We start from the raw sequence: 72,089 nt of genomic DNA, 5'->3' as shown, positions 1-72,089 counted from the left end.
TTCATATGTTGATTGAGCCTTGTTGATGTTTTGTTGTCCTTAGACATGTCTAAGTTGAAATCTCCTATAATGAAAAGAGTTGTTTGTTGGATTGGATAGGTAAAGATGTCAGTCATTATGCCCAAGATCTCATCTATGGGAGTATTGGGTCATATGTAAACATTAGAAACATTGAATGTAGTGGCATGGTGATGCAATGTCAATGTTATGGCTTCACTATTTTTTGTTTTATGCTCTCTTGTATTCAACACTAGTAGATTATTTATTACAAAATTTGTTATGACATGTATATGATATAGTGTATGGCTATTGTATTTGTGGAGTATATTTGTATGGTATGGAGGCAAGTGGATCTCTTGGAGGCACAAAATATCAAAGGCCATGATATTGTAGTCATTAATAATATCATTTGTGAGTGCTTTCAAGCTATGGGTATTTAGTGTGCATAGAAGTATATGTGAATCTTGCATCGAGCAAGTTAGTTGATTTTCAAGTTTCCATTGTGCATCTGTTTGGAGATGAGACATTTTGCAATGAATAATTTTTTTTGACTTTTAAATGTTTTGACTATAAAGGTTTAATTAAAAATAGTGATTGAATTTTTTTTGTTCTTGAAAATGTTGTGTATGTTAAGCAATGTTGTGTAATGCTAGTTGGATCAAAAGTAAGGCCTTCTAATGTTAGTCCTTAAGATCAGTGTATTGTTTGAGCACATGCAAGTTGTATTGGGAACCGCTTTCTAATTTTTACTTGTCCACTAGTGAGTATTTTTGGAATTGTCCTTGTTATTCAATGTATTGGGACCCAATCTCTTTAAATTTCTATTGTATAGTATTGAGCTAATTTATTTCTTTGGTGGTGGCCTATTTTGGGATCATTAAATTGGATCCAAATTATGTCAATGTCTTATTGTCATGTGTATGTTTTGAAGATTCCATCGAATCCATTGACAAGGCCATCTTCTGTATTATAGTTTCCTCCAATAATCTCAATAAGGATGTTTGGTTTTAAGATTATTTGACTTGGTAGGGTTGCTACATGATTTTAGATTCGTGTTGCAATGTAGTTTTCATCTAGAAGGTCAATTGCATCTAATATGATGTTGTTACCATGAATTATGCATAGCATATTCTTTTTATGTGTGTCAACATCTTGTCTTCTAAAGAAGAGGTATGGAAATATTGGGTCAAGTGGCACTAGGCGTAAGCAAGCATGATTGAGGTATTGTATATCATCATTTGTATGTTTTTCCAAATGTATCCTATTAAGAGTAGCAATGAATTGAGTATCATTTTGTCATACTGTTGTGGTTAGGGAATAGCACTTTACTTTGTCTTTCCAAAAATTGTAGGGCATTAATTTTGTTGGAGATGGTTTATTTTTAAATACATCTGAGTCTAGCACTGGGAGAGTTTGGTAGAGATCACCACAAAAAATTGTGCCAATCTTGCCAAAGTATTTAGTAGGTAGTTGCTTAATATCGTGTAATTATTTATCAAGGTATCATAAAAATGTGTACCCTACCAAAGAGATCTCATCTATGAGAAGCACATCCAGTTGACTATAGGTCTTTGACATTGTATCTAATGTCTCTGTGCTAAGTGGAAAAATTTTGATTTGTTGAAAGGTATGTGGAAGACCGAATGCAATGTTGATCCACCAATGTTGTATGCTACTTTTCTTGTATATGCAGTCATTATGTCTTTTGGTTTATCAGGATTACTATCAATTATATTGTTTTACAATTGGATGAGAGCTTGGTAAATAGTTGTTGCAGTAAATGTCTCTCCAGTTCCTGCTCCTTCTGTTAGGAACAAATGTATTGGAGTGCTAGGATCCTTTAACTTTTTCATGATAATGTCTTTAATGATCATTTTTTGCTCTCTATTTAGGGATCTTCTTAATCTATAGTATTCATTGTTGTCCATGATTTGTGGATGTCTTGCAATTTCAAATGGTCTTGGGGACAAATTATTGGTGCTCTTATTAAATGTGGCTTGAATATCTTCTTTTATGTCATATTTTTCTCCTTCTACAGGATTTTCTTTTGTAAATCCTGTGTTTTTGATGTTGACATCATTGTCATTGACTTCAGAGATAGCTTTTTTAATGTCACCCCGTGTAGAGTTTGTGGTGTAGCAGAATTCTACATGATTTATTTGGATAACTGTTTCATTATGCAAGTATGCATTTTCCCAAGTGTCAGAGTTTTCTTTGAGGGTATCTTCACTTATTATGAATGACTTATATAATATTAGTTGCTCTCTACAGTGGCTCCCTATATCAATATGTTTGTTGAAGTTTATGAAATGAATTACTATTGGCTTGGTTTTATGGTCAAGCTTAGTGCCATCTTTTTTATGTTTTGAGACAAATTCTACAAGGCAAATGCTTGAAATAGTTTGAGGATGTTGTAAATAGTAGTCCATCATTGATTTGCACATTACATTTCTGATTCATCATCCTTTTTGTTTAATTTCTTCACTGATTTTAATGTAAATGTTTGATCATTTTCAGCTCTTCTATCAATGAAGATGCATTTTCTAGAACTATGATTTAGTGGTAGTGAAAGAGCAACATGTGTTTCTTGTTGAGATGACATTTGGCGGAGGTTTAGTAAAGCATTTCCTAGTTTTGATATCATTTTTAGGGCTTTATTTTTGGTGGTCTTTACAGATTCTCTTGAATGCATTTGTCATCAATCTATCCACTTTTTCCATATAGGAGCTACAATACATTGCTGCAACATATGCATTGAGGACATATTGCGCATCTATATTTGCTCTCCAAAGCTCTGGTATTTTTTTGGATAAGCTATTGTTCCATATCTGTGAAGGTGTCTTCTGGTGATAAAGGGTGTTTTCTAGAGATAAAGGGTAGGCCTATTGATTGTAGATCTTAAGGTCATTATGTAGTCATTCTCATTGACACCTATTTCTTCTAAAAATTTATGAATGTAAATTTGTTGTTGTAACTTTCTTTTTCAATCAAATGTGTGTAGCAATTGAACATAATTTTCTATTTGTATCTTCTAATGGTTCAAGTATTTTCGTGTTCCTAATTGGTGGAAATGGAAAATTATATCTACAATGTGCATTTTTGGATTTCCTGCATCATTTTGTATGGTGGTGTACATGTAGTATTGCTATATTTGGTTCTAAATCTTTTGTGTCACATGTAATATATTTGTCTATAAATTCTATAATGCTTGTATTGCTATGTCTTCCATACATGGGAGCATTGCGAACCCATATGAGGAAATGGTCATGTTCATTTCCATGATTTTGAAATTTGGTTACTGAGAAATAGTCTGATACACTTCCAAAGAAAGACTAGTTTGTCAAGATCAATGTTTTAAGTGCATTTATCCTGTGCCTATAGTGTCTTGCACAAGTTATTGGATCTCTTTTGATTAGTTCATATACATTAGTTTCATTTTCTGCAGCAAAGTCTTGTTTATTTGTTGAATAGTGGGAGGAATGCAGTTCTTTCAATGTTGTTTGCAATGCTAACTAGTTATGTTCAACACTAGTAAATGTGAGGAAGAAAGTAGGTGGTCCTAGTTGTCATATCATTGCAAATACATTTTTTTTAGGTGTTGTGTGTAGTCAAGAGATATTCATATTTTTTAAAGTCGACATAATTTGGTTTATGCTTGACTTCTTTTGCCAATAGCTTTCTTTATTTTAGTTGGCCCTTTTGAATTCTTATCCACATTGTGGACATTACTTGATGTATGAGTATCTTCATTGTTTTAAAGAAGAGGTTGGTTGTATGGTATGCAAATCACCTTTGTAAATGTGACAATTCCCATAGTACTATTTTTTGGTAGGTGAAGTTTTTAGTGATATCATTATCATGTGGGTTATTGAAGAACAAAGTTGGAAAATTCATTTCTTTTGTATGTTTGTCTTGGAATATTCCAATAGGGTATTGGTCTTGGGCAAGTGCAACTTCAATCAACTTTTCTTGCATTTCGTGTATGCTAATGGATTCAGTGAACCCATGCACTAGAGTTTCACATGGTCCTTGTTCATTGTCATTGTCTGACTCAAAGTCAATTATGGATACTTCATTTTGGTTGGTTATGTCACTAATTATTTGGATAGCTTGTTTCCAATTGTCATTGAGTTTTACATTGTGCATTTTGTATAATGTTGTTTGGGTCAATTCTTAAAGAGCTTGCATGATAACTATTGGACGTACCATGCCTTTCTAGAAATCATTTCTATATTCTAAACATCTTTTTAGGGAAACTGCAATTGTTTTTGTATTAGTAGTTGATACAGGTAAAGCTCTTTGAACAATGTTTGTATCAATAGGGACATTAATGATTGAACTAGTTAGGCCCAATTGAAATCTTTTATACCCTAGCTCCCATATTTGTGCAAAAGAAATTCACAATGAAACAAGAGGCTCTTCCAGTTGTGTTAACATCTCGACATATTGAACTGCATTGTTTATTCTAATATTGTGTGGCATAGCATACCTAGGAAGAGTTGAGTGTTTCAATGTAGTATTGCATTTTCGACAAATGTAATTTGTTAATGAATGGATAGGTGGTTTTTCTAATTTGTGATAGGCTAGTTTTTGTTGATTCTGAAATGCTCTAATGTCTTTTTTGGAACACAACATTTGGCAAATAGTGCATGAGTATTTTGGTGTATCTTGGATTTATTGTTTTAAACACTTGTATTGGTGATAGTGTTTTTTTCTTTGTTGGGTGGATTTTTCCTTTTTCTACATTTTCTGGTAGTTTTTGTTGGATTTTGGAAGGAACTGAATAATTTTTTTTTGTCAGTTTGATTGTTGTCTCTAATTAATTTTTTGATAGTATGAAGTGATATTCTTTCATTGGTATTTTTCTTTTCGATTAGTGATAATTGTATTTGACAACGATTTCTATGTTGTTTATGTCTTGATGTTTTGTTGAACTATTCATTTGGTTGGTCATTGGTACGATTTAATTTGGAGCACACAAGAGGCTCAAAGTGTCCATAGAGCAGATTAGTGTCATGGAAAAGCAATGAGTATGATTCTGCATGTGATGTGCTATTGAAGTGTAAGTACTTCTTGCCTCTTGTTAGTGACCAAACATACACTTGTATGTTCAACCACTTTGATAACCAGTGAATGTAGAATATGTCTCGACATAGTCCAATTTCAGTATTGGTTATGGTTGGGTTGCCATAAAAAAGAAAACTAAAAATTGTTACTGCATTACACATTTAATATAATTGCTTATTTTTGCCCCAATAGTTAGACTTTTTGAAAGGTTATTGGGCAGTTGTTCTACTTTATTGTTACATATAGTGCACAACTATTTGAAATTTATGCATAAGTATTGACAATTTTGGAGGTGGTTGTAGTGCATGGTAATTATGACATCATTAAGTAGGTATTACATGACATTTTGTAATAATGACTTTTTGATTTTTTTTGCATAACATATCATATAGTGTATGTAGTTACTACCCCCAAAATCACCAAAATATATATGTGTGGATAGTTTATAATCATCAAAATCTAATATAACATTTAATATCCGTGGGTGCACAAAGTTAGTTGTAATGACTATCAATATGCTTCATCTAGTTATAGCTCATCAACCCTCTATTATGATAAAAAATATAAAAAGATACATAACACTCATTGAGAACCCAATAAATAAATAAAACACAAAGTAACATGTAACATTCACTCTTAAAATTTGTTTGACATCATAGGTGGAACTCCAATTAATCTCTTCCATGTACACCAACTTTACCATTGATTTTAAGAAGGCTATAGAACTTTTGTCATGTTCTCCCTATACGAGTATAATAATGAATAGATGCCATGTTCTCACAATAGAACTTTCACCCATATGAGGTGTACAATTAGGAGGTAGAAACCTATGTATTAGAAGCACAATCGATAGTTTGTCTTTTAGTTTGGTGCTCAACTCCTCATCTTAATGAAAAAACATCTCTAAAGTTGAATTTATTCAAGCCTTTATCTTTATTCCTTATAATGTTCTTTTTAAACACCTTATCCATAGTCATGCCCTAGATATATGTGGTTGCAATGTTTGAATCCCCCTTGCATCATGTGTAGTGCAATGGGAATTCAAACCTTAGAGAGCAAGGAACTTGCTCTTTACAAGTTTCTATAATAAATTGTTGTTGATCATATAATTGGAATGGAGTTTAATGAAACACTCATCATATTATAAACAATAGTCTAATATAAAGAATTTTTATAATAGATTTTAACATTTAATATTATTCAATTACATTATAGATAAATAATAATAAAAATATATTACAATTATTTTAAAATAAAATTATATTATCATATAAATAAATAATAAATATGCTTTACAATTTATTATATACGTGCATACTATATTAATAAGTAGGAGATATTTTCACTAGTGAAATTGTGATATTGCTATCAACATTCAATGTGTCACTTTTGAGTCAAATTCATTGACACGGGTTTCATGAGAGATGGATTCTAATTAACCACTCCCTATGAAACATAAATTAATGAATTGACTTAAAAACTAGACAATTGAAATTTGATAGCAAAATCACAACATAATATATTGTAAAAATAATTTTCATTTGAAATATTTTTTAACATACCTAAATCAATTTTAAAATAAAAATAGGCAAGAGCCTACAACACAATGGTAAATTGTGAGCCTCATATATGAGAGGTCTTGGGTTCAACTCTACACAAGCTTAACAATGAATCTTGGCTTTGCCTTCTCACTGATCAAAAAAAGAAAAATTAAAAAATAATAGTTATCATATACAATCTATAACATAAAACAAATAAATAATAGTTATCATATACAATCTATAACATAAAACAAATATAAAAAACGAAAGTTTAAAATCTAAGGTATTCTCGTCTCTTGATTACTAATAATTATCATATACAATCTATAATATAAAACAAATATAAAAAACGAAAGTTTAAAATCTAAGGTATTCACGTCTCTTGATTACTTTTCTTTAAATAAATCAACAAATTTTCACAAATTTTTATTTAAAATATATTTTTAAATAATTAAATTATTTGAAGATAAAATCACCTTATAAACGTAATAATAATAATAATAATTACTAAATACAATCCATAACATAAAACAAACATTAAAAACAAAAGTCGTACATCCCAAGTTTCCACGTCCTTTATAACGCTATAAATCTATTATTATTATTATTATTATTAACAACAACGTTATCATTGTGAAACACCCGTGACGACTAATTGCCGTCTTTTCTCGCCTCGGAAAAAAATTGGTGTTTACATTTTAGACTTTTGTATGTTGAATAAGCGAATGAATTTGGATAGGTTTCGGGCTAGATACATCAGCTTCTTTTTAAGCAAAGTAGGTGAAATCTATTGTCAATGAAGTAATATAAAATAAGAATACAGCTATTATATTTGTTTCAATTAATTTTAAATGTGTCTAAAGCTCAAGGGAAATCAAGGTGTTAGAAGGGATTCCTTTGAAAACATAGGATGGGGTTTTTCTATCATTGATAAGTTGAAATTTCACAATCATATGGTTATTTATATATTTTTATTATAAAATAAATTTATCAATAATATTTAATGCAAAATAAGAATATGATATTATTTAGTTTAAAATATGCAAAAAAAAAAAAACTAATTGCAAGAATGGATGTTGTAACTATAATAACATTTTAAATGTGTATCATGTAAATAATGACTTGTATTAATATAATATCGAAGGAAAGATCTTTTAGTTGTCTTCCACAATGATAAGGAATACTCATTTTAATGAAGATTGATTAATTTTATATGTTATATAAAGCATAATTAAATTAAATTAAATCTAGAGTTGCAATTTTTTATAAATATATAGAATTATGATATTGCTATCAGGATTAAGTGTGTAGTTTTTGAGTCAAACTCATTCACCCATGTATCATGAGTAGTGATTCACAGATGAATTCATCTCTCATGAGAGTAAATGGAACACTTAACACTCATTGGATCTAGGTGATGCTCATAGAGGTGAAACATCAAAACTTCTTGAGAGGTTACCCATCCCACTACTACTCCAGCTTGAGGACACTTAACTACAAAGTTTTCTCCATGGTGGAGTAGTACTAGGATGGGTAACCTCCCAGGAAGTCCCGATGCTTCACCTAGATCCAATGAGTGCTCAGTGTTCCATTTATTCTCATGAGAGATGGGTTCATGTGTGAATCACTACTCATGATACATGGGTCAATAAGTTTGACTCAAAAACTACACTGTTAATTCCTAATAGCAATATCACAATATCACAATTTGACTTGTGGAAAAAATCTCCTATTTATCAGATATATAGAAATTAAATGTGATAAATGAAAGTAATTATTTGATAAGGTTGAACAAGCTTGCCACAAGGTAAATCTAATTAAGGAGTGTTGAAATTGGGCCTCCATGGTGAGAACCCAAAGCCTTAGTAAAACTTTACCAACTCTTCAAACTGTTGGGTGAGCCATATTTCAAATATCTATTTATGTTGAATTTGTTGCTCACACACACACACACACACACACACACACACACACACACAAAGTCTCATAGTTGACTATACAAATAATTCAATTTGGTTCAATCTCCATTATAATGCATCGATCCTACTATGATAACATTACTGCCAAATTCTACATAAGAGTAGACATAAGTATCAACATAAGAGTAGATGGATTTGAACATAAGTTAAATAATCAAATTCTACCTCTAATCTCATTCCTTAACATGGTATCAGAGCTTGGCTAGTAGAACAAGCATTAACTGACTTATGTTGATTCAATATCATTGAAAAAAGATATTCTCTATAACAACCATGGTAAACAATATAAGAGTTGAGGATAGACTAGAAGGTGTTAGGATTAAACCACAAACATAAATAACAATTACATGCAAATATGACTAATAACAGAAAATAATAGATCACACAAAAAAGAACACAAGACACCAAGATTTAACATGGTTCACCCAATCCCTGGGCTACGTCCACCAAACAACAAGTTTGATATTATTACAATCCAGTGATTATGACCTGATTAAAATCCGTAATCCCTTATAGCTCAATACTGCTGCAAGAACCAATTTCACATCACAACTATGAAACAATCCCTAATTCGAAGCTCTTTTATACAAGTATTTTTATCGCTTTAGGGTTATAATTAATAATTACATGTCGGCCCAAAATCTTGATAAAATAGGGCCAAAAATATTTTTTTCGGGGTGATGCCCCAAGCTCCAAAGAATTTATGAAGTATGTATAGTACTCTCCTGATCAGTCACCACAATCTAACAATCTCCCACTTGGGGACTGATCAGGCTCAACAATAAACAACAATCTCTCATTTGGAGACTAATCCTGTAGCTATGCTACTACTCCATTCGGCTCCCACTGGATCAAACCACCCTGGACTTTGCTATTCTTTTATTCATGTTCAGTCGAGAACACCAACTGAAGCTGAAGAGGAGTTCAACTTCTTCCTTGTTACGACCTTTGTCAAAATATCTACTAGATTGTCATTTGTATGTATCTTCTCCAGCTTTAATTGTCCATCCTCCAAATTTGACCGAATGAAATGGTACTGCAACTGTATGTGATTGGTCTTTGAATGCATAGCTGAATTCTTTGCAAGATGAATGGTACTTTGACTATCTGTAAACAAATAATTATCCTTCTGAGGGTGTCCCAATTCTTCCAAGAAGAACTGCAACCATATCATCTCCTTGGCTGCTTTTGTAGCAGCTACATACTCTACCTCTGTAGTGGATAAAGCATTAACCTTTTGTAACTTAGAAACCCAACTCACGGCTGCCCCACCAACAGTAAAGACATAACTTGTAGTGCCTCGCCTGGTATCAATATCCCTTATCAAATCTAAGTCAACATAGCCCTGTAAATTAGTAGTAGAGCCCCCAAAGTGTAAACACTTATTGGATGTTTCTCTCAAATATCTGAGAATCCATTTGACTGCATTCCAATGCTCAATTCTTAGATGACTCATATAGCTACTAACAACTTCCACTACATATGCAATATCTGGCCTAGTACATACCATAGTATACATTAAGCTTTCGACAGCTGAAGCATAGGGTACCTTGGACATCTTATCCTCTTCTTGTTGTCTTAGGACACATCTCCTTAGTCAACTTCAAATGACTAGGTAAAGGTGTGTTGATAGCTTTAGCATTCTCCATAGAGAAACGTTGCAACACCTTCTCCATATAATTAGCCTGAGATAGTGTCAATGTTTTGTTCTTCCTATCTCTGCAAATCTTCATACGAAGGATTTGTTTTGTTTTTGCCAAATCTTTCATAGGAAATGCATGTGCTAACTGGTGTTTTAGCCCCTTAAAATGATCCATGTTAGACCCAACTACAAGCATATCATCAACATATAAACATAAAATAATGTAGTTTTCATCATTCAACCTCTTAAAATAAATACAATGATCTAAATGACACCTGTGATATCCATGCTCATGCATAAAACTGTCAAATTTCAGATACCATTGTCGAGGTGCCTATTTTAAGCCATATAAACTTTTCTTCAATTTGCAAACTAAGTTGTCCTTACCTTTGACCACAAAACCTTGTGGCTGAGCCATATATATCTCTTTATCCAAATCATCATGAAGGAAGGTTGTTTTAACATTAGGTTGCTCTAAATGCAAATCTTCAGTAGCCACAAGACTTAAAATAGTACATATAGAAGTCATCTTAACAACAGGAGAAAATATCTCATCAAAATCAATGCCTTTTTTCTATGCAAATCCTTTCACAACTAACTTGGCTTTAAATCTTTTCTTATCTTCATCCTCTTCTTTTAACCTATAAACCCACTTATTCTGTAAAGCCTTTTTACTTGTAGGCAATTTGCATAAATCCCATGTCTTATTTTTTAGCAAAGAGTCCATTTCTTCTTTCATTGCAGACTCCCACTAACATTCAGGTTCACCAGCATCAATAAGTAAAATTGAATACAAAAAGAGAGATAATCTTTGTGGAGGTCTAATTTTCCTTGTTGACCATCTAACATGCACTAGTGTGTGTGGTATTTATTGTTACAGTTGTTGCACATCATGAGGAATTGCTAGAACATCATCTTTTGGAGTATCATCTAGCACTACATAATCATCTTCTTTCTTCTCATGTTGCTGCAACAGATCTTTGTACAACACTTTCTCATTGAATGTGACATCCCTACTTCTTACAATTTTATGATTTTCAAAATCCCAAAGCCTATAACCAAATTCATTAATGCCATATCCAAAAAATACACATTTTTTTGACGTAGCTTCCAGCTTGGTTCTATTTTTAGAATCTATATGAGCAAAAGTTTCACAACCGAAGGTCTTGAGAAAATAATAACTCACCTTCTTACCAGTCCATGCTTCCTTTGGAATACCACAACCCAAAGGAGTAGAGGGACCTCTATTAATCAAATATATAGTAGTATTAACAGCCTCCACCCACATGTATAAGAGCAACCTAGCATGCAACATCATGTTCCTTGCAGGCTCCATTATAGTCCTATTCATGTGTTTAGCCACTCCATTTTCATGTGGAGTCCTTGGAACAATTTTTTGTCTACGAATACCATTAGTGGAGCAATAATATTCAAATTCATGACTACAATACTCACCACTATTATCAAATCTAAGACATTTTAATTTCTTACCAATCTCATTTTCAACCAAGCATTTCCATTTCTTAAAATTTTGAAATACATCAAATTTCTGTCTAAGGAAATAAACCCATACTTTTCTAGTTGCATCATCAATAAATGTAACATAATAATGAGAGCCACCAAGGGAAGATACTTGAGCCAGTCCCCATACATCTGTATGCACAAACTCTAATATCTCCTTTCGTAAAAATTTCTTTGAATGAAGTACTTTCCTACCTTTCTCACTCACATGCCCAAGTCTGTTGTGCCATAGTGTTGTATCAAAATTTACAGTAGCTATTTGTTCTCCTTGCTCAACTGCAACAATTATTCCTGAACATTTAGTTTTCTCTAAACAATTAAAGTAGGGGGAACAATATGACCTGTACAAAGATATAAAGTGCCTACTTTCAAACCTTTTGCTACTACAAGGGAACCTTTTGAAACCTTCCAATTTTTATCATTAAAAGTAAGTACACAACCCTCATCACCAAGTTTCCCTACTAAAATTAAATTCCTGCTCAGCTTTGGAACATGTCTTACCTCATGTAGTAGCCAATGATTCCCATTCTGCAACTTAATCTTAAATTTTCCCTTTCCAACAATCTGACAGGGTTCATTATCCCCCAAATAAACAAGCTCAAAATCCCCTTGGACATAATCAATGAAATAACCTCTATGAGGTGTAGCATGAAATGAAGCACCATAATCTAAAACCCATGAATCATCAACACTTTCTAAAGATAGAAGCAAAGCATCCTCTTCGGATTTGTTACTTACCACATTTGCCTCCTTATCTCCATCTGATTTATCTCCTTCATTTTTCTTTTGATTCCAACAATCTTTCTTTTTATGCCCTGGTTTCCCAGAGTACTAGCAGTCATTTGGTCCTCTTGATTGGGACCTCCCCTTTGACTTTCCTCTTGATTTTCCACGATTTTCAGAATTACTTTCTCTCTTAGTTATTCTGCCCCTGCTTTGTGCATTCAAAGCACTTCCTAATGTAGATCCACTAGAAGATTTTCTACGAGTTTCCTCACTCAAAATAACACTGATCACATCATCATATTTTAGGGTACTAGATCCAGGAACAGAATTACTCACAACCATTACCAAGCCATTCTAGCTTTCAGGCAAAGAACACAAAATCAAGAGAGCTCTAATTTCTTCTTCAAAATTGATACCCATGGAAGATAACTAACTAGTAATAGTATTAAGCTCATTTAAATGATCTATAATAGAGCCACCTTTTTCCATTTTCATATTGAATAAACACTTCATGAGAAATACCTTTTTTGAAGTGAAGGGCTTTTCATATAGTTTCGCTAGGGTTTGCATCAATTCTTTTGTCATTTTTTCTTTTGTAATATTAAATGCCACTAATGATGCCAAGCATAATTGAATGCTTCCAAGTGCCTTTCTGTCCAAAAGATCTCATTCATTATTTGACATAGATTCTTGATTCTTAGCTTTGCCTTCTAATGGCTTCCATAAATCCTTCTGATAAAGATAGTCTTCCATTTGCATATTCCATAACTGGAAGTTCTGCCCATTAAACTTGTCAACCCTTAGCTTACCCTCGTCTGCCATTGCTCCCACTCAACCATGAGACTCCCACTCAACTATGAGATTTTCCTATAGAGGATAACTGAAAAATAACCTTGCTCTGATACCACTTGTTAGGATTAAACCATAGACATAGATAAAAATTACATGCAAATATAAACAATAACATAAAATAATAGATCACACAGAAAAGAACACAAGACACCAAGATTTAACGTGGTTCACCCAATCCCTAGGCTACATCCACCAAACAACAAGTCCGATATTATTACGATCTAGTGATTATGACCTCCTTATAATCCATAATCCCTTACAACTCAATATTGCCGCAAGAACCAATTTCACATCACAACTATGAAACAATCCCTATCCCTAAGCTCTTTTATACAAGTATTTTTACCACTTTAGGGTTATAATTAATAATTACATGTCAGCCCAAAATCTCGATTAAATCGGGCCATTTTTTTTTTCCAGGGTGATGCCCCGAGCTCCAAAGAATTTATGAAGTATGTACAATACTCTTCTGATCAGTCACCACAATCTAACAGAAGGAGCCTCTAACGAAAATTCGAATCACAACAATACTTCAAGAACTTGAATTAGATTCATTTATAGAGGAAAACAAGGAAATGCCTCAATGAATAAAAAATAATAACATGGAAAAGATAGAATAACAAAGCCAAGAAATTAATCATTGACGGAGTTAAAGATCATATTCTTCCATCAATAGCAAAATTAACAACTGCTTATGAAGTGTTCAAAACCATTGAAGATACATTTGAGATAAACAACACAAGCAAATTACTTACATTAAAACAACAAATCCTAAACATCAAGATGGACAAAGGAGATGCAATCACCTCCGAATTCTCCAAGATCTCCAAATTTAGAGATCAACTCTTTACAATTGGAAACAATGTTGAAGATGTTGAATTGTCCCTAATATCTCTTAGAGGATTACCAATATCACAAGAATCATTTATTCAATGCATCAGTCATCCCTCTATACCCAAATTTGATTAGCTCAAAAATGAATGTACTCAAGTAGAGGCTCGATTAATCTCAAGAGGTATAATCTCTAACGAAGAAGAAGAGATTCAAGCATTTCATATAAAATAAAACAATAAGAAGGGAAAATTCAAAAGGGAGATAGGAAAGAAAAATTATAAGAAAAGAGATCTATCAAAAGTCCGATGTTATAAATATGACAAATTTGGACATACTCATGTGTACTATCTAGAAAGGAAGAAAAATCTTGTCATCATGGCTAAAGTCAAGGAAGTAGAAGACAAGGATGGAAAATGTACTCACTATACTATCTTTCCTTATCTAGTGAGTTAAATACCAATAAAAACACTTGGCTGATTGACACTGGATCCTTTAGACATATAATTGGATTTAGTGATAAATTTGAGACTCTTGAAGAATATTCAACTAAAGAAGTGATGTAATAGATGACAACTCCACTTACCCTATGAAAGGAATTAGGACCTATTCAATACAACTAAGTACCATAATTAACTTGTAATTTAAAATGATCCATTTGTTCTTAGAATCAAGAGAATCCTCATCTTCATATATGGCTTAGTAGATTAAGGGTATATGGTTTCGTTTCTAGAAAATAGAGTCGTATGTTGGCATACAAACTTTAACATTAAAAATGTAATTTCTATTGGATTTAGACAAGGCAATCTATATAAATTTGTAATTCCTCAAATCTAGCCTTAACTCATGAAATTGAAAAGACAAATGAGATTTGGCATAGAAGATTATGACATCTAAATTTTTGAGCTTTACCCTCTATCGAGAAAATTGTAAAAGTCTTACCTAACCTTAAACTTGAATATGAAGGGATATGTAAAGGTGTGCATTAGGAAAGAACCCTAAAACTCCTTTCCATCCCAATGAACATAAATGTAAGAGCATCCTTGAACTTATTCATATTGGTCTATGTGGACCCATGTCAGTATCTTCATTAGGAGGATATTCATACTTATCATCTTTGTAGATGACTATTCTAGGAAAGCCTCTATATATTTCCTTAAATTAAAAGAATCAAATGAGGTTAAAGAATTCAAAGCTTTAGTTGAAAACAAAACTAGAAAAAATATCAAAATTTTAAGATCTGATAACATGGAGGAGAATATATCTTCAAGAACTTCAAAGATTTATTTATATCTATTGGGATTAAGAGGGAGTATATTGTACCATATAACCCTCAACAAAATGGAGTAGCAGAAAAAAAAATAGAACTATCAATGAAGCAACTAAAGCAATGATGCATGATCAAAATCTACATACATCATTCTAGGCTAAAGCATCTAATACCATTGTATATATTCAAAACATATGTCCTCATGAAATTCTAGAAAACATAACCCTTGAAGAAGTTTTCTCAGGAAACAAACCTAATCTAAGTCATTTATGAATCTTTGGTTGTCCTGTATATATCCACATTCCTAAGGGGAAAAGAACTAAACTAGAGCCATGAGGGAAGAAAGGCATATTCATTGGCTATAGTGATTCTTCCAAAGCCTATCAAATATATGTGCCAGGATTAAGAACAATTAAAATCAACAGAGATTCCAAGTTTGAGGAAGATGTTGCATTCAAAACTTCTAAAGATATAGAAGAACCCAATGATGATTATATTCCTAAAAATGATAAAATCTTTATGATTGAGAGGGAGACTGACACAGAAGATAATGGACCCACTATGCCTAGACCTAAAGATAACTCAAACTCATTCAACAAGAAAAGACCCTTATGGGAAAGAAAATATTTGAGGAAACAATGTGGTACCTGATGAAATACTTAGAGAAGCCAAGAGGACAAGAAATCATTCATGTTATGTTACTCACCCAATTAATCCACTAAGAATGAACCTTTTAATCTTGAAGAAGCTCTAAAATCTCAAGCTTGGAAATATGCCATGATTGAGGAATATCAATCTATATTAAAAAAACAATGTTTGGGATATTGTGTCAAGACCCAAGACAAATCTGTTGTCTCCTCAAGATGGTTATTCAAAATCAAACAGGCATCAAATGATAGTATTGAAAAATACAAAGCCAAGATGGTGACCAGAGGATTGTCACAAAAGGAAGGAATTGGTTATGATGAAACATTTGTTCTTGTTGGTCATTATACATATGTCAGAACCATACTTGCAATAATTGCATCTAGAGGTTGGAAGGTACATTAGATGGATGTAAAGACAACATTCTTGAATGGAGTTATTAATGAATAAGCATACTTGGAACAACTAGAAGGGTTTATTATACACAAGAAAGAGTCACATATATCCAAATTGAAGAAACCTCTTTATGGTCTTAAATAAGCACCCAAGGCTTGGTATGAAAGAATAGATAGCTACCTCACCAAACTAGGGTATTCAAGAAATGAAGAAGATCCTAATATATACTTCTAGAAATCATAGGGAGGTATGTTAATACTAGTTCTCTATGTTGATGATCTTTAGATAATAAGTGAAGACCATCTTATTATTAAATGTAAGAAAGACCTCATATTTGAATTCAAAATGAAATATATATGTCTTCTACACTACTTCTTAGGATTAGAAGTAAGACAAAAGGAAGAATGGGTAAAAGCACAAATCCGTGTCACCATTTGTGATACCAAAACCTATTTTGGTCAAATCTCATTTCTCTATCAAAACTTAATTTTTTTCAAAAACTAAAAATACCCTCTTATAGATCTCAGATTCAATATCATCATTATATAAATTTTTGAGTGTCTTGATTAGTTATAATATGTTATAATCTCAAAGTATTATAAGTCGATATTTCAACATTTCAAAAGATGCTCCCTCAAAAAAGGAGAAAAAAATAGTAAATCATATCAAAAAAATTAAAAAATTATATTTATCTCTAGAGGAGAGAATCCTGTTCATGAATATGTAATTTTTTTTCAAGAAGGTATAGATATGATAGGAAAGTTTTGACGGGATGAAAAAAATGTTAGATTCTGATAAGGTCAAACTTGAGTACTTCTAACAAAGAAAATATGCATAAAAAATAATTATTTCTTTTTTTGTGCACTAGCTATACATGTCATCTATAAGATATTTTCAAATCAAAACAAAAAAAGATGATTTGCATATACTTGTTTGACGGGAACTACACCCTATATTTTTTATAGTTAAAAAAGGGACTTCAAAATAAAATAAAATGAATAAATTCTTACTCAAAAAAATAATAAAAATTATAGGAATAAAATTCATCCAATTCTACACATTTCATCAGTTTACATCATCTTCATATTTTAAACACAAATACCATTTTTTTTGTCACTAATGTTGAACTGTCACATTCTGATATCACGTTTCTTTATAAACGATGAAACAGGTTTGTGCTTTTACCCGAATACATTTTCCTAAGTCAAGGAAATTATACCACTAACATATTGAATAAATTTGGCATGATGGACTACAAACTTCAATCCACACCTATGGAGACAAATCCTCATAAACTCAAAACTGAGGCATATGGGTTAGAGGCCATTGATCCTACATATTATAGACATATATTTGGATCATTAATGTACTTAGTGAATACTTGTCTTGATATTTTTTATGCTACAAATGTACTAAGTCAATTTATGTATGAATCTAAGAAGATTCACCTTGTTGGCTTTTGAATTAACAGTTTTTGAATAACCTAGTGATAAAAACACATACACCTACGAGTAGCTAATTCCCATGTTCAATGTACCTATTCAGACATCGGGGCCAACTAAAAGGCTATACTCTCCTTGTTCTTCTTCAAGCTCTGCAAGACCTAGGTGGGTGGATCTCATATTCTTTATATGGTACCAGTATCAAAGTATTTAAATGAATCTATAAAATAGATAAAACCCTTGAATCTTCTATGTTTATGCAAACAATCATGGATATGAAATAGCTATTGACATAACTCATGAATTTGATAGACAAAGTGAGGGAAACTTCTTTTCAACTCTTCAACATAAATGGGAAAAGATATTTGATTAAAGATGTTGGATATTAGCATAACCCATGTATGCAACAACAAGAGCTTGTAATCTCCAAGCTAATCAATCCCTTATCTATTGGGAATTCAATAAGTCAGAACATACACATGGATACCCAAAATATACTGATATACTCAGATACCTAATCTATCTATTTACTTTGGAAATAAACATCTATCTTCAGACAAAATTTATACTTATCAAATCCTCCTATGATCCTTGCAACTCTGTCAATTCATATCAAGCAAATTACTTGAGTCCTTGACCTAACAACAAGATGTACAATGACATAAAACTTAAAAAAACAAGTTGCAACTGGACAATATGCACTTTTGACATATATCAACAGAAAACTACAAACCCATAGAAAAGGAGACAAATTCAAAACAAAACTTCAAATAAAAATTTGTATTAAATTCCTTGAAATCAATACATCATGATATGCAAATACTCAAAGAAGACATAAAGGATGACTATATAATCTGAATGCTTCAAAAAAGTACAACTTTTGTTCATAACACAAAAATACTAAGAATGGTGTCATAGTTATAGAAATGGAACAAACTATGGTCTCAAAGCAACTGGGGAGACTTGTTATAATTCTTTTAGAATAACTGGGGCAGGGGGGGGGGGGGAGGGGTTGGTGAATCAATTATTCAAGGTCTAGATGTCCAAATAATTTTTTTCACAATTTAGTGAACGCATCAAACTTTCTTAACCATGCATGCATTCATTATGTGTTAACCAAAACTAATATGTTACTATTAAACTAACATGTAGAAATGTAAAGCATAAGACATGACATATCCATCAGTACACTTGACACAATGATTTAATGTGGAAACCTAATTTGGGAAAAACTACCAGTAACATGCTACTCCTTTTTCACTCTTTTGAAGTGATGCCCTATTAAAGGCCAACCTTGTTAAAGATTAGAACACACACTATTAAATGTGACCCAGTTAAGGGATTTAAATCACCCTGTTAAAAGTGAGCCTTGTTAGAGGACTTTAGGTCATTCACTTGGAATGCCACCCTGTTAAAGGATTTTCCAATGACTGTTAAGTCATCCTTTCTCCAAAGGATTTACCCTAATCTGATACAATTTTTAGAGAGTAATAGTAGAGTTTGATCTAATACAACTTACAACCTTACTTGTAGATTATAGATCACTATTCAATCCTCAACATTGCTTGGCTTCCAATATTTGTAGTTCTTATAGCTTGTTCACCCTTCAAGCATTCATCCTTTTCTAGCCTTCTTGCTTAGTTCGCAATACCAGACTTCTTCACTTGGGTCACTTGATGAAGCAAACCCTCTTCCTTCTCCTTATCAAATTTTTGCATCCAAACACTCTCTGACCTGCAACTAACTTTGCTTCATGACTAGACATCCCTATATATAGGGAATTAGAACTCCTTTTTCCCGCTCATTATCCATCTCAAAAATTAGGGTTTTTGATGGATTAGGTAGGATATAATGTATCTACCCCATATCTTGTCTTCTCTAGAAACTTCTCCTAAAATCCATTTGAATTCTCCTCCAAAATGGTTTACATAAGATTCTGTGCCTCCAACTCATCAATCTTATCTTCCTCCTAATTTACAAGTTCCAAGAAAAAAAACTTGATCTGCTTTTTGTCGGCAAGTCTTTGATCTTTTTCATAATGCAGTAGCTTGGCATTATCAATTTATTGATGCTCGGCACATATTGTGTTACTCAAAATCTACTATAAAATCACTCAGCATCAACTAGATTTTATTAGTGCTTGGCACCTATTGAAATTCACTCGGCATCTACTTCCTTGCTTGGCTTGCACTAACTTTTCTTAGCACCTTCTATCAACTTGGTCAAGCTTAGCAGATGAACTTTGTCCAACCTTTTTCTTCTAAACTTTCTAAGTGTAACCAATCATTTTTGTAACCACAAGTAGATTATCAATACATTATGTTATCACTATCTTAACTGATTCTTGCACTTCAATACATAATCATAACTCAACCTTTCCTCTTAGTTCTTTTATTACATCTTGTTGATCAAATCCTCTTCATCAATCAACTAAGCGATAGTACTTGAAACATATAAGCAATTATCTTACCAACGTATAATAGGTTTGACATTAGTGACAAAACAATGATTGAAAAAACTTCTTCAACAATAACAATCTTTCTAATTAAATGATCTTTTCAATCATATATCAACAATCTCCCTCTTTGTCGTTGATGGCAAACCAAATTGATCAACCAATCAAACAAATGATGAACTAACTATGTTAAAATAGTAAGGCAATACCAAAAAGAAATCTTGTGAATAACACTTCTTCCTCTATCGGCAATTCCTTCTCAAGTTACAAAATACCTCTTATCTAATTCACTTCTACCATGAATCAACAAAATATCATAATATCTCCCTCTTTTTCTTTTTGCTTTCTCCCTCTTTCATTCTTTTAGCCTTTTGATCTTTTGATGATGTACTCTCACTTCATTGCTTCTCTTGTGCGCTATACTTTCTTTGTACTTTCTCCCTTTGACTTGATTTTCTACTTTTGATCATCTCCCTCTTGATCAATATTTCTTGTACTTTCTCCTTCTTTGACAATAATGCCAAAGACACATACTCAATACTTGGCATCTTTATATATGCAGATATAAGCTTTTGCAGGCTCTTCAATTTTCTCCCTCTGTCACCTTGCTTGTGACTAATTTTGAAATTCCAACTTTGTAATTACTTTAGGCAACTTCCTAAAGTAAGGTCCACTACATCAATGTGTATGAAATGAATATCAACTTGTTTGATGCATGGTACTCCCTTTGTCTTTTACATAGCCTTTGATAGGGGTATCACCACTAACTTACCTTTCAGACACTCATAAGAATCTTTAGGTAATGCTTTGGTGAAGATATCAACAATTTGCTCATTTTTGTTGATATATTCCATCTTCACCTCTTTGTTTTAAACCAACTCCCTTACATAATGATACTTTATTGCAATGTGCTTTGTCTTTGTATGCATGAAAAGATTCTTTGATATATTTATATAACTTGTATTATCACAATAAAGTGTCACTAGTTCAGTGATTTCTTCATTCATTCCCTTTAGTAGCTATTTGATCCATACAATGTTTGTGCAATTGATAACAACAACAACATACTTTGCTTCAACAGTAGATTGGGAAGTACAACTCTACTTCTTGCTTGTCCATGTAACAAGTCTTTTTCCTAAGAAGAATGCTTCTCCATTGGTGCTCTTTCTGTCATCAATATTTCCAGCTCAATTAGCATCAATGTAAGATTTTAGATCAAACTTTTCATTCTTCTTATAGTATAAACCATGCTCTTCTGTTCCCTTCAAGTATCTCATTATTCCTTTTACTGCCATCAAGTGATTCTCTTTAGGATTAGCAGAGAATCTAACAACTATCCCCATAGCTAATGCAATATCAGGTCTACTATGTACTACATACTATAATTTTCCAATCATGGATTCGTATAATGTTTGATTGACCTCAGTTGATTCATCATTCTTTGATAGCTTGAGTGTTGTTACCATAGGTGTACTTACTGGTTTTGAATCATTAAGTCCAAATGTCTTCAATATCTCCTTGATATATTTTGACCGAGTGATATATACACCATACTTCATTTGATATACTTGTAATCCCACAAAGAATTTGATCTCACCAAACATTGACATTTCAAACTCCTATTTCATCTGATTTGCAAAATCTTTACATAGAGCATATTGTCCTCCAAATATTATGTCATCAACAAAAATTTCATATAACAATATAACTTTTTCTTTATCTGTCTTCATGTAAAAATTGCTATTATCATCTATCCTTTCAAATGCAATCTTAATAAGATAAGTATGAAGTCTCTCATACCATGCTCTTGGTGCTTGTTTCAATCCATAAGGGCTTTGTGTAGTTTGCATACCATGTTTTTATTGTTTTTGTCCACAAATCCTTCTGGCTGTTCTATTTAGACCTCTTCTTCTAATATTCCATTCAGAAATGTGGACTTAACATCCATCTGATAGACTTTTAAACCTTTGTATGCAGCATAAGCAAGTCAAATTCCTACTCCTTTCATTCTTGCAATAGGGGAAATTGTTTCACCATAGTCAATTCCTTCTTCTTGTGCATACCCTTCGCAAACTGGTCTTGCTTTGTTTCTTGTCACTTCACCATTCTCATCTAGCTTGTTCCTGAATACTCATTTTGTGCCAATCAAACTCTTATCCTCTGGTCTAGGAACTAGGCTCCAAGTCTTGTTCTTTTCTATATATTGAATTTCTTCTTTCATAGCCTTGTACCAATCATCATCTTCCAATTCATCTTTCACTATCTTAGGTTCCTTCATACTTAACAAACATGCTTCACCTTTCAACCTATTTCTTGTCATTGGCCTTGCATCTTTGTCTCTAATGAGTTGATCTGCAAGATGGTGTCTTTTGACATATTTGGATAGTTTAGGCTAAGTTCTTGTGGTTACATTCTACGCTCAACTTTAGTATCACTATGTGCATCTCTATCAGGTGTTTTAGCATCTATTTCATGTGTGTCAATCTTAGAGTTAGATTGTACATTCTCCTCGTTTTGCAACTTGACATCTGAATGCAACTCAACATTCATAGGATGTGACTCGATAGTTGTTGAAACTTGCTATTGATTTGCTACATGATTTGTAATATCTTCTTCAGTAGGCATTCCTTCATAATACTATGCAAATGTCTTGTAGTCTTCTAGTTCCTTTGTAGTTTCTACCTCATGTACTTCTATAGACTCATCAAAATTCACATTTTCACTTTCAAAATTTTTGTTAGTGTTAGTAATTAAACACTTGTAAGCTTTACTTCTTGTGTAGTAACCAAGGAATATACCTTCTTCACTCTTTGCATCAAACTTTCCACTCCTAACATCTTTAAGAATATAGCATTTGCTTCCAAATACCTTAAAATATTTCACATTAGGTGGATGACCATATCATAGTTCAAAAGGTGTTGAGTGAGTACCTTTCTTTACTTGCACAAGGTTCAAAGTGTATACTATAGTACTTATAGCTTCTCTCCAGTATTTTAGAGCAACATTTTTCTCCATCATTAGTGTTCTAACACAATCCTTTATAGATCTATTTCTTCTTTCGAAAATTCTATTTTGTGGAGGGGTCTCTTGATTCTTCTATCATTGCAGAACATCTCAAATTCATGTGAAGTGAATTCATCTCCTTTGTTTGATCTCAAGCATTTCAAGCTCTTCCCTATTTCTTTCTCAACTCTTTCAAAGTACCATTTAAACATTTTAAAAGCATCTAATTTTTGTTTTAGAAACATAATAGTCATCATTCTAGAGTAATCATCAAAAAATAGCATAATATACTTGTCTCCTTTGTAGCTTTGCATTTCAATGGGTCCACACAAATCAATATGAACAATTTCAAGTATTTCCTTAGAGGTGTAAGCTTTGCTTTTAAAGCTTGACTTTGTCATCTTGCCTAGCTAACAATTTTTGCACATTATATTTTCTAGTTTCTTCAACTTAGGAAAATCTCTAACTCTTTTCATGCTACTGATACTAATCAAATTATCAAAGTTAACATGACATAATCTCTTGTGCCGAAGCCATACATCATCAAATTTTGCAATAAGACTAGTAGCATCTTCTATATCCAAATAGAACAGATTACTCCTAGTTTGATCACCTTTTCCAATTAGATTTCCATTTGTATCATATATCTTGGCTATTTTATTTTCAAACTCAACTTTTCATCCCAAATTATTCAATTGTGACACACTTAACAAGTTATAATTCAATCCTTCAACATAGTAAGCATTGTCACATGAGATCTTGTCTATAAGCTTAATAGACCCTTTTCCTTTTATTGAATATTGTGCATCATTACCAAATCTTACACTATTTCCATCATAACAAGTTAAGGTAATGAACTTACTTTTGTCTCCAGTCATGTGATGTGAACATCCACTGTCAATGATCCATTTGTCACTCTTGTTCACACAAGTCATAAGTGCAATAGCTTTATCCTCATCTGATTTATCCTTCATTGCAACATATACCACTTCATCATCATTTTCATCAGAGTTATTTTCATCAACAATGTAGCATGACTTCTTGCCTTTGTCTCTATAGTCTCTTCCATCATCTTCTCTTCTATTTTTGTGCTTGTTCCCTTCTCTGAAGTTCTTCTATGTACATCTTGCTACAATATGACCAACTTCATTGCAATTAAAATAAATGATAGGTAGCTCACCTTTAAATTTACCTTTTCCTTTATGAAATCTTTTGGCCAACAAAGCTTCCAATTGTTCAATGTCTTCCTTATCTATACTACTGTCATTGGATGCATACTTTATCTTTCTTTTCTTCTTCTTTTCTTAACGTCCTCAGAATCCTTCATCAACAATTTTGCTTCAAAAATTGATTCAATACTTTTTCGTTTGTAGTTGTCAAAAATAGATAACTCAAAGGTAGTGATTCTTCCTACCAAACCTTCAAGGGTTAGTTCATTCCCTGACATACATTTTAACTCTTGAATTGTAGACACTATAATGGCATACATAGGCAGTAATGTTCTCAAAAATTTACTTAGCACAATATCATCATCTATTTTACTAGTTGTACCTTTTATTGCACTAACAACTTCTTTTATTCTAGAAACATATTGAGGAATATTTTCGCCTTCTTCCATTCTCATGTCATCAAACTTACCTTTTAGGCTTTTTGACTTGGCTCTTTGAACATTTTTGACTCCTTCATAGATAGTGGTTAGGGCATCCCACATCTGCTTTGTACTTTTAAGTTCTTTGATATCGTCAAACTCAGCATAGCTTAGGGTACAAGCAATTTCCAACATCGCCTGATTGTGTTCTTTATTTTTCTTCAAGTCTTCAGTAGTTAGGGCTCCTACTAGATCAAAATGTTTTACTATACTACAAGTTTGTGCATAATCTCTAAGTCCTCCAAGGTGTAGCTTCATCAAAATTTTCCATGCAGAAAAGTTATCTCTGTTCAACTTGGGAATCTCTCTTTTTGACATCTTGATCTTTATACTTTTAGTACCTTAAAACTAACTCTCTTAAGCAACTATGCTCTAATACCAATTGTTAGAATTCTTTTAGAATAAATAAGAGTGGGTGCGGGGTTGAATAAGTTATTCAAGTTCTAGATGTCCAAAAAAAACTTTTCACAATTTAGTGAACCCTTCAAATTTCTCAACCATGCATGCATTCATTGTGTGTTAACCAAAACTAATATGTTATTTTTAAACTAACATGCAAAAATGTAAAGCATAAGACACAACATATGCATTAGTACATTTGACACAATGATTTAATGTGGAAACCCAATTTGGGAAAAACTACCGGTAACATGCTACTCCTTTTTCACTCTTCTAAAGTGATGCCCTATTAAAGGCCAACCCTATTAAAGGTTACAACACACATTGTTAAATGTGACTTGGTTAAGGGATTTCAATCACCCTATTAAAAGTGAGCCTTGCTAGAGGACTTTAGGTCATTCACTTGGAATGCCACCCTATTAAAGGATTTTTCAGTGACTGTTAAGTCAACCTTTCTCCAAAGGATTTACCCTAATCTGATACAATTGTTAAAGAGTAATACTAGAGTTTGATTTGTTACAACTTACAACCTTACTTGTAGATTATAGATCACTATTTAGTCCTCAACACTGCTTGGCTTCCAATCTTTGCAGTTCTGATAGCTTGTTCACCCTTCAAGCATTCATTCTTTTCTAGCCTTCTTGCTTGGTTTGCCATGGAAGACTTCTTCACTTGGGTCACTTGATGAAGCAAACCCTCTTCCTTCTCCTTGTCAAATTTTCACATCCAAAAACTCTCTAACCTACAACTAACTTTTCTTCATGACAAAACATCCCTACATAAAGGGAATTAGAACTCCTTTTTCTCGCTCATTATCCATCTAAAAAATTAGGGTTTTTGATGGATTAGGTAGGATACAATGTATCTACCCCATACCTTGTCTTCTCTAGAAACTTCTAAAATCCATTTGAATTCTCCTCCAAAATGGCTTATATAAGATTTTGTGCCTCTAGCTCATTAATCTTATCTTTCTCCTAATTTAAAAGTTCCAAGAAAACAAACTTGTCAGCTTTTCTTTAGTGAATCTTTGATCTTTTTCATAATGTAGCAGCTCGACATTATCAATTTACTAATGCTCGACACAAACTATGTTACTTGGCATCTACTATAAAATCAGTCGACATCAACTAGATTTTACTGGTGCTTGATAGCTATTAAAATTCACTTGGCATCTACTTCTTTGCTTGGCTTGCACTAACTTTGCTCAACACCTTCTATCAACTTGGTCAAGCTTAGCAGATGGACTTTGTCCAACCTTTTTCTTCTAAACTTTCTAAGTGTAGCCAATCATTTTGTAACCACAAGTAGATTATCAATACATTATTTTATCATTGTCTTAACTGATTCTTGCACTTCAATACATAATCATAACTTAACCTTTCCACTTGGTTCTTTTGTTACATCTTCTTGATCAAATTGTCTTCATTAATCAACTAAGTGATAGTGCTTGAAACATATAAGCAATTGTCTTACCAACATATAACAAGTTTGACATGAGTGACAAAACAATGATTGAAAACAATTCTTCAATAATACCAATCTTTCTACTCAAATGATCTTTTCAATCATATATCAACAAGACTCTTGACCCAAAAAATTGGAACCCTTACAATGAGAAAAGAAGAGGAATATATAGAGAAAAAGAAGACTCCCTAATCAAAATTTGATTTTTCCAAGTGTCCAACTAAAACTCTTCTTTTTGTTGTTGTTGAAATTGTCTCTTCCCTCATCTACTACCAATCAAAACTAATCACTAATTGTTATAGAATCACTAAAATATCTTTTTAAAACAATGAGAAAACCCTCTCTAAAGGAAGATCAAATATCACATAAGATGTGCAGGAGTTTCAATCTGATTTGGTTTGTCCTCATCTTCCCTTGCCATGAAAATTTTCAACTACCTCAGCCAACAAAAAATTATCACTTGCAACTTCCCATCTAAAACATTCAATTCTTCCTTGGTGGTAGTCATTGCATCTGATCTTATTAAAATCTGATCATAATCTTATTCAATCTCATCTAAAATAATATATCTGCATTAATACTAAGGATGCCTTGGAATCACAAAAATTCCTCTAACTCCTTCCAATGAAGACCTATGCAAAATCTAATTGCAGAAATGAAGAATTCATCTTCTCCCAGTTCTGATAGTTTATTATAGTGCGTATTTCAGATAAGAAAGGTGCCGCTAAAGTAAATTTAAAAAACTAGCCCCCAAGCCATGAACATAGTATTAAAATTAAAAAATTTAAAAACTATATAGTCAAAAATATATAATAATACCAAATTCATTTAAAATATTCCACTTTTGAATATGAGCATTCAATAGAATCACTTGATTTTAATATTTGATTTTATTCTCATTTGGCTTACTTGTAACATCTCCACAACTCGACAACTTTGTAACATCTCCACTCCATTTTCTACATCTCCTTATCTCATGCCTTAATTATTTATCACCTGATCCTATGACCACTCCATTTTCTCCATCTCCTGATTTCATGCCTTAATTGTTTATCCCTCGATCCTATGATCACTCCATTTTCTCCATCTCCTAATCTCATGCCTTAATTTTTTATCCCCCAATCCTACAACCATTGTATCATCTCATCCTTCATTGTATTCCCTTCCAAACTTACAAAACTGTCATAACATCACAAGTATCCTTGCTTGCTTCTTTTGATCTTACAAAGTTCCCTGGATATGCCACATATAACTTCATGTTTGGGTGTGTCTTTAATAAAATTTTCTTCATATCCCTCTAGGCTAGCCAAGGGTAGGTCCCTCCTTGCACAAGCTTGTGGCTTGTCTCTCAAGTGAATGTCTGTGAGACACCTAATGTTGTGTTGATACATTTAAACTATAAAAAGCCTCCTCCCATAATGAATATGGGATCAAACTCTTTAGTATTCCCCTATTAGAACACAAATCTTTACTCACCATTTTCTTCACATGTGCAAGCCATGATGCCCCACCATGCTAACTTCACTTACACCTACTATTTCACCATTTTCATCTGTCGAGGGTTTGTATTGTTCTTTATGTTTTAGGATCAGATGGTATCATGATCAAGGCTCTTCTGTGTGAGTGCACAAAGTGGTGAGGAATGGGATAGATGCCCCATGTGCTTGACACCAAAAATCAAACAACAAAACCTTATTCAAATTAGTGGTAAGCACCATTAAAGCTCCCTATGTGGAGTCTGTGATAGGGGACTCTGTTTCCTACATAAAGATGGATTCTTAGCTGTTCATCATGTGGATGGTACAAATACCAACGACTCTCTCTTTGAAACCTATAAAGAAAAAGTGGCATTCTACTTCAATCCAATGACATTTTATTATGTTCTAAGATATTGACATGGATTTCAAACTATTGGGAGTCCGTAGTCCACCACTACATTTGCCTCAGGTCACATTTCCACTATGCTCTACATTATGGATCCCAAGAATCTATTACTTTGCATGCTCCCTTCTGCTATTCCATGGAGCTCTTCCCTCTATTGTGCCTACTCTCTTTAGCTTATGGGTGATATACATTTCTTCAACGTGGGGTGCACTATGCATTTCTTCATAGTGGGGCCTATTCACATGCCATACCCTATTAATCATTGATCATGATTTCTCTATTTTAAATAGCTAGGCATCCCCAAGCAATTGCCACCGTTGTTAATTTGGGCATCATTATATGATCTAGAATATTTTGATGCGTTGAAGCCAAAAACCCTCTAGCATTAAGGTTACCATTACTACATTTTATGTGGCCCTCTATCAAACCAATCATTGACTCACAGTTTACATACCACATTTATGCATTAGCCAATTCTTATGCTTAAGATAGATACTATATATAACAAGAAATCATTGATGTCATTATCCACCTCTCTGTCCTTTATATATGTCAAAAAATTCCCATGTCTTTAGTGGGCTTCTACATCATACATGCACATTCCAACACCAGTGGGGAGAAATGAAAGGTGTGACTAGAGATGCTAGCCAATTGATTCAACATTTTTCTTTTCACAGAGAAGAACTACAATATGAAATGGAGGAAGGCCATGCCCTATTTATAACTTGCAATCACTATAATTAGTCCACATTGATATTTGATGAACCTCTATATCAACATTGATAATGCTTATTTATCCATGAACCTTATTGTCACTTTTTTGTTATGTTGTGACTGCTCAATGTTGCCCTTTCAAATGGTGTTATGTACACATTGAAAAACCTTTAAAATATTTAAAACACTAAACATCTTCAAGCATCTTGAAACCCCATAATACTCCATCACACTGACAAAATTAGTCAAGCCCCAAACTAGGTCTAGCTATTTTTTTTTCAAACAAAAAAATCTAAATTGTTAGATTGATCCAATGAACTTATCTCACTAAATGAAAACAATTTATATCACTGATTCAACCTTTAAAACTCATTTTAAACCTTTTTAGAAAACTATCAATTTTATGCCAAAGGGTCCTTTGATTGGCCTTAAAAATTGACTAAAACAGACAAATGGGCTCTGAAAAATGACATGTTGATTCTTTGTTCTGCATTCCTTCATCCTGTCAAATATCATCTCATAAAAAACATCTAGGTCAAAATACATTGACTGTCAAAGTTGCCTACTCGAAACTACGTGAAAACAAACATGTCAAAAAATAGGAAAGTGGATTTGGTTTCGACTTTGAAAATAGGTCAAATGGTTACTTGAGGGTTTGAAAATAGCGTTTTACTTTAATATCATAAGGGGAATATAATTCCATGGTTTGGGCTCATGATGAATAACAAGACACATTTGGCAAGAGCATGAAGTGTAGTACCTAGATTTGCTGGAAAGGGAACAATGGTAGAACTATGGTTGTCACAAATAGATTGGACTTGGGAAAGTGTACAAATGGATTTTCAAGATTTGAAAATTGGTACACTTAAAAGAATTTTTAGAGTATAACATAGTAGCATAATCCATTTAATCTCATATATCATGGATTCAAAGTTATGACATCCCGAAAAAGGGTAATGATCAATCTACATTTCATGGCACTAGTAAAATTTCACAAATTGCATTTGGAATCTCGTTTGGAAACTGATCAAACAAATTTGTCATAGGCTCAAATATTAAACATAGAAAGTGCTTGATCTCTAGAATGTAATACAAAAGGAATTTTCTTAGTATGGTCAACTAGGTCAAAGTTATAACCTGCCAAACATAGCCTTCCAAAATGCAGATTAAATATGCACCAGCATGACAAAGATAAATAACCAACTTTGAGGGATTCAAAACCTAGTAAAAAACATATCAAAATGACTTGAAATCAGTAAAATAGGTTCTATGATATGTGTACTAAACACTCCCAAAGCAGTGAGTCATGAAACATAACTAGGTGCAAGATATTTAATTGAAAACTAGGCTTCCTATCACTGTTTGACACTCGTGCAAAACTGCATAATTGAAAATTGCTCAAAATGAAACTTCTTAGAATGACTTCAAATAACAATTTATCATTATAGAATGCATAGACATACTAAATGCAAGGTGTTAGAAACATAAAACACTGCTTAGACCTTAAAACAATAGATGAGTGCACATGCAAAATAAGCTCTTAAATTCTCAAATTAACTCAAAATTTTGAAATGATACTCAAAATAGGAATACAATTTGAAGTCTCAATAGTGGTTCTATCTAGGGATGTATGCCACTTGTAGGCATGGCAAGGATTCAGATCTCTAGAGGAAGAAGACCACTCCAAAACTTGTCTCTTGAACAACTTATTGAAAATAGGGAAACCTATCCTAACTGTACAAGATGATGGCACCGAGCCATCAAAACTTCTCAAAAGTTCATTCACATCTCTATGAAGCAAGCTATAAGTATTAATTTTTTTAGTTTCACCACATGCATTAAAATTTCTCATTAGTGGATTAGGTGAAATAAAATCATTCTCATAGTACATATAAAAACTTTAATCACTCTCTTTATCTTGCTTAATATGAAAATGCATATCAACATGTTGTTGAATACAAAAATAAAATTGAGAACCATCATGAACATATGACCTATGCATGCTATCAAGAGGAAACACAAAGTATTCATATTCCACCTTGTTCACGAAGTCACACATATCAAGAAATTGTAACTCATCTTGTGTAACCAAAGGTGAGGAGTGTTGGAATTCCTTAGAATAACTGAGAGGGGGGTGAATTAGTTATCCAAGGTTCAGATGTACAAATAAAAATTTTCACACTTAGTGAACCCATATCCATAAAGCATTTTCATATGCATGCACCCATTAGATAATGCAAGTACTTAAACTTGTAGGTTACTATCAAATCAATTTGCAAAAATGCAAACATGAAACATAATAGATTCAATAACACATTTGACACAATGATTTGACCTAGAAACCCAATTTGGAAAAAATCACCAGTAACATGCTACTCATTCTCACTCTTTCAAAGTGACACCCTATGAAAGGCCAACCTTGTTAAAGGTTACAATACACACTATTAAATGTGACTTAGTTAAAGGATTTCAATCACCCTATTAGGAGTGAGTCTTGTTAGAGGACTTTAGATCATTGACTTGAAATGTCATTTGATTAAGGGATTCATAAATGAATATTAGGTCAACCTTAATCCATAGGATTTACCCTATACTAATACAATGAGTAGAGAGTAACATTAAGGCTTGATTTGATAACAACTTACAACTCGATTTGTAGATTATAGATCTTTGTTTTAGTCCTCCATTCTTCTCAACTTTCACACTCTTCATCTCTGATATCTTGTTCACTCTTTAAGCATCCATACCCTTAAGCCTTCTTGCTTTTCGTTTCAATTTAGTCTCTTCTCTTAAGTCACTAAATGAAGCAATACCCTAGACTCCTTGTCTTCCTTAGGTTCTCACACATGACAACCCTTGCTTCTGACCAACCATCTCTATAAATAGAGAATTAAGATCTTTTGTCATTAATACTCCATTGTCCATTTTAGGGTTAGGTTAGATTGGATAGGATTCAATGAATCTACCCCTAATTTCATTTCATTCCCTTCTAGAAACTTCTCCTTTAATTCTCTTTTAATTCACCCTTAAAATGGTTCACCATTAATTCTATGCCACCAACTCATCTACCTTATCTTCTAGATGGTTCACATAATCTAAGAAATCAAACTTGTTAGCTCAAATTCATCAAATTTTCAATCTTTCTCAAAATGCTAACACTCAACATTAGCTAGCTTCTGATGCTTGGCACATACTATGTTTCTCAACATCCACTTTTGAAACACTCGACATGAACTAAAGTTTACTAGTGCTTGTCATCAACTAAAATTTACTTGGCTTACACTAAAATTGACTTTTCTTGGCTCCAACTAATTTTTTGCTCAGCTTGCATTGACTTTTCTTGGCACCTACTATCCACTTGATCAAGCTTGATAGAAAAACTTCATTTAACTTTTTCTTGCAAAGTTACTTAGTGTGACCAACCTTTGCAACCTTAAGTAGATTATCAATGCACTACAATATCACTGTCTCAATTGATTCTTATACTCCTTTTCATGTCATATCTCAACCTTTCCTCTAGGTGCTATTGTTACCTCATTTGATCAAATCCTCTTCATCAATCAAATAAATGATAGTACTTAAATTATATAAGCAATTGTCTTACCGACAAGTAGTAGGTTTGACATTAGTGACAAAACAATGATTGGAACACATTTATCATACTTATATCAATATGTTTTCAACAATCTCCTTCTTTGGCATTGATGGTAAACCAAACTGACCAAACCAACAAAATACCAAAACTAAAATAATTAATTGTATTGAAATCTCTCCCTCTATTAGCAACTTCCATCTTTTGAATAGGTTACAAAATTATGTTCTAATCAACAGACAATAAATCAACACATCCTTATAACTTCCTTTTGATCACTTCTTATATCTCCCTTAACATTATCTCCCTCTTCCTAAGTAGATGTAATCAATAGGTACACCTGTACACTTTCTCCCTCTGAGTAGATATTCCATAGTTCTATATCTTCTATATCCGAATTTCTCCCTCTATGATTTCCTGAACTCAGTACACTTTTCTTGACAAAAATTTCTCCCTTTTTGACAACAATGCCAAATACGTGTCATCTTCATATTTACATATGAATATTTTTTATTTTCTCCCTCAGTCACCTTGCTTGTGAGTGATTTATAGCTTTAGCTCTTTGATTACTTTAGGCAGTGCCTAAAGTAAGATCCACTACATTAATGTGTAACATATGTCAATCAACTTGTTTGATGTAGGGCACTCTCATGCTTCTTAGATAGCCTTTGATAGGGGTATCATCCCTAGTTTACCTCTTATATACTCATGAGCATCCTTAGGTAATTCTTTTGCGAAGATATCAACTATTTTCTCTTTTGTGTTAACATATTCCATTTTCACCTCTTTATCTTGAACTAATTCTCTCAAGTAATGATACTTGATTTCAATGTGCTCAGTCTTTGTATGCATCACAAGATTCTTTGATATATTTATAGCACTTGTATTATCAAAATAAAGTATCATAGGTTCAATGATTTTCTCCTTCATACCTTTCAAAAATGTAGACTTAAAATCCATTTGATAAACTTTGAAACCTTTGTATGTAGAGTAAGCAAGAAGAGTTCTTACTCCTTCCAATCTTGCAATAGGAGTGAAGGTCTCTTCATAGTTTATCCCTTCTTCTTGTGCATATCCTTTACAAACTAATCTTGCCTTGTTCTTTGTGACTTCACCATTTTCATCTAACTTGTTTCTATATACCCACTTGGTGCCAATCACATTTTTGTCTTCTAGTCTAGGAAATAGAGTCCATGTCTTATTTTTCTCAATTTGTTCAATCTCTTCTTCCATGGCTTTACTCTAGTCCACATTTTCTAAGGCATCTTTTACTATTTTTGGTTCTTGCATGCTCAACAAACATGTAACATTTCTCAAATTGTTCCTTGTCATTGGTCTAGCATCTTTATCTCCAATGATTTGTGTAGAAGGATGATGTCTCTTGACATACTTAGACAATCTTGGTTCAAATTTGGCTTCTACATTTGGTCTCTTAACTTCTGAATCACAATGTACCTCTCTATTAGGTAGTTCAACATCTCCTTCATGTACACTACCCTCAAAATTAGACTATACCTCAACTTCATTCTATAACTCATCACTTGAATGTAGCTCAGTTCCTAAATGCAACTCAACATTCATAGTATGTGACTCAACAGTCACTGAAACTTGTTGTTGGTTTGCAACATGATTTACAATATCTTCTTCAGCATGCATACCTTCATAAAAGTATACAAATGATTTGTATTCTTCTGGTTCCTTTATAAGTTTAGCCTCATATACTTTTGTATATTCATCAAATTTCACATTTTCACTTTTCACAACTTTTTTAGTGTTAGTATTTAAACACTTATAAGCTTTACTTCTTGTAGAATAATCTAGAAATATACCTTCTTCACTTTTTGCATCTAGTTTACCATTCCTAAAATCTTTGAGAATATAATATTTGCTTCCAAATACCTTAAAATATTTTACATTGGGTGAGTATCCATACCATAGTTCAAAAGGTGTTGAATGAGTACCTTTCTACATTTGTACATGGTTCAAGGTATAGACAACTATACTTGTAGCTTCTCTCTAGTATTTCGAAGCAATATTTTTCTCCATCATGAGTGTCGTAGCACAGTCCATTACAGATCTGTTCCTCCTTTCAACAATTCTATTTTGTGGAGGGGTTCTAGTAGCAGATGTCTATCTTTTGATTCCTTTTCCATTACAAAACACTTCAAACTCATTTGATGTAAATTCTCCTCCTCTATCATATCTGAAACATTTTAGACTTTTACTTGTTTCTTTCTCAACTCTTGCTAAGTACCATTTAAACATTTTGAAAGCATCAAATATCTATTTTAGACATATAACCGTCATCATTCTAGAATAATCATCAAAAAGCAGTATAATATACTTATCTCCATTGTAGCTTTACACTTCAATTGGTCCACACAAGTTAGTATAAACAATCTTTAATATTCCTTTAGAGGTATGAGTCTTACTCTTAACACTTGACTTTGTCATTTTGCCTGACTGATATTGTTTGCAAATTATATTGTTAGGCTTTTTCGACTTATTCAAACTTTTGACTCTTCTCATGTTACTGATAGTAACCAATTTATCAAAATTAACATGACATAACCTCTTCTGTCATAGCTATACACCATCAAATTCTACAACTAAACAAGTAGCATCCTCTATATCAAGGGAGAATAGATTACCTCTAGTTTGATAACCTTTTTCAATCAATTTTCCATTAGTATCATATATCTTAGCAATTTTGTTCTCAAACTCAACCTTACATCCCAAATTATTTAGTTGTGACACAGTCAACAAATTATAGTTAATTATGGTGTTTAGAATCTGGATTAGATTGTGTTGAGATTTTTACTATCAATGTGTCGAATCACACTACGTGATCCATCATTAGGATGAGAGAGCAAGAGATGTAAAACAATCTAAGTTGCAAATATGCACTTAGATATTTACATATGTATAGATGTGTATATATATATGCATATATGGATATATATACATATATACATACACACACACACACACATATATATGTATATATATATATATATATATATATATATATATATATATATGCATACATGTATACATATACATATACATATATCTATGTATATGTATGCATATATACTTATATATATGTATGTATATATGCATACATATACATATGTATATATATATATATATATATATATATATATATATATATATATATATATATATATATATATATATATATATATATATATATATATATAGGTGTATGTGTGATGTTAAGGTTGTTATATATATATATATCTATATATGTATGTATGTATGTATATGTATGAATGTGTGTATATATATATATATAGATTTGTAGACATTTGGTCATTGATATGTTTGTGCGTTATAGGACATTTTTGACATGCATGTTTTATGGTTATATTTTTATGTAGACACACATATATGATTTTTTGGCTTGCCTATATTTGTAAGATTTTTTTTTTCTCGTGTTTTGATTCTCCACCATCCCCCCACCTTTTTCATTAGGAAGGTTCTTAGGATTTATTAATTGCTTTTCTAACATTTATTTTTATTCTTATTCTTGGTTTTCTTTGGTCCTTGTGATTTCTTGTTTATTTTTTTACCCCTCTTGTATTATTTTTTTTTTCTAGCTTTGGGGTATGTGCAATCCCTCTTTTCTTGGTCCCTTTATCTTGTGAGTCTATGCTAAATCTGCAACTTACATTATTTTACATCTCTTACTCCCTCATCCTGATGATGGATCACATAGTGTGATTTAAAACATTGATGGTAAAAATATCAACACAATTTAATCCAAGAGCTAAGCACCATAACTATCATGGACTATGGAAATCTGGTCTCCTTAAATTATAGTTAAGTCCATCAACATAGTAAGCATTGTCACATAAAATCTTTTTTGTGTGCTTGATAGAACCTTTTCCTTTTTTTAGACATGGTGCATCATTACCAAACCTTACATTATTTCCATCATAATAATTCAAGATAATGAACTTACTTTTATCTCCAGTCATGTGATGTGAACACCCACTGTCAATGATCCATATGTCATTCTTGTTCACACAAGAAACTACTACAATTGCTTCATCCTCATCAGATTCATCCTTCATTGCAACATACACCACTTCATCATCATGATCTTCAGATCCATCTTTTGTTTCCTCTTTAGCAATGTAGTAAGACTTCTTACCTTTTTCTTTGTAGTCTTTGTTGTCTTCATCTCTTCTACTTTTGTACTTGTCACCACCTTTGTAATTCTTCTTTTCTAGACATCTAGCAACAATATGACCAACCTCATTGTAGTTGAAACACATGATAGGTAACTTACCTTTAAACTTACATTTACCTCTATGAAATCTCCTTGCTAATAGTGCTTCAAGTTGATCTACATCTTCCTCATCTATATCACTATCACTTGACACATATTTTGTCTTTTTCTTCTTCTTCTTCTCATTAGGTTCCTTTAATGATAGCTTAGCTTTGAAAGAAGATTCAACATTTATAGGTTTGTAATATCAAAGTTAGATAGATCAAAAGAAGTGAGCCTACCTACTAGACCTTCAAGAGTTAGATCATTCCATGGCATATATCTCAGTTCTTGTATTGTAGAAAATCTAATAGCATAGATGGGTAACAATGTTCTCAAAAATTTTCTTAGTACACTATCATCATCTACTTTATTAGTAGCTCCTCCTATTGCATTAACCACATCTTTTATCCTAGAGCTATATTGAGCAATATTATCACCTTCTTGTATTTTCATGTCATCGAATTTACCTTTGAGACTTTCAGCTTTGGCTCTTAGAACATTCTTGTCACCTCCATAAATAGTGTGTAGAGCATCCCACATTTTCTTTGCATTATCAAAACCCTTGATATCATCAAACTTGGCATAGCTTATGGCAGAGGAAATCTCCAACATTGCCTGGTTGTGTTCTTTCTTCTTTTCCAGATCTTCAATAGTTAGGGCTCTAGTAGGATCAATATGCTCAATAGAAATGGTAGATTGTGCATGATATGCAAGACCTCCTAGGTGTAGCTTCATCATAATTTTCTATGTAGCAAAGTTATCTCTACTAAGCTTGGGCACATCTCTTTTTGACATCTTGATCTTTGTGGTTCTAGTACCTTCAAACTATTTCTATTAAATAGATGGCTCTGATACCAAATGTTGGGATTCTTTAGAATAATAGAGAGGGGGGTGAATTAGTTATCCAAGTTTCAGATGTACAAATAAAAAATTTCACAGCTTAGTGAACCCATATCCACAAAACATTTTCATCATGCATGCATCCATTAGATTATGCAATCACTTAAACTTGTAGGTTACTATCAAATCAATTTGTAGAAGTGTAAACATTAAACATAACAAATTTAATAACACATTTGACACAATGATTTAATGTGGAAACCCAATTTGGAAAAAACCATTAGTAACATGCTACTCATTCTCACTCTTCTAAAGTGATGCCCTATGAAAGGCCAACCTTGTTAAAGGTTACAATACACACTATTGAATGTGACCTGATTAAAGGATTTTAATCACCATGTTAGGAGTGAGCCTTGTTAGAGGACTTTAGATCATTCACTTGGAATGTCACCCAGTTAAAGGATTTACAAATGACTATTAGGTCAACCTTAATCCAAAGGATTTACCTTAGATTGATACAATTATTAGAGAGTAACAATAAGGCTTGATTTGATAATAACTTACAACTCCATTTGTAGATTATGGATCTCTATTTCAGTCCTCTATTTTTCTTGGCTTTCATAGCCTTTAGCTCTAATAGCTTGTTCACCCTTCAAGCATCCATACCCTTAAGCCTTCTTACTTTTCTTGGTAGTTCAGTCTCTTGTCTTAGGTCACTGAATGAATTAATACTCTAGACTCCTTGTCTTCCTTAGGTTCTTGCACATGACAACCCTTGCTTCTGACTAGCCATATCTATAAATAGAGAATTAAGATCTTTTTCTATTCATCCTTCATCGTCCATTTTAGGGTTAGGTTAGATTAGATAAGATTCAATGAATCTAGCCCTCATTTCATTTCATTCCCTTTTAGAAACTTCTCCTTCAATTCTCTTTGAATTTTCACTTAAAATGGTTTAGCATGAATTCTATGCTTCCAACTCATCAACCTTATCTTCCACATGGTTCACATAATCCAAGAAGTCAAACTTGCCAACTCAGATTCATCAAATTCTTGATCTTTCTCATAATGATAACACTCACCATTAACTAGCTTCTAATGCTCAACTCATACTGCGTTGCTCAACATCCACTATCAAAACACTTGACATGAACTAAAGTCTATAGGTGCTTGACATCAACTAAATTTTACTTGGCTTACACAATTTCACTTGGCTTACAATGAAATTGACTTTGCTTAACTCCAACAGATTTTTTGCTTGGCTTGCACTAACTTTGCTTGGCACCTACTGTCCACTTGGTCAAGCTTGGCAGAAAAACTTTGTTTAACTTGTTCTTCTAAACTTACTTAGTGTAACCAACCTTTGCAACTTTAAGTAGATTGTCAATGCACTATAATATCACTATCTTAATTGATTCTTATACTCCTTTTCATATCATAACTTAACCTTTCTTCTAGGTGCTATTGTTACCTCATTTGATCAAATCCTCTTCATCAATCAAGTAAATGATAGTACTTAAATCATATAAGCAATTTTCTTACCAGCAAGTAGTAGGTTTGACATCAGTTGAAAAACAATGATTGAAACACATTTATCATACATATATTAATCTGTTTTCAACAAGAAGTACATTAAATTTGATCCATACTCACTTGCAGCCTCATTACTCATCCAATTAGATTTACCATTTGCTAAAACTTCTTCACACTAAAAAAGTTGGTCAGTCAACAAGTTTGAAAAACTGTCTTGAAAATGCTAATCTAAAATATGTTGATCATAATCATTATCTTCATCTAACAAATTATTAGAGGGAACCTTGAACTTATCATTGTAGGATTTATCAACATAAAAGGAAAACTTAGGATCAACAGTATAGCGTTTACTATTTTCCTCATCATCACAAAAAGCATCAAAACTTATTGCAACACTATCACCAACATTAGAAAAAATTGAATCAACATGAAATTTCCCTTTAATCACATCCCCTACATCTAACAAGTTATCATGTGCATAAACATTTGAGGTACTATCATATGCACCTCCAAGGCTTGACAAAGATAGTTCTGATTCTGTATCTTTTTCCACATCAAATTTTGGGGAATTGACATCATTAAATGAAGAAACATCATAAGGGAAAATATGAGCATCCTTAGAAGCACTTCCATATTTTTCAAAATCACAAGATAACAAAGCTGAAATTTCATTGGGGCTCAAAAAGACTACCTCACAAATCTTCTCCTCTTGGTTGTGGTTATCATTTAGATGATATGAAGAACTTACAATAGTAGAACCATTAGTGTGAAAATCTAAAAAATCAAAATCATCACTCCACTCATTTTCATTATAGTAAGAATTACTTCTACAACTGTTATAAACTTCTTCACTCTCATACTCACTGTCACAAGACTCATTTTCAGTTACATATCCATCTTCCTCATGCTGATTGCACTCATTTGATTCATTAACATTTGAATCCATCTCTTCACATTCAAAAGATAGATTACCATTATATATAGATTCATTACATTAATCTTGTCTTTCAACATATTTACCATCATCATTAGAAGATATAACATGGACTCTATTGTTAGCAGTTTCCATCTTTTTAATGAATTCTTCAACTTACAAAATATTGCATAATCTTATAGGTGCTGGCTAGTTAATTGAATTAGGCACAAGAATATCTAGGAAAATTCTAGGTGAGGAAGATTCCTTAGGTCTTGAAGAAAAATGAATCTTCATGATTTCTGATTTAAACTTTAGATAACATTGCTCAACATTTAAACCTTGACTAATTCCTACTACCCCTTTTACTATACTAACAATCATATTATGGATTTTCATGTTCAATATAGCAATATTATAAACCAAAATTTCATAATTTTTAGAACTTGACAAACTAACCTCAGATCTAAGATTTGACTCCATGTTTAAATAAAAATTTCACTTCTTTTCTTAGTGCTGAAAATAACTAAAATGAGGCATTGATTTCTAACACCTGGCATTCCATGAAAATGGAACTCATGAAAAGAAAAATACCTTTTAGTGCTGATGCATAAAACTTTCCTTTGCTGATTTGACACACATGCAAACATGAACTTCTTCACACCATAAAAAAAACCTTGTAGAGATGCCACCTCCTTAAAGAGGGTACATAAATCACATTTGTGATTCAATTTTTAACATTCAAATCTATTATAATAGTAGAAGTGAACAACACTAAAAACTTAAATCAAGAATCTATCACTTTTTTCCAAGAATTACTGTCAATAGCTATAGATCTGCCCATACAAACTGAAAGTCCTTCAAACTTTTTAATATGAAATCAACTAGGATAGACTACTATAGAGATACAGAGTTTCCACTCACAAACATGAGAAATAAAACATATTTTGTCACTTGACAAATCTAGACTAGACTTTTAGATTATGGAAAAATACAAAGCATCAAACTACTCTTGGAGATATACAAATTGGAAAAAGAGAACACACCTAGTTGTTCATTCTTGACTCTACACACCACAACACTTTAAAAATGCTTCTTAGCTGAATTTAATGATATTGGAAACATAGTAACAATGCACTTTTCATTCAACCTTCAAAGCTATTGCTATCCTAGATAAAGTAACCACTAGGGTGCATGACATTGAGTAAGAAACTAAAAAGAACATCAAAAAATTTACTACTGCAACTCATTTCATGTAACTTTCTATTGCATTGAATCACCTTTCAGATTCAATACCTCCCCAATGGAGTCACCATTTTGTTGGCTTCAGAATTAATAGTTTTTGAATAACCTGGTGATAAAAACACATACACCTAGGGGTAGCTAATTCCCATGTTCAATGTACCTTTTCAGATACCAGGGCCAACTATAAGGCTATACACTCCTTCTTAAGGCTCTACAAGATCTAGGTGGGTGAAACTTATATTCTTTATATGGTACTAGTATCAAAACATATAAATGAATCTATAAAATAGATAAAAACCCTTGATCTTCTATGTTTATGCAAACAATCATGGGTATGAAATAACTATTTACATAACTCATGAATTTGATAAAAAAAGTGATGAAGCCTTTTTTTCAACTCTTTAAAATAAATAGGAAAAGATATTTGATTAAAAGATGTTGGATATGAGCATAACCTAGGTATGCAACAATGAGAACATTTAATCTCCAAGATGATCAGTTCCTTATTCATTAGGAATTCAATAAGTTAGAACATACACATGGATACCCATATTATACTCGTATGCTCAGATAGTTGATCTATCTCTTAACTTTGCAAATAGACATCTATCTTCAAATAAAATTCATACTTATCAAATCCTCCCATGATGCCTGCAATTCTATCAATGCATTTAATTCAAATTACTTGAGTCCTTGACCCAACAAGAAGATGTACAATGACATACAACTTCAAAAAATAAGCTTCAATTGGACAATATGCACTTTGGGCATATATCAATAGAAAAATACAAACCCATAGTAAATGAGACAAATTTAGAATGAAACTTCAAATAAAGCTCTATATTAAATTCCTTGAAATCAATACATCATGGTATGGAAAAAGTCAGCAAATACATAAAGGATGACTATATAATCTGAATGCTTCAAAAAACTATAACTGCTATTCATAATAGAGAAATACTAAGAATAGTATCATAGTTATAAAATTAGAACCAATTATGGTCTCATAGCAACTAGGGAGACTCTTGAGCCAAAAAATTGGAACCCTTCCAATAAGAAAAGAAGAGGAATATATAGAGAAGAAGAAGACTCCTTGATCAAAATCTAATTTTACTAAGTGTCCTACTGAAACTCTTCTTTTTGTTGCTATTACACCTATCTCTTTCCTCATCTACTAGAAATCAAAAAATCACTGACTATTATAGAATCCCTGAAATATCTTTTTAAAACAATGAGAAAACCCTCTCTAAAGGAAGATCAGATATGAGATAAGATGTGGAGGGATTTCAATCTGATTTGGTTTGTCTTCATTTGCCCTTGTCATGAAAATTTTCAACCACCTCAACTGACCAAACATTATCACTTGTAACTGCCCATCTAAAACATTCAATTATTCCTTAGTGGTGGTCAATGTATCTGATCTTATCAAAATCTGATCATAGTCTTATTCTGTCTCATCCATAACAACAAATCTACATTAATACTAAGGATGCCCTGGAATCATAAAACTCTCTATAATTCCTTCCAATGAAGACTTATGCAAAATATGACTATAGAAATGAAGAATTCATCTTGTCTCAGTTCTGGTGGTATATTATAGTGCATATTTCAAATAAGAAAGGTGCCTCTGAAGTTGATATGAAAAACTAGGCCCTAGATCAAAACTATATAATAATACCAAATTCATTTAAACTATTCCACATTTGAATGTGAGTGCTCAACGAAATCACCTAATTTTAATATTTGATTTTATTCTCATTTTCCTTGTCTCTTACCAATCTCCAGGCGCTACTTCTTGACTTTCTATTCATCCTCTTACCCAAGTGGGACCCACTTAACATTATACAACATTTGAATTTTGTAGCATCAAGAATTCATTATTTTCATCTCTTAATGACTTGACCATATGATAATGTCATAGCATCTTCACTCTCTAATTTTATCCTTACGATCTACTGAAGTCCCAATCTCATGACAAACTTGCAAACTTCAAAACATCTCCACTCCATTTTCTCCTTCTCCTGATCTCACACCTTAATTGTTTATCCCTGGATCTTGTGACCATCATATCATCTTGTACTTTGATTTATTACCTTCTGAACTTATGGAAATATCATAACATCATAGTTATCCTTGCTTTCTTCTTTTGATCTTATGAAGTGCCTTAGATATGCCATGTGTCACTTCATATTTGGACATTTCTTTAATTAAAAATTTACTTCATATCCCTCCAGGCTGGCCATGGGCAGGTCCCTCCTTGCACAAGCTTGCAAATTCTCTTTCAAGTGGACATCTTTGAGACAACTAAGGATGTTGTGTTCATACATTTATAGTATAAAAAGCATACTCCTACAATGAATATGGGATCAAATTCTTCAGTATTCCCCTATTAGAATGCATACCTCTACTCATCATTTTCTTTGCATGTGCAAGCCATGATGCCTCGACATGTTAACTTCATTGATGCCTACTATTTCACCATCTTAATCTACTGAGGGCTTTCATTTTTCTTCACATTTTAGGATCAGATGGTATCCTGATCAAGGTTCTTCTGTGTGAGTGCACAAAGTGGGGAGGAACGGGAGAGATGCCCAATATGCTTGACACCAAAAAACTAACAACAAAACCTTATTCAAATTATTGGTAAGCACCATTTAGTCTCCCTATGTGAAATTTGTTGTAGGGGACTCTATTTCATTCATAAAGATAGATTCTTATTTCTTCATTGTGTAGATGGTAAGAACACCAACAACTCTCTCTTTGCAACCCATGAAGAAAAAATGGCATTCTGTTTCAATTTAACAACATTTGCATATTTTCAAAGATATTGATGTGGAATTCATACTATTGGGAGTTTGTAGTCCACCACTTCATCTACCTCAAGCCACATCTCCATTGCATTTGGCATTGTGGATCCCAAGCATCTATTAATGTGTATGCTTCCTTTTGCTGAGCCATGTAGCTCTTCCCTCTATCATGCCTGCTCTCTTTAGCTTGTGGGTGCTTTGCAATATGAGGTCTATTCACATGCCATGCCTTGTTCATAATTGATCATAGTTTCTATATTTTAAATTGCTAGGCATCCCTAAGCAACTCTTGCTATTGTTAATTTGGGCATCATTATATGATCCATAATGTTATGATGAGCTGAAGTTGACAACCCTCTAGCATGGAGCTTAGCATTATTGCATTTAATGTGGCCCAAACTAATCATTGCCTCATACTCCACATACCACATTTTTTCACTGGCCAATTACTATGTTTAGGGAAGATACTATGTATGCCAAGAAATCATTGATGTCATTATCCACCTCTATGTCCTTCATATATGTCAAATAATTCCCATGTCTTTAGTGGGCTTCTACATCACACATGCACGTCTGCTAATGCACACTTCAACACCAGTGGGGAGAAATAAAATATGTGACTACAGATGCTAGTCAATTTATTCAGCATTTCACTTTTAACCAATTTGAGAAGAACTACAATATGAATTGGATAAAGTCCATGCCCTATTCATAAATTGTAATCACTATAATTAGTCCACATAGATATTTGATGAACTTCTATATCAACAATGATAATATTTTTTTATCCACCAACCTTATTCCCCCCTTTTTGTTATGTTGTCACTTCTCAAAGTCATCCTTTCAAATGGTGTTATGCATACATTGAAAACCATTTAAAATATTTAAAACACTAAACTTATTTAAGCATCTTGAAACCCCATAATACTCCATCATGTTGACAGAATTAGTTGGGCCACAGAATGGGTCCGGCTGAATTTTTGTTTTTTTGAACTGAAAGATCTAAACTGTTAGATTGATCTAATGAAATTATCTCATGGACTAAAAAAAATTTAGAACATTGATTCAACCTTTAAAACTCATTGTTAATCTTTTCAGCAAACTATCAATTTCATGCCAAAGGGCCCTCTGTTTGGCCTTAAAAACTGACTAAAATAGATAAATGGGCTCTAAAAACTAACATGTTTTCATTTCAAATTCCTTCAACCTTTTAGATCTCATCTCATGATGACATCTAGGTCAAAAGATAGACTATCAAAGTTGCCTACTTGAAACTGCTTGCAAGAAAAGATGTCAGAAAATGGGAAATTGCATTTGGTTTTGGCTTTAAAAACATGGCAAATGGTTACTTGAGGGCTTAAAATCTGGGGTGTTATTTTATTGTCATGAGGAGAATATAATTCCATGGTTTGGGATCATGATGAATAATAGGGCACATTTGGGAAGTGCGTGAAGTGGAGTGTCCAGATTTGTAGGCCAAGGAACAATGGTAGAACTATGGTTTTCACAAATGGATTGAACTTGGGAAAGTGTGTAGATGGATTCGTCAATATTTGAAAACTAGTATACTTAAAGAATTTTTAGAGTAGAACATAGTGGCATAATCCATTTGATCTCATCTATCAGAGATTCAAAGTTATGACATCCTGAATAGGGGTACTGATCAATTTACATTTCATGACATTGGTAAAATTTCACAAATTTCATTTGGAATCTTATTTGAAAATTGATCAAATGGACTTTTCATAGGATCAAATTTGAAACATAGAAAGTGCCTAACCTCTAGAATGTAATGCAAAAGGAATTTTTTGAATATGGTATACTGGATCAAAATTATAATTGGTCAAACAGGGCCTTCCAGAATTCAGAACACATATGCATTAGCATGATAGAGATAATTAACTAGCCTTGAGGGATTCAAAACCTAGTCAAAATATATCAAATTACTTGAAATTATAAAAATAGGTTCTATGATATGTGTACTAAATACTCCCAAAGTGATGAGTCATGAAACATAACCAAGTGTAAGATATTCATTTGTAAACTAGGCTTCTTGTTGTTGTTTGACACTTGGGCAAAACTGCAGAATTGAACACTGCTCAAAACAAAACTTCATAGGATGAATTGGAATGACAATTTATCATTATAGGATGCATGGATATATTGAATACAAGGTTTTAGAAACATAAAACACCTCTTAGACCTTAAAATGATAGTTGGGTACAGATGCACAAAAACCTCTATGAGGCTTAAATTGACTCAAAATTTCGGAGTGCTACTCAAAATGGGAACACAATTTTGAGTCCTAATAGTGGCTCTATCTGGATATACATGCCCCTTTTAGGTATGGAAAGGATTTATATCTCTGCAGGAAGAAGACCACTCTAAAAATTCTCTCTCAAACAACTTATTGAAAATAGGGAAACCTACTCTAGCTATACAAGATGATGACCCTAGGCCACCAAAACTTCTTAAAACTTCTTACCTCTATCAAACACTTGATTTTAATTCAAAGAATTACTTCTATCAATTTCACCACACACATCAAAATTTCTCATTAGTAGATTAGGTGAAAAAAAATCATTTTCATAGTGCATATAAAAACTTGAATCACTCTCTTTATCTTGCTTACTATGAAAATGCATATTAGCATGCTCTTGAATACAAAAATCAAACTGAGAACCGTCATGAACATATGATAGATGCATGCTATCAAGAGGAAACAAAAAGTATTCATATTCCATGTTGTTCACGAAGTTGTACATGTCAAAAAATTGCAACTCATCTTGTGTAACTGGATGTGAGGAGTACATGAAATCAGATCCTTGCTAACTTGCAGTGTAATTTCTCATGCAATTAGATTTTCCATTCCCTAAAACTCCTTGACACTGAAAAGTTTGATCAGTCATCAAGTTTGAAAAATTGTGATCATAATCATTTACTTCATCTAACAACTTGTTAGAGGGAACCTTGAACTTATCATTATAGGATTTATCAACATAAAATGAAAACTCATAATCAAAAATATAGGATTCACTATTTTCCTCATCATCATGTGAAGCATCAAAACTTAATGTAGCACTCTCACCAACATGAGAAAAAATTGAATCAACATGAAATTTCCCTTCAATCACATCCCCTACATCTAAAATGTCATCATGTGTGTAGACATTTAAGATACTGTCATATAGTTCTAATTCTATATCTTTTTACACATCAAACTTTGGGGAAACTAACATCATTAAATGAAGAAACATTATAAAGGAAAATATGAGAATCCTTAGAAGCACTTACATATTTTTCAAAATCATAAGCTAACAAAGCTGAAATTTCATTAGGGCTCAAGAAGACCACCTCATAAATATTCTCCTTTTGGTTGTGATTATCATCTAGATGATATGAAGAACTTACAACAACAAAACGATTAGTGCAACAATCTAAAAAATCAAAATCATCACTACACTCATTTTCATCATAGTAAGAATTATTTCTACTACTGTTATACACTACTTCACTCTCATACACACTATTACAAGACTCATTTTTAGTTACATATCCATCTACCTCATGCTGAGTACAATCATCTGATTCATTAACATTTGACTCCCTCTCTTCACATTTGAAAGGTAGATTATCATTATATACGGATTCATTACATTCATCTTGACTTACAACACATTTACCATCATCATTAAAAGATATAACATGGATTCTATTGTTATCACTTTCCATGTTCTTAATGAATTCTTCAGCTTGCAAAATATCATGTAATCTTACAATTGCTAGCTATTTAATTGAATCACGCATAAGAATATCTAGGAAAATACTAGGTAAGGAAGATTCATTAGGTCTTGAAGAAAAAGGCATCTTCATGATTGCTGATTTAAACTTTAGATAACATTGCCCAAAATTTAAACCCTAAGTACTTCCTATTGCCCATTTTACTATACTAAAAATCATATTCTAGATTTTCTTGTTCAACACAGCAATATTATTAACTATCGTATCAAAACTATCAAAAATCGGCAAACTAACTTCAGATCTGAGACTTGACTCTATTTTAAATTTTTTTTCCAGCTCTTTTCTTAGTGTTGAAAATCATGAAAATAAGGCACTAATTTTTAACACCTAGAATTCCATGAAAATGAAAATCATGAAAATAAAAATAACTTTTAGTTCTGATGCATAAAAGTTTCCTCTGCTGATTCAACATGCGTACAAACATGAAATTCTTCACACCATCAACAAAAACCTTGTATAGCCACCACCTCCTTGAAGAGGACAAATAAATCATAGTTGTGATTTACTTTATAACATTCAAATCTCTTATAATAGTAGAAGCACACAATAGTGAAAACTTAAATCAAGAATCTATCACTTCTTTTCCAAGAATTACTATCAAGATCTTCATATTTACCCATACAAACTGAAAGTCCTTCAATTTTTTTTAACATGAAATCAACTAGGATTCAATGGTGTAGAGATACAAAGTTGCCACTTAAAAATGTGAGAAGTAAAACATATTTTATCACTTGACAAATCTGGACTAGACTTTCAGATTATGGAAAAATGCAATGCATCAAACCACTCTTGGAGATTTACAAACTAGAAAAAGAGAATACACGCTATTGTTCATTCTTGACTCTAGACATTACCACTCTTTGGAAACACTTACTAGTTGAACTAATTGATGATGGAAACACTAGTAACAATGCAATTTCAATTCAACCATGAAAGCTACTATTGTCCTAGATAAAGTTGTTGGAAATGATTGAAAAGATCATGGAAATGGTAAAGAATATTTTCAATCATTGTTTTGTCATTGATTTCAAACTTGCTACTTGCAGGAATGAAAATTTCTTTAGTGATCCAAATACTATCACTTATTTGATTGACAATGAGAAGTTAATCAACAAGATGTAACTAGAACACCTAGAGAAAGGTTGAAGTTATGATGTTGTAATGAAGTATAAGAATCAACTAAGACAATGATGAAATAATGTATTGATGACATACTCTAAGGCAGAGGGAATGGACACACTGAGACACATCAAAGATGTAGGGTTTAACTAAGATCATTTGTGAGAGCCAAGCAAGCTAGTTAGTGCTAAGAAAATTCTTAGTTGAAGCTGAGCAAGTTCAACTTCAGTGTGTGCCGAGCAATTCTTTAGGTGTCGAGCAAGATCATTCAGGTGCTGAGTAACAAAGGAAGTTAATAGGTGCCGAGTAACACAAGAATCCTTCAGGTGCCGAGTAACATAGTAATCCTATAGGAGCAGAGTAACCAGGAAACATAGTGGATGCCAAGAAACCAAAAACTAGATAGTATTGAGCATCAGTAAATGTAGTAGAAGCTAAGTAACCCAGTTAATGCCAAGCATTAGTAAACCAATAATGCCGAGTTGTTGCATTATTTTTTAAGTGAAAAGATTCACCATATCAGTAACAATAAGTTTGTTACATTGAATTTTGTGAATTAGTTGGATGATAAGGATGATGAGTAGATGTCACAAAATTTTATGTAAACCATGCATACCAATTCAAGGTGAATACTGATGGACTTATCATGAAGTTTTTGGAAGAAACAATTTGGATGGAAAATAATATCATTTTCTCAGATCAATTCAAATTGATGAGTAGGAAGACTTGAGTGAGAAATGAAGAACATAACTTCTTTATAAGGAGTCACAAGTCAGAGATCAAAGTAGGGGAGAGAGAGTGAGTTAGTCATAAGTGTGGTCATGTGAAGAAGCCAAGAGAGGGCTAGTGTGAAGTGTCAAGAAGAGGACATAGTGAGGAGTAAGCACAGAGAATCAAGACTCTGAGTTGATCAAGTGATCATAGAGTGCATTGGCATAATGAGTGGAAGAACTCAAGGAGATAGATCTTGAAGGGTGGACAAGCTGTCAGCATTGCAAGGAAGAAAATCCTAGCAAAGAAAAGAACTGAAGAGTGATATGAAATTTGCAAGATTAGAGTTGCAATCTTTTTCAGGTCAAAAGCTTTCTAATATTTTCTTACCATTGTATTAGAAATTGAAATCCTACATTGCTAGGTTAGCTTAACAGCTAGGTGGATAAGCCTTAGGAAAAGGATAGAAGATCCCCAGGAGAAGGATAAGACATCCTCACGAGAAGGATAAGAGATCCTTAGAGAGGAATAAAAGATTCTTTTGAGAAGGTGACTATAAATCCCATGGACTTGGGTGGGCCTAACAGCTCTATGTAAATCCTTTAATAGGGTAGCATTCTAAGTTGAATGTTCTTAAGTCCTCTAATAGGGCACACTCCTAATGGGGTGTATAAATCCTTTAATAGGGTCACACCTGACAATGTGTAAAGCTTTTAACATGGTAGGCCTTTAACATGAAAAACCATCAGAAGTGGTTGAAATCAATTGTGCAGTTATTTTGTGGGTGTCATCCCCACCCTAGTTTTACCTTCTTATTCCTCAATGGTTTTTGGGTCACCAAAATCTTGTGTTATGTGGTGATGCATGTTTACTTTTCATGATTGTTTAATATTTAATTGCATGCATGATAATTTCAATTATATGCCATTAAGGATTTGACAAAAAAAATTTATTGGACATTATTGGACCTTGGATAACTGATTCACCCCCCCTCAGTTATTCTAAAAGGATTCTAACAAAAGTAACCACTAGAGTGCATGACATTGAGTAAGAAACTAAAAATAATATTTGAAAAATTACCACTGTAACATGTTTTGTGCAATTTTCTATTGTATTGAATCACCTTTTAGATTCAATACCTCCCCAGCAGAGTCACCATTTTATTGGCTTCTAAATTAATAGTTTTTGAGTAACCTAGTGATAGAAACACATATACCTAGGGGTAGTTAATCCACATGTTCAATGTACCTATTAACACAGGCAAAGGATGAATAACTAGGGCCAAAGGCTCACCCAACTATCCAAACCACCCTACAAGAATTAACACAATAGAAGCAAACACAAGGAACAAAAACCAAAGGAGGAAGAAGAGAGAAGTACTTTTATTGATTCATCATCTTCAGACATGCCTAGCTGTAAGGTTTTTCGGGTTACATCCAATTATAATACATTCACATTCAAAGATCCAATTGCAAATTCACACTTTCAGTTTTTCTCTACCATCTACTCTCCCAAAAATTTTCCTAACTTTAAGCCTAAACACTTTATATATACTTGCCAAAATGGCTTATAGATTATTCTAGAACATTACATAAGAGGAAGGCTGACTCAACAATGGTCTAGACACATTCCAAGAAAAGATGTTAACATAAATGTGATGATTGAAATAAATACCACAAGTTGGCATGCAAAAATGACATCCAAATGTTGACACTCGGAATACACTGGGTAACTTGACACATGAAGAGACACTCAACATACATTGGGTAACTCAGCACATGAAGAGTCACTTGGCATACACTGGGTAACTAGGCACATGAAGGAAGTGCTATAGTAACTCAATACATGAAGGAATTACTATAGTAACTCGGCACATGAAGGATTGCTAGGCACATGAAGGATTTGCTAGGCACATGAAGGAATTTCTAGGCACCAACTTGCAAAATGAACAAAAATGAGTAGGATAAAAAGGCAACCTAGGATGCTCCTGCATTAGACAACCAGGGTTAAAAGAAATGATTCTCTTGAATCATTGAGATGTCACAACCTGAGATAAATCCAACTCAAATTGGCAAATCCATGAAGCATCTTCAATAGGTCTATTCTTCCACTTCACCAAATATTCATAGTATTCTTTTCCTCTTGTTCTCTTTCCAACTCTCTTATCCAATATTTGTTCAACTTCTTCAATTTTCTTCTTAGGATAATCATCTGATATAAAAACTTCATCCTCTAACTCATGATACTTATATAAATTAGAAATATTGAATATAGGAGATATATCCATGTCATTAGGTAACTCAACTTCATACATATTACCACTATCAAACTTCTTCAAGATCTTACAAGGTCTGAATTTCTTCATCTTCAGCTTACTATATGTTCCAACTAGGAATCTTCCTTTCTTCAAATGAACCATCACCTCATCACCAACTTGAAAATCATGGTGTCTTCTAGACTGATCAGAATTCTCTTTATTTTTCTGATTACTTTGTTCCAACCTCAACTTCACTTCCTTATGCAAAGACTCCATAAAATCAGCAAATTCTTCTCCTACAACACTTATCTTTTCTTCACCGGCAACATCTCTCAAATTTGATATACCTCTAGGATGCATTCCAGTAGTAATCTCAAAAGGTGTCTTACTTGTACTACTATTCATAGAATTATTATATGTAAATTTAGCTTGTGCAAATACCATCTCCCAATTACTTGGCTTATCCCCAACTAAACATCTTAGAAAATTACCCAAGCTTCTATTCACAACCTCAGTCCATCCATCTGTTTGTGGATGAAATATAGAACTAAACTTCAATTCAGTACCCATCTTCTTCCACAAAGTCTTCCAAAAGTAACCAAAAAACTTACTGTCTCCATTAGAAATAATACTTCTTGGTAATCCATGCAATCTCACAATCTCTTTAAAGAAAAGTTTAGAAACATGCTTAGCATTTGATGTCTTCTTACATGGTATAAAATGAACCATCTTAGAAAATCTGTCCACTACAACAAATATGGAATTATACCCCTTGACGGTCTTCGGTAATCCAAGAACAAAATCCATACTAATGTCACTCCAAGGTTTCTTAGGAACAATAATAGGTGTATACAAACCAGTATTTTGACTCACCCATTTTGTAACTTGACAAACTACACAACTCTTTACAAATTTCTAAACATCCTTATGAATTTGTGGCCAATAATACTTCTCTTTAAGCAAACTCCATGTCTTATGAATTCCAAAATGTCTAGCCAATCCACCACTATGCTTTTTCTTAATCAAATTCAACCTCATAGAACTTCTAGGAATACACAACTAAATACCTTTGAACAACATACCTTCTTGAATGAAGTACTCATTATACTTACTTATGTAATCTATCAGATTTGTTGTCTGTAATCTCTCCATGCCTCAAAAAAATCTAGATCAACATCATACAACTCTTTCATTTTATTAAAATCAAGAACTTCAACCTTCATTTCAATTGACAAAGAATATCTTCTACTCAATTCATCAGCAACTCTATTAGTAACTCCACTTTTATGCTTAATAACAAATGTGAAACTCTATAAGTACTCAACACACTTCATATGTCTTTGATTCAATTTATGCTAACTTCCCAAGTATTGTAAAGATTTATGATCAGTATACAACACAAACTCCTTAGGAATCAAATAATATCTCCACTTCTTCAAAGCTTGAACAATAGCATACAATTCTTGATCATACACAAAATACTTCCTTTTAGCATCATTCAAATTTTCATAGGTAATTCAAGAACCTTTTGTTTCAAAGTCTCAAAAATCTTATCAGCTCCATATGTCCACTTGAATTCCTTTTTATCTCCCCTCATTGTCTCAATCATAGCATTACAAACAATACTAAAATTCTTTATATACTTTATGTAAAAACTATCCAAACCATGAAATGATCTTACCTCACCCATATTCTCAGATGTAGGCCATTCCAAAATTGCTTTAACCTTCTTAGGATCCATCTTCAATCCATTAGCTAAAATTACAAATCCCAAATACACAATCTCCTCTTGCATAAAAGAACACTTTTTCAAATTAATCAACAACTTTTCCTCTTTCAACCTCTACAATACTTATCTAATATGCTCAAGATGTTCTTCCTTAGTCTTGAATTCATACAGACCATCTTTTATCATGAAAGTAGTCTTCCATTAATCACCTTCTCTAATTCTAATTTGAGGATAGCCACTCTTCAAATCAATCTTTGAAAAATACTTTTCTCCACTCAAACAATCTATTATGTCATCCATCCTTGGCATAGGAAACCTATATTTCATTATTATCTTGTTAATGGCTTTGGAATTACTACACATTCTCCATTCTCCATTCTTTTTAGGTGCTAATACACTAGGTACAACACATGCACTCAAGATTTCTCTGATCAAACCTTTCTACAACAACTCATGCACTTGTCTGTTAAGTTCTTCATTCTCTATAGGTGTCAATCTATACGGTGCTTTGTTTGGAAAACTAGCTCTAGGAATCAGATCCATACAATGACTTATACTTCTTACTAGAGGTAAAACATCAAGAATATCATCAACAATAATGTCTTTACACTCATTCAACAATTCTATAATTTCTACTAGTACTCAGCTATCACTATCCATTGTCACTCAGTCATTACTAGCTTCTACTGCTTGGTCATTACCACCAGCACTTGGTCCTCTAGGAACTATGGAAAAACATACTTGATTCCTTTTTATATCCTTTTCAAATTGTTTCCCATTAACTATGCAAATTTTTACAGAAATACAATTAACCTCATCTAGACTTTCAATTAAAGGCAACAATGTTTGTTTCTTCCCATTTACCCAAAGAGTATATTGATTCAATCTTCTATCATGTAGATCATATCTATCATATTGCCAAGGTCTGCCCAACAAAATATGACAATAATCCATGGGCATAATATCATACAAAACCTCATCAAAGTAATGTCCAATTTTGAACTTCATAAGGCATTGCTCACTTACCAATATCTTATGCTCATCTTTGTTCCATGAAACATGGTAGAGTTTAGGATGCTTCAATCTCTATAATTACAGCTTTGTAACTAGCTCTTCTGATGCCAAATTTGTAGAACTTCCACTATCAATGATAACTTTGTAACATTTTCCATCCATCTTCCATCTTGTCTTGAAAAGACTTCTCCTTAGAATAGGTTCCTCATCACTTCCCTTATTACATTAGGTTCTTCTCACCATTAGATTTTCTCTAGCCTCAGGTCCACTTGGTGAACCTTCATCATTTCCTTGAATTATAGCATAACCAAGTTAGGATCATGGAGGTTTCAAATAACCACATCATGTGGTAAGAACTCAACTATCTTTCTAGAGCCTAAATGAAAAATTTGGAAGACATACAAAAGGTTCATAGAAATGGCTAAAACCAAGAGAAAATTCTATAGTGAACCACCTTCTAAAAAGATAGTTCCTCAAGCTATGATTGAAAGTTGAGAAGAATTACCAATTGTAATCTATGTATTAAAACTCTGAGAAAGTAAGGTAACCAAATTAGATGTGCCCTTAGAATAGTAGAGGTTCTAAAGGCCCCCCTAAACATATTATTATAGGGTCCCTTTGGATAATGTGTCATATGATGTGACACTCTGGAATCAAGAATCCAAGTAGCTATAGAGGATAATGGTCATGCAAAAAGAGCATGCCCTTTCCCTAAGAGAGGAGGTGGTGGCTTCAGAGAAGCAATACTATGCTATTGCATGGCCTCCTCTAAAGCCTCAAGATGTTTCCAACACCTAGAAACTGGATGTCCTTGCTTTCCACAAAAACTGCAAGGATCACCTATGAAATTCTTAGTCTTGGAAGAAGACTCACTAGACTTAGAAGAACTACCCTTCTTAGAGGGTTTATTAGCATCTAATTTGGGAGCAGGCTTGGAGGAACTATCACTACCTATTGAATTTTTCTTGGGCTTTAGTTTCTTCTTTGGTTTTCTTGTATATATTTGAGCAACCAATGCCTAAGTCTTTGAACTAGTGATATTATCCAATTGAGTAAGCTTGGACTGCTCTCTCGTCAATCAATTACAAAAGACCTCCAAAGTGGGCATGGTAAATCTAGGACCCAAGGCATCCATAGTGGAATGGAAGGTAGAAGAGAAAATCTTAAAGTTTCCTCAAAGCTTGAAGAGAATTGGGTAGATGCAGTCCTTATCTATTTTCTCTTTCCCATATTCTTGTAACAAAGTCCGTTGCTATTTGAACCACATAAGAAAGTCCTCAATAGAGGGAAAAGCATTAGATACAAGAGAAGTAATCTTTGCCTCAACCTCAAGTGCTCTAAACTCATTGATGGTGCCAAAAAAGTCTTTAAAATTGTCCCACATTTCTTGAGGAGTGGAACACTCTTCAAGATGAAACTATAAGCTATATGAAAACACTCAAAGGAATTAGACCCATGGCTTCATCCATCTTATTCCTATGTTGCAAAGTCTAGTTTTGACTTTAAAAAACTAGTTATACTAGTTGTCTAGGCCTAGAAGTACTTGAAAAGAAGAGGTCTTGGCCATTATTTTAGAATGGGTTTTTGAATTTTTTGATATGTTGATATAATATTAGAAAGTAATATAAAAACATCCCCCACAATGCAAATAACTGAAACCCAACATATAGAAGGAAAGCGTAAATGAGAAAATAGTAAAATAACTTCAAATATGAATCACAAATATTTGCTACAAAATACTAGTTAAATGATAGAGAATATAGAAAGTTCTCAAGAATAGCTTTTCGACACTTTTTTCAAAATGAAAAATGGAGCTATAATGAAGAGGTTATGCCCCCTAGAGAGAAGTCATAAAAAAATTCAAGCATATAGAAAAAATTTCCAAAACTACCTATGCCATTGCCTCTGTCTTGGAACCATATTTTTGGTGCTTGATTCGGATAAAAAGGAACCCTTGTATGCTCAAGATATAACAAAAAAACTATAGGGTCCTCAAAATTGCCATAAAAATGAATTTTTTTTTGTAAAATAAATTAAAAAAATAACATGTACACCACTGCTGGTGGTGTACTGGTGGTAGTAAGGAGGCACCATTAGAGGAGGATAATCCATGACGACAAGTTGCTCATGAGAGGCGGTAATGGGAGGCAGTAGCCAAAAAATAAAAAGCAGTGGCTAGGAACTACAAGCAATGTTGAGATCACAACTAAAGGCTAGAAAAATTGTGTGTGTCAGGAAAAGAGCTGTTAGTGTCAGATTTCCAAAACAACACCCAAAAAATAGTGCCCAGGCTAGAAAATGGCTCTACAAGTTGGGAAACAACCTATAGGGCAATTTTTTTAAAAAAAATTTCCTTGAGACATGTGTAGGAGGCCGTACAACCTTGCTGGCAAAATAGTTTTGCCTCCCAGATCAACATTGTCCAAAATGGATGAACATTATATGAAAACAGGGGTTTTGATGCCTTTTGAATCCAACTACGAGGTTTGTTTGGTTGCAAAGTGTTCTAAAAATTAGAGACCCACCTATTTTCACAAGAAATACCTAAAAAGCTCCAGATATGTTCTATCAAACCCTCATTCTCCTTTTTCTCCAAATACTGAATAGGCTACGACAGATCTAGCTTTGATACCATGAAGGATTTGATCAATTCAAATCCACAAATCTCAAAGAATACCTACATGTAAAAAAAACCTATCATAGAAGAAAAAGACAAGGGGATGCATGGGTTTTACTCTCAAAATATGCAAATTGTAATCTCATAAATAAAAAAAATGCAAGATAATTATGAATGACCTATCCTTATAAAAGGAGATCGAAACATAAAAGGGTAAATGCTATTTAATAATCACTAATTATTATTAAATGAGAATACAAAAGGTGTATACAGGGAAATCTTAAGAAGGGAATAAAGAGAATTTAATAAATGAAATGAAATTAATGCTTTACTCTAACACTCTTCTCACCATTTTCTTCACATGTACAAGCCACAATGCCCTGCCACACTAACTTCATTAACACCTACTATTTCACCATCTTCATCCAATGAGGGTTTGTATTTTTCTACACATTTTAGGATCAGATGGTATCTTGATCAAGGCTCTTCTGTATGAGCGCACAAAGTGGGGAGGAATGGGAGAGATGCCCAATAGTTCTTTGGGAGCACAAGCATTGACTTGAGAACATGGCATTTAATTCTTGTCCATAATTGATAAAGGGAAGTGTTTCCTTACCTTTTCCTAATTCTTTAATGGTAATTATATACTCAAAACCATTATAAAGAAAATTGAGAGTTGATCTATCCAACAAGACCCTGAAACCATTATTGACAGAGCTTGAAGCTTCTCTAATAGAAGAAGCAACCAAGGTGTTAAAAGAATTATTTTTTAAGAAAATAATTTTGAGTAGCTGTCGTAATTGAGACAACCTATTCCAATAGCTATTTGTCACTTGTATAACATAGCTATCACAATAGTGTCATAACTATGATGACAAGATCCAACGAATAAATGTTCCTTGTATAACACAATTGCGATAGATGATTGGAAGCTTAAACCATTATAATTATGATGCTGTACTATTGCAATTATGACATCATAAACATGAAATATTGTCCCTTCATTCTTCCAAGTTATGATAGTGTCATCCATCGCAATTATAATGGATCCCCTCGTGTCGTAATTTACAATAGTAAAAGTCTAACAACCATCTAACAGGAGCCAATTCATGGTTCTGTCACTAGGGTGATGGGTAGAAATTGAAATTGCAATAGGTAGATGCCACAATTACAATGGGCTACCATCATAAAATGGGTCAAAATGTAGTAGTGTATATAATTGAAATGCCATGATCACTTGGAAACACATTCAACAACACATTCTATTACCAACAATATACTTTTAGGTATATCTACCTAAAATCAAAGAAGAAAGCATCAGAATTATTCATTAGAGAATTCAAATACATGAAAGATATCAAGATTTAGTTCTTAATTGATCTAGTTATATCTTTCACTATGATAAGTATTATTATAAGAATAGATAGATTTGAACATAAGTTAAAGAATTGAATTCTACCTTTGATCTCATTCCTTAACAATTTAGAATAGTTAAATTATAATATGTATATCTTTAAGTATTATAATAATTCATTTCTTTTATTGGATTTATAACACCATGTAATAGTTAAGAGGCTATATTGTTAATGTTATAACCAAGGTTCAAATATCCATGAGGCTCACATGATTGTTAGAATGGTCATGTTTGTCATTGCACCAAAAGATTAGCATGATGATGTTTGATACAAATCAATAGTCTTAAAGAAACACATGAGGAAATTAAGCCATGTCACAAACTCCATGAGGGATGCTAGCCTATTTCCAACAACCCTATCCCAACATCACTCATTGTTGCCTATGTGGATTCAAAGATGTGATCAAGCTTTGACACCACTTGTTAGAATGATCAAGGTTTTTGTTGCATCAAAATATCAACATGTCAATGCCTGATACAAAAATTAGTCTTATAGAACCACATAAGGTGGTTAAGCCATGTTGCAAACCCTGTGAGGGATATTGGTCCACTACCAACAATGACATCCATGCTAGTGCAATGATCTCTTAGTGGACATGTCAATAGTAGATGTGAAGTAGGGAGGATTGATAAGGAGATCATGTTGGGAGGATCATGAATAATAGTGATAAGGAGATAGAGAGAGAAGTCATGGGAGGAGAAAAATGGAGAGGAGTTATATGGAATTATATATCGAGATAGTGCATGGACCAGATTGGGGATGAGGTCCGCATTAAAACCCTACTAATTCATATCTTGAGCAAAAAATGATCTTTAGTTTACAAAAATAAACTATTATTTACATTTATTCTTTGGTAAATAGATTATATAGTTTTAAATGATACCATTTCTTTATCGAGTAAATATATCTTAAATAGCTTAAACATTTAAAGAAAATGTAGTTTTCAAGCTAGACTAGATGACATTCTAAAAATATTATATTTATTAGGATGCAATTCATAAAGAAGTAACATATTATGAGCATAGAGTATAAAGCCATGAATCCTAGTATTACATATGGACACAAAAACTAGAAACTTCCATATTAACTTATTAGTAATTTAATCATCTTCCTTGTCGAGGTTCTCACTAAGCCAAAAAAACATTTTCTTGATGTCTAGCTATCTATCTAGAAACATGAATTATTTTAGGAAATTAATGGCTCTTTTATTGTTACATGCTTTCAATCCCTCATTTTTGAGTTACTTACAAAGATAAATAAAGTTTAAGTCACATTTAGAGAGCTAGAAGACAAGGAAGCTCAATCGACAACATGTAAATAAGAATTGGGTGAAATAGTTGATAGAATAGCATTCAAACCACATATTATTTTATTTCTAACTACTTCCTTTAATAAAATCTAAACCAATTCAATATTTTATCCAATAAAACTACCTTGAATATTCAAAATATGACATTGTTCACACTATAGAATGTAAGGAAGTTAAGTAGTTGCAAAACTTCCTATTCTAACCTTGAGGAGAGGGGAATGAAAAAAATATCTTGAATCTTTATAATAGTTATAGAGGCTTGATAAAAAATACTTAAAATGATATGATAACATGGTGATGTACATGGGAAAAGCCCTTTTGGCTAAAAAATCCCACAATCCAAAAGTTGCCCCATATATTATTCAAAAATTAATAGGTGATTACAATAAAATTGTGAAGAAATATTTTCTATCGAGATCTAAAAGTAATTGATTAGTTATATGATCCTTATTTATACCCTCCATCTTAGAAATCTAATATATAGGAGAGATAATACAATAAATTATGAAATAATAGTACAAAATAATCGGGTAAAAACTACTTATAGAGTGTCCCCATCATATCTCCAATCAGAGATTCCCTATGATCATATGTCCATGCAAACACCATGTTAGATAAATCAAGGGTGGAGGTTGTGTGAACCAATTATAACCAGTTATCCTACAAGCCTTAAAAATACTTTATGCAATAACTTAGACTTCCTAAACTTTTAGATCATTAACTTGGTAATAGATCTAGCATCACAATTTAGAATGATATAAACTTTGCATCAAAATGTCATCTTAGTGTTCCTTATTATACTGAGTATTAGAATAATCATTCAACTTATAGAAAGTTGCAACATTAAAAATTTAACGTGAAATAAACATACAATAGAATAAGAAATCACACATTTTGACATAAGCATTTAATGTGGAAACCCTATAAAGAAAAAAATTGCTTGAGAATTGACAACCCAAATATTTTCACTCTTCTAAAGTGAACTCTATTAAAATCCAACCTTTTTAAAGGTTACATGCACATTGTTAATGTGACCTTGTTAGAGGATTTATACCAAAGATCATCTAGACCTTATCACTCCTTGACATCTCTAAATAGTGACTTGCTATAAAGGACTAACAAATATTACTATTGAATGCTACTATATAGGATTTCAAAATATTGTTAAGTCCATTTGCTTAAGATATTTTTCTACTACAATGGTAAGAGAGTAATAATAAAATGATCTAATAGGTTTTAGCACTACACCTTGCTTGTTCAGATATCTACTGCACTCAATCTCTTTCTTCTTATCTCTTCCAGGTTGATTCACACATTTCACACTTAGCTTTGCACTTCTTCTACTTGATCTTTCCAATACTATTATGCTTTTTTCACTTTTTAATTTTATCAACTTGATCAACTTCAATCACCAAAATCAACAACATCAATCAAACTTCATCAACAATAAACTTCGCATTTCAACCCTTATATAAATTTTTTTTGTCATTCCTTTAGAATATTCCAAGTTTTTCCACTTAATCACAATCATTAGATCTCCATCAGGTTTAGATTCATTGAATCTAGTCACTCAAGGAATAAAATTCCACCTTGAAATTTTTGCTCCATTTCAAATTGATAAATCTTCTCTTTAGAGCTTCTTTGAATTTCTTCTTTGAATCTTATCTCTAAGCTTCAAGATCTATCTATGAGTTGGCATGCAAATGGTTTACATAATTGTTTGTGCCTTCCCAAACTCTTATGTCAATTCTGTGTTACTCAACACTTGTTAAATACTGATGCTCAACACTAACTAAAATTCTTTCTTGACACCTATTGCAACTTGACACTTGTATATATTATACTTGGCATATGTTGCTAGCTCAACATGAACTTAACAAATAGCTTGCGCGTTGACACTCATTTTTCAAAACCATTCTGAGATCAACAATCTTCCCATTTGACATGAGTGTCAAATATACTTAATTATACATGATGAGTCTATCTCCCTTAAGTATAATACAATTACAGTTCAATATATATGCAAAACTTCAAAATTGTTCAAAATATTGTGAGGGACTATATACCTCAAAATTTTGTGTCTCCCCCTGAGTTGATGTGCATTTTTCTATATCCAAAATTTTTACTTCTTTGAGTAGATTTGCCTTATGTTGATACTCTTTGTTTGATATGCCCTATTTTTTTCTTTTTTGATGTTTAGTTCCCCTTTGTTTTGTTTTCTCTTCTCTTTCACATCTTCTCTTTCACATCTCTCCCCTTGCAGATTGTCTACCCCTTTCTTTTATCTCCCTTTCATTTATCCCCCTATTTTTGACACTTATGCCAAAGGGTCTATATGCTGTATTTAGCTATAAAGTTCTTATTAACTTCAATGACAATCTTCAAAGTAGCATCCCAGTTTTTTCTAGAGACTTCTAGGGATTTAATTTGTATTATTGTCTTTGTTACAAGGTGAACTAAGCCATCTAATGTTGAAAGATTAGGATTTTTCTTTAACACTGTCTCAGCATAGGCTAGTTCCTTCTGTAGTATCTCCATGTGAGGGGTAAGGGCAGCTTGTATTTGTACTAGCTTGGCTCTAGTATTAGCCTCTTCTACTGTGAGTACAATTATTTCCTTCTGTGTGTGTAGCATGGTATTGAAGTGCTTTTCACTCTAAGCTGGGTCTTGTGGCAACTGCATGCCTGATACTTTTAGATTTCTCTCCAGACTCAAAATTCTTTGGCTTGTTTCTTGTGTGAAGAGTGTGGGGTCACACAATTTAGTGTACAACAAGAATATATTTTCAAGTACCTTCTTCACTTTTTAAATTTTATTTGTAAGCCCTACTTGAGATTGTGCTATCTCACTAGATATCTTCTCATTGACCTTTGCTTGAAATTTCTTTTCTGACCATTCCATAAGTTTAACATTAGCATCTTGGTCCTCATTTGTCACCTGCTCAACAATATCTGACAATTATTCTAATATGTTCCTTTCTTCATCAGGTCACTATAAGCTGAAGGCATCTAAGAAGATTTCCTTAATCTTGATTTTGTATATACTCATTTGAGTATCTCTTGCTTCTTTTTTCTTTCCAATGCGTCCTGCATGATATTTATCTGTTCAAGTGTAATTTTTTCCTAGTCATATTTTATAATGACTATTTCCTTATCTAATGTAGGGTTTCCATTATGAAGTACCCTTTCAACTCTTGTGGAGCTCGCACCTGGTGTACAATTTTGTAGTGGCATAACATCAGTGCAAAGCTTTTGAAGAATTCTTGTAGGAGTCCTAGTAGTTGGTAGATTTACCAATGTTTGAATTGCTTCCTACTCCTTTTCCTTTGGACTATCCTTGTCTTCTTTTGATTTGTCTTTATTAATAAAACTTATTTGTGGTGGTGCACCTTGTACTTGTGTAATAGATACAAAAGCATCCATTTGTCCCATTTGTTCCTTTATAGGCTCTCTTTCCTTTGCGGTCTGAGTTTTTTGTTCAATCATCATGAATTTGATTGTGTTATCAACCTTGGCAGATGTATCTATTGATGTTTACACTATAGGTTGTGCACTTGTAGCTATAGGGATTAAAAAAGGTGGTTCTTATGTATTCACCTTGTCCCTTGTTAAATAAGCTACAACTTTCTGCAACTCATCTACACTAACCAATACTGGATTGTCACACAAATTTGCTTATAAAGTTGATTGGTCAAGGATCTTCTTTAGATCCTCTACAGTAAGTCGGTTGATGTTCTGATCTATGCTATCAGGAACATCCTTTACTTTGATTGTCTCTGTAGGTGTATTAGTGTCATGTGGAGGACTAAGTGGTGGCAATTGTATGTTTGGCACACCTTGTTGCTCCTCAACAATTTCCATTTCATCTTTTCTTTTTTGTGTCTCCTCCACTATGATATTACCTTTTTCTTTCTTAGTTTTCTCCTCTTTATCATTCTCCTCTTCTTCCTCATCATTATTTCCCTCAAAGGGATTTGTCTCTCTTGGTTTAATAGTAGTCAATACATATATCAACTTCCACATCTTGGTGGATTTATTAACAACATCTTCAATGTTGTTTTGGAGAATGTTGAAGGTTCTGTACTTAGGTACAAACTTGCTACCATGCTTTTTATTTTCTTTTATTATTTGGCTTTTTGACAAGTCTGGCATCACTTGTGCCAATGTGGACTCCCTTATTCCCTTCTCCATGTTTAGGCAATAATGCCATTTATTTTCAACTATTGAATATAAATTCTTAGACATAGTAGTGTCAAATTCAAGAGGTGTATTCTTGAATTTAGCCATCATGGCATACACTGATTCCTGAATCTTATTCTTATACTCTCTATTCAATTTATTAAATTCAATACTTTTCAAACTAGTCAAGTCTACATTATCCCTAATATTTTCACAAATTTTATCAATATTGGACTTGGGTGCATGACTAACTACTCTGAACTAGCTATTGTCATTTGACTTAGTCCTTTCTTCATCAGATTCAGGTTGTGCAACATACTTTCTTCTTAATTTCTTTTTTTTTGGACCTTGCTACTTGGTAGCCTTCTTCTTTTGTTGCTCCTTATCCTTTTGAGTTGTGGCCCTTGTGTTGGCTCTTGTAACTAGTGTAGTAGGCTTTCTAGGGCTTGGTTTCATAACTTTCTTACCTTTTGGCTAAGCAATAGCATGTAGCTTTTCCTTTCTCTTCTTGGGCTTTGGTTTAGTTCATCCTTCCTTAGCTTGTTCTTCCTTGGCACCTTCTTCTTCTTCAAAATCTTCTCCCATGCCTTGTGTCAAGGCAAGTGGCTCCTAGCCCTGTTCTTCTGCTTCATCTTGATCATCCTCTTCTTCCTTAGTAGTTCCCTTTCCAAATTTGGCCTTGAGTTTCTTGAAAAACTTGTCTTTCTTTTTTAGTGTTGATGCTATTTTCAACTCTATTTCTACTTTTTATTTCACAACATCATAAGTAACAAAAGGTTTTGCTGCTTTGTCAATTTGCTTTGCTAGCAGTGTTGTGATTACTGTTGATGCTTCATCAATGTTTATTTCATATCCTAGTGGCTTTATCCATCTAACTCTTGGTACTGCTTCTTGAATATAGGTGTAACCAATATCAACTAGAAGGAAAATATCATTGATGTGTTACTCTATTAGGGAAACTGGAATTTTCAATCTTTGCTTCACAGACTTCTTAAAGTCCTCAAAATAGCTAGTCATTATGGTTTCAAAATTGGCTCCCATCTATTCTATGTACTCATTAATTTTTACATCTATAGACCTATTGGTCTTCCATCCTATCTTTCCAAATGAGGGAAATTCATTATGAACATAGGAGAATGTACATATCAAAATTGAACCAAACTTACTCTTAGTAATTTTGGATCTTCTTATTGATCCAAAATTTTCCAAAATTTTTTGCAATTGAAGCTCTACTAGATCATATGTATGATCTTTCTTCACAATTTTGTACCCAACATCAACTACATTGCATAATAAACTATTTAGTCAGCTTGACTAATAGAATTTGTGAGATATGACCCTCATAAAAATTCTAAAAGTGGATCCTTGATGGTGTCAATAGTCATTCCCCTTTTGTTCCACTTTGCCCCTATATTCTTCTCAATGGCCTCTTTTGAGTCACTTCTTAGGGTCTTTGGACAATCTAGGGTTGGATATCCTATAACCCTATGTACGATTATCTTTGAAAATTTAAGAGGACCTCCTTCCAACCATAAGTATTGATGTAGGAGCATCCTGGGTTGCCTTGTTATCTTTTTCATTTTTTTTCATTGTGCAAGTTGGTGCCTACCAAATCCTTCATGTGCCTAACAAGTATTTCATGTGCCTAGTATTCCTTCATGTGCCTAATAGTCCTTCATGTGCCTAGTGATTCCTTCATGTGCCTAGCAGTCCTTCATGTGCCTAGCAGTTCCTTCATGTGCCTAATAGTTCCTTCATGCGCCAAGTTACTGTACCAATTTGTTCATGTGCTGAGTTACCCAATGTATGCTGAGTGACTCTTCATGTACCAAGTTGTTTGGTGTATGCCAGGTGACTCTTCATGTGCCAATTTATCCATTATATGCCACGTGACTCTTCATGTGCTAAGTTATCTAGTGTGTGCTAAGTTATCTAGTGTATGCTGAGTGTCAGTATTTGGATGTGATTTTTACGAGCTGACTTACGAGATTGATTTTGATCACAAAATTTATGTTAAGATTTTATCTTGGGATATGTCCAAACTATTGTTGGATTGGCCCTCCTCTTATGTATTGTTCTAGAATAATCTGTAATCCATTTTGGAGGGTATATATAGAGTAATCAGGCTTAGAGTTAGGTAAGTTTTTGGGGGAGTAGATTGGAGAGTAGAACTGAAAGTGTAAATTTTTAGTTGGATATTTGAATGTGAATGTATTTGGCTATAACACAGAAGGCCTTACAGTTGGGCATGTATGTTGAATATTTGAAGAATCAATAAAAGTATTTCATTCTTCTTCCTCTAGTTTTTGTTCCTTGTGTTTGCTTCCATTGTATTAACTCTTGCAGAGCGGTTTGGATAGCTGGGTGAGCCTTTGGCCCTAGTTATTCATCCTTTTCCTACATCAAGAATCCATCATGAATCCTGCTCAAAACTATTCTAATCCACTCCATTTTGAAGACTATAGTGAAATCTAGGGCACAAGTTAGTCCCTTTTTGTCAACAATGTTGAATTCCTCTTTCAACACTTTATTTTCACATAGTTTGTCATATGCATGGTGAATCTCCATGTCTCCTATTACTCCAACCTTGCAATTATAGCATTTCCTTACGTCCTAGACTATTACGACCTTGGGTGGAATAATTGACAATGCCCTTGCTAGTCATTCTTATATGCAACTTTAGGAATTGGCCTGAAATATGGTTGCTTGAATTCATTACTAACTAGTTAAACCTCAAATGGTTCCTTATCCTTAGGGTTTTTAGAACTATAGGCCATTTTTGTAATCTAGGGTCTTAGCAACTTTGAAACTACATAACTTAGCACTTGAGAAATACCTTGAATCGATGAAATTGTGCTTGATTGCCACTAGAATCTACTCAAATGCTTTGTTCTTTGCTTAAAATTTTATTCTTCACTCTGGTTGCCCTTGCTCTTTGTTTGTAATGATGAGAAATGAGTGAAAAATCTACCTTATACCCTTTCAATATGTTGCATTTAATACTTGATGCTTTTACAACTATAAACTCAGCTCCTATGCAATTTCTACTTCACTTGGCTTCCATTAGTTTTCCCATCACTCGTTAGCTATTAGAATTGCCTTTACTTGGCTCTAATAGGAATTTCCTTGACTTGACAATGACTAACATTAATTTTTCTTGGCAGAAACTACTCACTTGGCTCTAACTAGTCTTAGCTGACAACTCAACACACATTATCATTCACTCAGCATCTGAGGGCAACTTTCCTTACTCAACAATAATGTGAAAAATTAAAGATTTAACTTTGGATCTTTCTCATAAACTTGAATCTTTATTCATGCTAATTTTTATCCTTTACAAGACTAACTTATCTTGGCACATATATATAATGAAGCATTTAAATATCAGTCCCACATATCTCCTTCTACTTTATTAGATGAAGTGTGACCACTTGACCTTTCAAGTGAAGTGATCCCTTCATTTGATGTGTTGCATCCATCTTTCTTCTTCCATGTCTTGTTCATCTCTCCTTTGATATGTTCAACATCTACTTTCCCTTTTCCTTTGTTGAACTCTAAGTTAGGTGCCTTTGTCCTTGTCAGGTAGTGCTTGTTGATATGACCAATCTTCAAAAAACTAAAGCATGTTGTTTGACTCAACCATCTACTATAGCTTCCTTTGAAATGTGTTCTTATGCAATTTTCAAGAATGTGTCCATATTCTTGACAATAGTGACAGCTATGTCTTGTATTATAATCCCAATAATAGGTATTTTCATGGCTTATTCCCTTGTTTGATGACCATGTGGACCTGGATCTACATTCAAAAGCTTTGTGTCCAAACTTCTAAAAATTGTAGCAACGTCCTTCAAATCTTGGTGCATGCATGATTCTTGTTCTATAGTCATGTGCCTGATGACCTTGTTCATTGCACTTGTAACAATGTGTCATGTTCTTTGGCTTAACATTCTTGCTCCTACAAATACTAGAGGTGTGTCCTTTCTTACACCAAAAATAAAAAGCACCAAAAATGAAAAACAAGTTTTGAGTTCTTACCTTTGCCATTCCTTTCTTTAGCAATCTTAGATTTCCCTCCTTCTTCAGTGCTTGTGTAGCCCAATACTAATGTGTCTTTACTAGATCTAGAGGATTTTAGTAGTTTCTCAAAGTACTTGATGGCTTCATTTGGATTGTTGAAACTTAAGCAAACTCTTTCTCTCTTTTTAGGTCATTCTACAGTTGCTTATCCTATAACTTCAATTTAGTTATCTAAATTTCCTTGACATTCAACTCATGATGGGAATTCATCATTTGGTTTAGGGTGTTCAACTACATGTTTGAGATACTAGACAACTTTGCTGATTTTTCTTCCAATCTATTTGATGAGATTCTATTGTTTTCTTCAATCATGGCCTTGTCTTCTATAGCTTTCTTCTTTTTCCTAGCACCTCACATAGTAGCATAGCTTGTAATTCTTACTCCAACTTGAGATTTTTGATATCCTCAGCTTGTGCTCTATTCTTGTCCATGAGATCTACAATTGCTGCATCAAAGTCACAAGAGTTACCATCTGAAAATAACTTTGTGGTGTCAATCTCCTTGTACTGAGTGTCACTTTTAGCTATAGCAATCTCTTTCCTTCTCTTTAGTGGACTTCTTAAGGAATCTCTAGCTTTGTCCAATTCTTGTAGTAAGAGATGTATCTCAATCTCTTGATTCTCAATGGTCTTTCCCAACTTGTAAACCTCCATCTCAAGATCTTTTCTCTAAGCTATAAGGCTTCTCTTGATGAGAACTTAGCTCTGATACCAGTTGTTGGGATTATAAATGGGAAATGTATACTTCTAAGAAGGAGCGGGGGGGTGGGGGGGGGGGGGGAGGGGGAGGAGGGGGAGGAGGGGGTAAATTAGAAGTACTAAACTCTAATCAATAAAAATTTCAACTTTAAAAGGTTGCATGCATAAACATATAGAAATAACATGTAAAGAAAATGCATCCACATAAACACTTGACACCAGATATGATTACCTAGAAACCCTCCAATGAGAAGGTAAAACTAGGGTGGGGATGATACCCACAATTCTTCACTACTACAACAATAAAGTTCATTTGTTAAGGTTATATATTTTGGCCATTCTCATGATCTACCCTATTAGAGGCTTACAAAGGATTGTTAGATCCTACCTTGTTAAAGGATTTTAACACGCTATTAAAAGTGTACCTGGCTAAAGGACTTTAGAACACTCAGAATGTCACCCTATTAAAGGATTTCTCAAGACTATTAAATCAACCTTGATACAAGGATTTTATCCTGCTAATATAGTTGTTAGAAAGTATAGTAGAATTTTTGATCTGATATAGTTACAATCTTGTATTACTAATTTCAGATCGCAATTTAGTTCATCTCGATCCTCTCTAATCTAATATGAAATTTCTATAACCTTGATCCTCTATTTTGCTAACTATTTTTGCAATTCACTCATTCTTCTGAGTCACCTTGATTGTATGCTAATCAATTCACCCCTTTCACTACTATAATCACCTTCTCACATGCGTTCTCTAATGCTATCTAATATACACACTATGAATTATGGGGATTTGTCTCCCTTTAACAAGACTTTGGTGGCTTCGGGTTAGGTATGAATCTATGATTGAGATTCATCCAACTTTCCCACTCAATTCCCTCCATTTTTCTAATTGGTTGCATGTAGATCACATAGGGAATCCAAATAGATTCAATCTTATCTCTAAGCTTCAAGATCTATCCATGAGTTGGCATGCAAATGGTTTACATAATTGTTTGTGCCTTCACAAACTCTTATGTCAATTTTGTGTTGCTTGACACTTGTTAAATACTGATGGTCGACACTAACTAAAATTCTATCTTAGCACCTGTTGCAACTTGACACTTGTATATATTATACTTGGCATATATTGCTAGCTTGGCATCAACTTAGCAAATAGCTTAAGTGTGTTGACACTCAATTGTCAAAACCATTCTGAGTTCAATAGAAATCTCTCCCTTTGGCATTGATGGTAGCACATAAACATAAAATATGTTACATTACATAAAAGTACATCATTAAACATCAAATTCTTCAACTCTTTGACTTCATTCATATTCTTTAAAACGATTGAGATTCATCCAACTTTCCCACTCAATTCCCTCCATTTTTCTAATTGGTTGCATGTAGATCACATAGGGAATCCAAATAGATTCAATCTTATCTCTAAGCTTCAAGATCTATCCATGAGTTGGCATGCAAATGGTTTACATAATTGTTTGTGCCTTCACAAACTCTTATGTCAATTTTGTGTTGCTTGACACTTGTTAAATACTGATGGTCGACACTAACTAAAATTCTATCTTAGCACCTGTTGCAACTTGACACTTGTATATATTATACTTGGCATATATTGCTAGCTTGGCATCAACTTAGCAAATAGCTTAAGTGTGTTGACACTCAATTGTCAAAACCATTCTGAGTTCAATAGAAATCTCTCCCTTTGGCATTGATGGTAGCACATAAACAAAAAATATGTTACATTACATAAAAGTACATCATTAAACATCAAATTCTTCAACTCTTTGACTTCATTCATATTCTTTAAAACAAATTCAACAATTCCAACTCACTATCCACATTAATAATTTCTCCACCTTTAGGTTTACTTTTGATGTAGTATAAGGGAGGAGATGTCATAGCCTCCAACAAATAACCATAGAGAGGAAGCACAACACAAGATACACGATCTGTTACCAAGATAAATTTTATTCATAAAATATAACTATTTACATGAAATGTGTCAACTGCTTGGCCTTTTATGCTCTGGCCAAATACAACAACACTTACAAAAGTAGTTTTGCATGATCCTTCAAGATCCAATCCCAACACTAGCTAGTCCAGATCCACACTCTAGTAGAAACCTTAAAGGAAAATATAAACATGTGCTCACAATCCCACTAAGAAATCTCCTTGTTTTCCAAGCCTGAGCTCCTAGTCCTTCTCAAAGTTCGCTCTTTTGCCTCATCCTCTTCTCCAAACTAGATGAAATTATAGGACTTAATTTGTTGAATCAAAATTTCCTAAAAGAATCCACAAGACCCCCTATTTATACCCATCTATGACACAAGTTGGCCTATCCCATTATAAATTAAAATAAACCCTTTCATTAAATACATGGTAAGCCACAAGTTAGCCTCTAATAGATATTAAATACCAAATAAAAGACTTAAATGCTAAGGTTGGA

The sequence above is a fragment of the Cupressus sempervirens genome, chromosome 4, assembly GCF_028749045.1.
Source record: "Cupressus sempervirens isolate cs-2001-9-10 chromosome 4, ASM2874904v1, whole genome shotgun sequence".
NCBI classification, from domain to species: domain Eukaryota; kingdom Viridiplantae; phylum Streptophyta; class Pinopsida; order Cupressales; family Cupressaceae; genus Cupressus; species Cupressus sempervirens.
The sequence above is the reverse complement of the archived record's forward strand: the minus strand, read 5'-3'. Positions refer to the sequence as shown.